The sequence below is a fragment of the Lucilia sericata genome, unplaced genomic scaffold, assembly GCF_015586225.1.
Source record: "Lucilia sericata isolate MDLA Ls3-8-SP2 unplaced genomic scaffold, ASM1558622v1 Contig000207F_arrow, whole genome shotgun sequence".
Taxonomy (NCBI): Eukaryota; Metazoa; Arthropoda; class Insecta; order Diptera; family Calliphoridae; genus Lucilia; species Lucilia sericata.
In genome coordinates this window covers 394,888-466,976 of record NW_023994235.1, presented here as the reverse complement: position 1 = coordinate 466,976, position 72,089 = coordinate 394,888, and the positions used below count along the sequence as shown (strand labels likewise).

The 72,089-nt window shown below is 32.0% G+C and overlaps 2 protein-coding genes across 2 annotated transcripts; one reads left to right on the top strand and one right to left on the bottom strand.

The window, feature by feature from the left end:
* Nucleotides 1-18,208: 18,208 nt before the first annotated feature.
* LOC119602047 lies at nt 18,209-25,065 on the top strand (the record flags this gene model as incomplete). The annotated part of the gene is made up of 4 exons (XM_037953374.1): nt 18,209-19,170; nt 19,229-19,442; nt 22,226-22,911; nt 23,200-25,065. Coding segments are annotated over 4 exons (3,728 nt in total), but the record flags the coding sequence as incomplete, so codon positions are not given.
* A 3,672-nt stretch (nt 25,066-28,737) lies between these two features.
* On the bottom strand, nt 28,738-57,188 carry LOC119602066 (laminin subunit alpha). Its single transcript, XM_037953392.1, has 11 exons — nt 56,731-57,188; nt 56,135-56,281; nt 40,619-41,243; nt 40,347-40,556; nt 38,768-39,178; nt 38,434-38,706; nt 37,519-38,371; nt 37,190-37,453; nt 30,651-37,130; nt 30,368-30,585; nt 28,738-30,301 (listed from the first exon to the last, which is right to left on the bottom strand). The coding sequence occupies exons 1-11, from the start codon at nt 56,959-56,961 to the stop codon at nt 28,809-28,811; spliced, it is 11,205 nt and encodes a 3,734-aa protein (XP_037809320.1). The 5' UTR covers nt 56,962-57,188; the 3' UTR covers nt 28,738-28,808.
* Nucleotides 57,189-72,089: the final 14,901 nt, after the last annotated feature.

Below are 72,089 nucleotides of genomic sequence, written 5' to 3'. Positions count from 1 at the left end.
AACTAGAACTGAACTAGAACTGGACTAGAACTGAACTAGAACTGAACTAGAACTGAACTAGAACTGAACTAGAACTGAACTAGAACTGGACTAGAACTGAACTAGAACTGAACTAGAACTGAACTAGAACTGAACTAGAACTGAACTAGAACTGAACTAGAACCGAACTAGAACTGAACTAGAACTGAACTAGAACTGAACTAGAACTGAACTAGAACTGAACTAGAACTGAACTAGAACTGAACTAGAACTGAAACTAGAACGAACTAGAAACTGAACGAGAACGAACTAGAACTGAACTAGAAACTGAACTAGAACTGAAAACTAGAATCTGATACTAGAACTGAACTAGAACTGAACTAGAACTGAACTAGAACTGAACTAGAACTGAACTAGAAATGAACTAGAAACTGAACTAGAACTGAACTAGAACTGAACTAGAAACTGAACTAGAACTGAACTAGAACTGAACTAGAACTGAACTAGACCTTCGAACTAGAACTGAACTAGAACTGAACTAGAACTGAACTAGAACTGAAACTAGAACTGAACTAGAACTGAACTAGAAAATGACTGAACTAGAACTGAACTAGAACTGAACTAGAACTGAACTAGAACTGAACTAGAATGAACTAGAACTGAACTAGAACCTGAACTAGAACTGAACTAGAACTGAACTAGAACTGAAACTAGAACTGAACTAGAAACTGAACTAGACTGAACTAGAACTGAACTAGAACTGAACTAGAACCTGAACAGAACTGAACTAGAACTGAACTAGAACTGAACTAGAACTGACTCTAACTGCATGAACTAGAAATGAACTAGAACTGAACTAGAACTGAACTAGAACTGAACTAGAACTGAACTAGAACTGAACTAGAACTGAACTAGAACTGAACTAGAACTGAACTAGAACTGAACTAGAACTGAACTAGAACTGAACTAGAACTGAACTAGAACTGAACTAGAACTGAACTAGAACTGAACTAGAACTGAACTAGAACTGAACTAGAACTGAACTAGAACTGAACTAGAACTGAACTAGAACTGAACTAGAACTGAACTAGAACTGAACTAGAACTGAACTAGAACTGAACTAGAACTGAACTAGAACTGAACTAGAACTGAACTAGAACTGAACTAGAACTGAACTAGAACTGAACTAGAACTGAACTAGAACTGAACTAGAACTGAACTAGAACTGAACTAGAACTGAACTAGAACTGAACTAGAACTGAACTAGAACTGAACTAGAACTGAACTAGAACTGAACTAGAACTGAACTAGAACTGAACTAGAACTGAACTAGAACTGAACTAGATCTGAACTAGAACTGAACTAGGACTGAACTAGAACTGATTTAGAACAAGAACTGGACTAGCATGTATATAAATTACGACCAATTAAGAGAGCCCCAAATAATTAACTGGTAATATTTTCGGGGTGTAAACCAAAAAATCCAAACTATATTAAACATCAACCTAAAAACTCTGTAAAAGTAACAAAATAAAGACGCAATGATGTCGGTTGCATTTAAACCAAGTAAGAACGAATGACTGGAACACGTTACGCTTGTTATGTGTACAATTTGGATTTAGTTTTTCTGGTTGGTGTTTCGTTCGTTGTTTGTTTTTCTTTTTTCATTCATAGTTCAAGCAAAAGGTCCTGCCGTGAATTGTCATTGTCGTGAGTTTGCATAATCATAATATAAAAATTATATTATAATATGCTGCACTTCACCAAAAGAGAAATATACCACCACCACAGCCACCGACAATAACAAAAGTTCCACTAAAGCCCCACTGCTACAACAAAGTCTTCACAGAAAAACGAAAATTAGGTTTAAGCGAAGGGTAAACGTTTCATTTAAAGACAAATAGTTAAAATTAAATTTGAGTTGGGTTATTAACATTGGACGTGTTTTTTTGAATTAAAAATAAGTGAGACAAAAAAATAGACACAAAAACAATTACAATTATTGTTATTACAACAAGTATTATGAAAATGGCAAATGAATTGAAATTAAGATAATATAATTTTTAAATTTCAATACCTTTAAAAGTGCTTGAAAATGAAGTAATTTTAAAAGTTTTAAAGTTAAAGAACAAATTAAGGCTGTTCTAAAAAATAAAAAATTTTTTAAATTAATTTGCAATTTATATTCCTACTTCTTATTTCTGTTACTAAAACTATCTACTACATTATTTTGTCATATTGTAAGTTACAATTAACTTTAAGAATTACCACAACTTCAAGGGCTACTAACTAACAATAATTGGTGGCACTGCACTATAATTTAAAACTTGGGGGGTGTTAAATTATCACAAACAAAACCTTTAATTTAAAACTTGAAAAAAAAAATATGTGAAAATTTGTTAAAATAAAACCAGCAAAACAATTTGAATTACCTTAAAATTACTGCACACACACACACCAAGCAACAAACATACATGTTGCAAAAATAAAATAGAGTTCAGGATCCAAGGTCTCCAGTTTCTTAACAACAACTACAACTAAATTCAATAAAGTGCAGTGCAACGGAGGTCAGTCTACAAATATTCGATTGCTACTCGTACTCATAAGTATTATTTGTTTCATACAGTAGCGATTTAATCATTAAATAGCTGACATTACATTGAACCCTTATGGCTTAAACTACGACTATTAAGTTTCACAACTTGTAATTGTTAGAAGAAACGAAAAAAATAATAATAATACAAATGGAAATACTTAAGCGGTAACATGCAAATGTCCCTGAGTTTGATGATTTTCATATGCAGTTAATCGAAAACCTTTTAATAGAGAAAAGGTTATATCACTAATATCGTATTGTGTGTCCGACATATTGTATTGAAGTATTTATCAATATGTAGCATCTGTTTATAATATATGACTTTTTAAACCATTAATATATAGAATTAATTTTGAACTAATATTAGAAAAGAACTAAAACTGAAGTAGAACAGAACTAGAACCGCAGTAGAACAAACTAGAACAGAACTAGAACAGAACTAGAACAGAACTAGAACAGAACTAGAACAGAACTAGAGCAGAACTAGAACAGAACTAGAACAGAACTAGAACAAAACTAGAACAGAACTAGAAACTAGAACAGAACTAGAACAGAACTAGAACAGAACTAGAACAGAACTAGAACAGAACTAAACAGAACTAGAACAGAACTAGAACAGAACTAGAACAGAACTTGAACAGAACTAGAATAGAACTAGAATAGAACTAGAACAGAACTAGAACAGAACTAGTACAGAACTAGAACAGAACTAGAACAGAACTAGAACAGAACTAGAACAAACTAGAACAGAACTAGAACAGAACTAGAACAGAACTAGAACAGAACTAGAACAGAACTAGAACAGAACTAGAACAGAACTAGAACAGAACTAGAACAGAACTAGAACAGAACTAGAACAGAACTAGAACAGAACTAGAACAGAACTAGAACAGAACTAGAACAGAACTAGAACAGAACTAGAACAGAACTAGAACAGAACTAGAACAGAACTAGAACAGAACTAGAACAGAACTAGAACAGAACTAGAACAGAACTAGAACAGAACTAGAACAGAACTAGAACAGAACTAGAACAGAACTAGAACAGAACTAGAACAGAACTAGAACAGAACTAGAACAGAACTAGAACAGAACTAGAACAGAACTAGAACAGAACTAGAACAGAACTAGAACAGAACTAGAACAAACTAGAACAGAACTAGAACAGAACTAGAACAGAACTAGAACAGAACTAGAACAGAACTAGAACAGAACTAGAACAGAACTAGAACAGAACTAGAACAGAACTAGAACAGAACTAGAACAGAACAGAACTAGAACAGAACAGAACAGAACAGACAGAACTAGAACTAGAACAGAACAGAACTAGAACAGAACTAGAACAGAACTAGAACAGAACTAGAACAGAACTAGAACAGAACAGAACAAACTAGAACAGAACTAGAACAGAACTAGAACAGAACTAGAACAGAACTAGAACAGAACTAGAACAGAACTAGAACAGAACTAGAACAGAACTAGAACAGAACTAGAACAGAACTAGAACAGAACTAGAACAGAACTAGAACAGAACTAGAACAGAACTAGAACAGAACTAGAACAGAACTAGAACAGAACTAGAACAGAACTAGAACAGAACTAGAACAGAACTAGAACAGAACTAGAACAGAACTAGAACAGAACTAACAGAACTAGAACAGAACTAGAACAGAACTAGAACAGAACTAGAACAGAACTAGAACTAGAACAGAACTAGAACAGAACTAGAACAGAACTAGAACAGAACTAGAACAGAACTAGAACAGAACTAGAACAGAACTAGAACAGAACTAGAACAGAACTAGAACAGAACTAGAACAGAACTAGAACAGAACTAGAACAGAACTAGAACAGAACTAGAACAGAACTAGAACAGAACTAGAACAGAACTAGAACAGAACTAGAACAGAACTAAAACTAACTAGAACAGAACTAGAACAGAACTAGAACAGAACTGAACAGAACTAGAACAGAACAGAACAGAACTAGAACGAACTAGAACCGAACTAGAACAGAACTAGAACAGAACTAGAACAGAACTAGAACAGAACTAGAACAGAACTAGAACAGAACTAGAACTAGAACAGAACTAAACAGAACAGAACTAGAACGATAGAACAGAACTAGAACAGAACTAGAACAGAACTAGAACAAACTAGAACAGAACTAGAACAGAACTAGAGACTAACAGAACTAGAACAGAACTAGAACAACTAGAACAGAACTAGAACAGAACTAGAACAGAACTAGAACAGAACTAGAACAGAACTAGAACAGAACAGAACAGAACTAGAACAGAACTAGAACAGAACTAGAACTAGAACAGAACTAGAACAGAACTAGAACAGAACTAGAACAGAACTAGAACAGAGAACAGAACTAGAACAGAACTAGAACAGAACTAGAACAGAACTAGAACAGAACTAGAACAGAACTAGAACAGAACTAGAACAGAACTAGAACAGAACTAGAACAGAACTAGAACAGAACTAGAACAGAACTAGAACAGAACTAGAACAGAACTAGAACAGAACTAGAAAGAACTAGAACAGAACTAGAACAGAACTAGAACAGAACTAGAACAGAACTAGAACAGAACTAGAACAAACTAGAACAGAACTAGAAGAACTAGAACAGAACTAGAACAGAACTAGAACAGAACTAGAACAGAACTAGAACAGAACTAGAACAGAACTAGAACAGAACTAGAACAGAACTAGAACAGAACTAGAACAGAACTAGAACAGAACTAGAACAGAACTAGAACAGAACTAGAACAGAACTAGAACAGAACTAGAACAGAACTAGAACAGAACTAGAACAGAACTAGAACAGAACTAGAACAGAACTAGAACAGAACTAGAACAGAACTAGAACAGAACTAGAACAGAACTAGAACAGAACTAGAACAGAACTAGAACAGAACTAGAACAGAACTAGAAGAGATAGAGAGAAGTAGGACAGAACTAGAACAGAACTTGAACAGAACAGACAGAACTTGAACAGAACTAGAACAGAACTAGAACAGAACCAGAACAGAACTAGAACAGAACTAGAACAGAACTAGAACGAACTAGAAACAGAACTAGAACAGAACTAGAACAGAACTAGAACAGAACTAGAACAGAACTAGAACAGAACTAGAACAGAACTAGAACAGAACTAGAACAGAACTAGAACAGAACTAGAACAGAACTAGAACAGAACTAGAACAGAACTAGAACAGAACTAGAACAGAACTAGAACAGAACTAGAACAGAACTAGAACAGAACTAGAACAGAACTAGAACAGAACTAGAACAGAACTAGAACAGAACTAGAACAGAACTAGAACAGAACTAGAACAGAACTAGAACAGAACTAGAACAGAACTAGAACAGAACTAGAACAGAACTAGAACAGAACTAGAACAGAACTAGAACAGAACTAGAACAGAACTAGAACAGAACTAGAACAGAACTAGAACAGAACTAGAACAGAACTAGAACAGAACTAGAACAGAACTAGAACAGAACTAGAACAGAACTAGAACAGAACTAGAACGAACTAGAACAGAACTAGAACAGAACTAGAACAGAACTAGAACAGAACTAGAACAGAACTAGAACAGAACTAGAACAGAAAGAACTAGAACAGAACTAGAACAGAACTAGAACAGAACTAGAACAGAACTAGAACAGAACTAGAACAGAACTAGAACAGAACTAGAACAGAACTGGAACAGAACTAGACTAAAACAGAACTAGAACTAAACAGAACTAGAACAGAACTAGAACAGAACTAGAACAAAACTAGAACATAACTAGAACAGAACTAGAACAGAACTAGAACAGAACTAGAACAGAACTAGAACAGAACTAGAACAGAACTAGAACAGAACTAGAACAGAACTAGAACAGAACTAGAACAGAACTAGAACAGAACTAGAACAGAACTAGAACAGAACTAGAACAGAACTAGAACAGAACTAGAACACAACTAGAACACAACTAGAACAGAACTAGAACAGAACTAGAACAGAACTAGAACATAACTAGAACAGAACTAGAACAGAACTAGAACAAAACTAGAACAGAACTAGAACAGAACTAGAACAGAACTAGAACAGAACTAGAACAGAACTAGAACAGAACTAGAACAGAACTAGAACAGAACTAGAACAGAACTAGAACAGAACTAGAACAGAACTAGAACAGAACTAGAACAGAACTAGAACAGAACTAGAACAGAACTAGAACAGAACTAGAACAGAACTAGAACAGAACTAGAACAGAACTAGAACAGAACTAGAACAGAACTAGAACAGAATAGAACAGAACTAGAACAGAACTAGAACAGAACTAGAACAGAACTAGAACAGAACTAGAACAGAACTAGAACAGAACTAGAACAGAACTAGAACAGAACTAGAACAGAACTAGAACAGAACTAGAACAGAACTAGAACAGAACTAGAACAGAACTAGAACAGAACTAGAACAGAACTGAACAGAACTAGAACAGAACTAGAACAGAACTAGAACAGAACTGAACAGAACTAGAACAAACTAGAACAGAACTAGAACAGAACTAGAACAGAACTAGAACAGAAACTAGAACAGAACTAGAACAGAACTAGAACAGAACTAGAACAGAACTAGAACAGAACTAGAACAGAACTAGAACAGAACTAGAAGAACTAGAACAGAACTAGAACAGAACTAGAACAGAACTAGAACAGAACTAGAACAGAACTAGAACAGAACTAGAACAGAACTAGAACAGAACTAGAACAGAACTAGAACAGAACTAGAATAGAACAGAACTAGAACAGAACTAGAACAGAACTAGAACAGAACTAGAACAGAACTAGAACAGAACTAGAACAGAACTAGAACAGAACTAGAACAGAACTAGAACAGAACTAGAACAGAACTAGAACAGAACTAGAACAGAACTAGAACAGAACTAGAACAGAACTAGAACAGAACTAGAACAGAACTAGAACAGAACTGAACAGAACTGAACAGAACTAGAACAGAACTAGAACAGAACTAGAACAGAACTGAACAGAACTAGAACAGAACTAGAACAGAACTAGAACAGAACTAGAACAGAACTAGAACAGAACTAGAACAGAACTAGAACAGAACTAGAACAGAACTAGAACAGAACTAGAACAGAACTAGAACAGAACTAGAACAGAACTAGAACAGAACTAGAACAGAACTAGAACAGAACTAGAACAGAACTAGAACAGAACTAGAACAGAACTAGAACAGAACTAGAACAGAACTAGAACAGAACTAGAACAGAACTAGAACAGAACTAGAACAGAACTAGAACAGAACTAGAACAGAACTAGAACAGAACTAGAACAGAACTAGAACAGAACTAGAACAGAACTAGAACAGAACTAGAACAGAACTAGAACAGAACTAGAACAGAACTAGAACAGAACTAGAACAGAACTAGAACAGAACTAGAACAGAACTAGAACAGAACTAGAACAGAACTAGAACAGAAAAACTAGAACAGAACTAGAACAGAACTAGAACAGAACTAGAACAGAACTAGAACAGAACTAGAACAGAACTAGAACAGAACTAGAACAGAACTAGAACAGAACTAGAACAGAACTAGAACAGAACTAGAACAGAACTAGAACAGAACTAGAACAGAACTAGAACAGAACTAGAACAGAACTAGAACAGAACTAGAACAGAACTAGAACAGAACTAGAACAGAACTAGAACAGAACTAGAAAGAACTAGACAGAACTAGAAACAGAACTGAACAGAACTAGAACAGAACTGAACAGAACTAGAACAGAACTAGAACAGAACTAGAACAGAACTAGAACAGAACTAGAACAGAACTGAACAGAACTAGAACAGAACTAGAACAGAACTAGAACAGAACTAGAACAGAACTGAACAGAACTAGAACAGAACTGAAACAGAACTAGAACAGAACAGAACAGAACTAGAACAGAACTAGAACAGAACTAGAACAGAACTAGAACAGAACTAGAACAGAACTAGAACAGAACTAGAACAGAACTAGAACAGAACTAGAACAGAACTAGAACAGAACTAGAACAGAACTAGAACAGAACTAGAACAGAACTAGAACAGAACTAGAACAGAACTAGAACAGAACTAGAACAGAACTAGAACAGAACTAGAACAGAACTAGAACAGAACTAGAACAGAACTAGAACAGAACTAGAACAGAACTAGAACAGAACTAGAACAGAACTAGAACAGAACTAGAACAGAACTAGAACAGAACTAGAACAGAACTAGAACAGAACTAGAACAGAACTAGAACAGAACTAGAAAGAACTAGAACAGAACTAGAACAGAACTAGAACAGAACTAGAACAGAACTAGAACAGAACTAGAACAGAACTAGAACAGAACTAGAACAGAACTAGAACAGAACTAGAACAGAACTAGAACAGAACTAGAAAGAACTAGAACAGAACTAGAACAGAACTAGAACAGAACTAGAACAAACTAGAACAGAACTAGAACAGAACTAGAACAGAACTAGAACAGAACTAGAACAGAACTAGAAGAGAACTAGAACAGAACTAGAACAGAACTAGAACAGAACTAGAACAGAACTAGAACTAAACTAGAAACTAATCTGTTTATGAAGATCTCTTTCTTCGTTCCTCATTCTTTATAACTTTCTGAGAGAATTTTTAAACATAAGACATGAGTTTGTTTATTTTTGCTAATTTTTTTGATTTTATAGAGACTTAATAATTTGTTAATTTTTAAGCTTTATTTATTAAATGTCTCATTATAAATGTACGACAAACCATATGACTGTGTGTGGGATTTAAAGGATTTAAATAAATTTGTTTTTTATGATTTCAAATGCACTCATACATTTGACTTAATGTGCGTGCGTGTGAGTGTGTGTGATTTTAAAAATGCTTTTGAAAAGTTTTGTGACAAATCACTAAATTAATGCGAAACACTTTTAGTTTTCATATAGTTTTTTTTTGCAAAACACATTTTAATGTTTTTAGTTGTTTTTGTTGCGCTGTGATATTTAAGAGGCTTCATACCGAGAACATTATGTTGCTGTTTTGTGAAGAGACAGACAACAACAACACATAAATACAAAACAAATGACTAATGTTCATTTGTCGCGCCATTATTTAAAAGAAACCAAAAAAGCAAAACAGTCAACATTTTTACCAAATTTCAAACCCCCAAGAGTGGTAGTGGTAGAGTGGAAGTAACAAAAAACAAACAGTGCTAAAAAAATTTAAGGAATATCAAGCGTGGTATAATGATGCCTTCTAAACTGTTTGTACATGTGTTATTTTATTGTTATTTTTGCCAAAACAATACAAAAACACAATTTTACTTTTAACATAAAAAGAATTCTCTTTTACATTGCGATTTTACTCCTATAAAATTTTCAAATGTTTTTTTACAAAGCCTTGTAACAGAATTTCATTAAAATCAATATCGCTACAAAAACAATAAGCTGCTAGAAAATTTTAACTTTTTGGTTATTTCGTTCATTTGGGTCCACTGTAGACTACCAGAAGAAAATACAGATTTTTTTTCATTACCCAATAGTTTATACTATCTATAACTGAGACTCCTTATTAAGGTGCCAAATGAAAAAGTACTGAAAACACGTATGTAAAATGTTTATTTGCTAAGATTATTTAAGTAAAACTTAAACAGAAATAAGAAATCCCTTTTTCGGTTATTTCAAATAAAAACGACAGTAAATAAAACAAATAAACAGGAAAAATAACAGCAAACATATACAATCTTAAAAAAAGTAAACCGAACGAATAAACTAAAGCACTCAAGTTTGTTGCTTAAGTCTTTTGTTTATGATTATGTCTGAATTACATTTACTCGCACATGTTTTAACAAATGTTTTTCGCTTGTTTTATTTTTGTTGCTTTTTTTTTTTTTTTTTTTTTTGTCTAAGCAACTTTTTTTGCATTTTCAACTTTGTACCTATTGCAATGTGCTTTTTGCGTTAGTTTATGGCTTAATTTACTACAAACCAAATTTGTAACAACATTGTTTTCTTTTGGGCTCTTTTTTTGGGGTCTCGGAATAAGTAAGTAAATATGTTTGTTTGTTTCAAACACGTGTTAAAAACAAGCACACATGATGACAAAGAATAAGGATAAAAAACAAAAAACAACAACATTGAGCAACATGAAATTAACATTCAAAAACATTGTTAAAATTGCATTTCAAATGTTTAAATGCTGTTTTGGGGGAATGGAAAAAAAACAATCATTTTTCTGTTTCCTGAACTTCTAAAGAGAGAACTTGTGGTGAAGATACATAAATATGTTAGAAGTGAACTAGAACTGAACTAAAATGAACAAGAACTGAACCAGAACTGAACTAGAACTGAACTAGAACTGAACTAGAACTGAACTAGAACTGAACTAGAACTGAACTAGAACTGAACTAGAACTGAACTAGACTGAACTAGAACTGAACTAGAACTGAACTAGAACTGAACTAGAACTGAACTAGAACTGAACTAGAACTGAACTAGAACTGAACTAGAACCGAACTAGAACTGAACTAGAACTGAACTAGAACTGAACTAGAACTGAACTAGAACTGAACTAGAACTGAACTAGAACTGAACTAGAACTGAACTAAATTGAACTAGAACTGAACTAGAAAATGAACTAGAACTGAACTAGAACTGAACTAGAACTGAACTAGAACTGAACTAGAACTGAACTAGAACTGAACTAGAACTGAACTAGAACTGAACTAGAACTGAACTAGAACTGAACTAGAACTGAACTAACAAACTAGAACTGAACTAGAACTGAACTAGAACTGAACTAGAACTGACTAGAACTGAACTAGAACTGAACTAGAACTGAACTAGAACTGAACTAGAACTGAACTAGAACTGAACTAGAACTGAACTAGAACTGAACTAGAACTGAACTAGACTGAACTAGAACTGAACTAGAACTGAACTAGAACTGAACTAGAACTGAACTAGAACTGAACTAGAACTGAACTAGAACTGAACTAGAAACTGAACTAGAACTGAACTAGAACTGAACTAAACTGACTAGAACTGAACTAGAACTGGACTAGAACTGAACTAGAACTGAACTAGAACTGGACTAGAACTGAACTAGAACTGAACTAGAACGAACTAGAACTGAACTAGAACTGAACTAGAACTGAACTAGAACTGAACTAGAACTGAACTAGAACTGAACTAGAACTGAACTAGAACTGAACTAGAACTGAACTAGAACTGAACTAGAACTGAACTAGAACTGAACTAGAACTGAACTAGAACTGAACTAGAACTGAACTAGAACTGAACTAGAACTGAACTAGAACTGAACTAGAACTGAACTAGAACTGAACTAGAACTGAACTAGAACTGAACTAGAACTGAACTAGAACTGAACTAGAACTGAACTAGAACTAGAACTGAACTAGAACTGAACTAGAACTGAACTAGAACTGAACTAGAACTGAACTAGAACTGAACTAGAACTGAACTAGAACTGAACTAGAACTGAACTAGAACTGAACTAGAACTGAACTAGAACTGAACTAGAACTGAACTAGAACTGAACTAGACTGAACTAGAACTGAACTAGAACTGAACTAGAACTGAACTAGAACTGAACTAGAACTGAACTAGAACTGAACTAGAACTGAACTAGAACTGAACTAGAACTGAACTAGAACTGAACTAGAACTGAACTAGAACTGAACTAGAACTGAACTAGAACTGAACTAGAACTGAACTAGAACTGAACTAGAACTGAACTAGAACTGAACTAGAACTGAACTAGAACTGAACTAGAACTGAACTAGAACTGAACTAGAACTGAACTAGAACTGAACTAGAACTGAACTAGAACTGAACTAGAACTGAACTAGAACTGAACTAGAACTGAACTAGAACTGAACTAGAACTGAACTAGAACTGAACTAGAACTGAACTAGAACTGAACTAGAACTGAACTAGAACTGAACTAGAACTGAACTAGAACTGAACTAAACTGAACTAGAACTGAACTAGAACTGAACTAGAACTGAACTAGAACTGAACTAGAACTGAACTAGAACTGAACTAGAACTGAACTAGAACTGAACTAGAACTGAACTAGAACTGAACTAGAAGTGAACCAGAACTGAACTAGAAGTGAACCAGAACTGAACTAGAACTGTACTAGACCTGAAGTAAGAACTTCGGAGTATGCTTTAAAAGCTTTACTGATAGCCATTCCAAAATTGTATATTTTATTTTTTTCTACCTATTCATCCTTAATTTTTATTATTAATAATTTGCAACATTCTTTATAACTCATTAAGTGCATAATTTATTATTATTTTTAATTAATGCATTTTTAACAAATTTCTGAAAAATTATCATATTTTGTCATAATTAATTTTTAAAAAATAATTTTGGTTTTTTCTACAAATTTCATTAAAAGATATTCACCCCTTTAAATGGCGCGTGCTTTATGTTTTGCAGTTTGAATTTTTTCATTTGGATTTTGGTTTTGATTGCAAAGACCCCAGCAATATTTATGTTGAGATGCAAACGCACACTCATACAACAACTGATTCATTAATTTACGACAATTTAAATGCCTTTAGGAATTTCTGTTTGAACATTGTTGATTTTGAGGATTTTATATCTCTGTTTGTTTGTCTGTTCATCTATCTGTCCATGCTGGCAAATTTGACTGGCCATTGGCCACTGGCCACCTTTTAAACTCCTCTCTTATACTGCGTTCAGTTTTGCATTTTAAGCTTAATGATGATCATAAATGTGTGTATTTAATTTACACCTGAAAATTGGATTCGAAATATCATGTTCGTTTGTAGTGTTTTGTGTTTTAGCAGTGTGAAGGAGATGTTTAGGTATGCGAGCTTATTTGGCTGGCAGACGTTTGAAAGAATACAAAAGTGAATTTTGAAGAATTAATGTAAAAGCTGTTCAACTCAGCATAAAACATTTAAACTTTAATCACAGCTTTATGATATCAGAGTTCTTAACTTAAGCTTATCATAGTTTAATGATTATTAAAAACAAAATCATTCCTTTAAACATCTGCTAGCTGTTTATTTAATACCCCTGACATTGACTTTATAAGTTTTTTGTAGCTTTGGATATTCATTTGTTTTGTCTTTTTTTTTCTGGTTTAAAGCGTCATATTAAATTATGTGCTACATTAATGAACCTTTAACCACTTTTCTTCCTTAAAATAAAAATTTAACATTGAAAAAATCTTACGAATTTGAAACTCTCCACTACACCACCAACCAACACGAGTGATATAAAGCGCTATAAAAATCTTGTCATAAATTAGCATTGATAGTTTAACTTTTTTGTCATTGTCTTGTTCAAAAAAGTATTTTGTCTTTTTTTTTGTGGGTATTAATTTTGCATGTTTCAATAACATTTGTTTCATATAAAAATTTGTTACTTTAACGTTTATTTTGGGGGGAATTTTTGTTTGGTTTTCATTTTCGTTTGAAAAATGAAAGTTTTTACGTTTGTTAAACTCAGATTACGTGTTTATTTTATGTTTTGTTTATAATTACAATTTTTTTAGCATGTGTCATCCACATAGATTCAATGTCAAGAAGACTGACTGCATATATACATACATACATATGTATGTACAAATCTTTTTTTGGTTTTAGTATTTTATTTCGTTTATAAAATTCATTAAACTTGAAGCAAATTTTATGCGATCTTAAAAGTTAAAGAGATTAATGTTTAAACAGAAAGATATTAATATTTCTATTTAATTAGATTGCGCATTTTAAATTTTGTTTTAACAGTATTAGCCCGCCCTGCTAATAAAAACTTTGGAACCAGATATAATTGAAACAATGAAACAATTAATTGAACTTTTTTGGTAATGAAGTCATATTAGCTCTAATTTAATCTAATTAAGTTTGGTGGTTAGTTTATGTAGGTCTAATATTGTACCAGAATTTCATCCACTCTATGGCACATCTGTCTAACCGAAATTTCTAATAGGGGCATAAAAAGAGTTTACAATCAAACATAGTCAGGGTATCTATCAGTTCTATCAGTTCAGTTCAGTTCTAGTTCAGTTCTAGTTTCAGTTCAGGTTCAGTTCTAGTTCAGTTCCTAGTTCAGTTCTAGTTCAGTTCTAGTTCAGTTTCTAGTTCAGTTCGTCAGTTCTAGTTCAGTCAGTTCAGTCTAGTTCATTCTAGTTCAGTTCTATTCTAGTTCAGTTCTAGTTCAGTCTAGGTTCAGTTCTAGTTCAGTTCTAGTTCAGTTCTAGTTCAGTTCTAGTTCAGTTCTAGTTTCAGTTTCTAGTTCAGTTTCTAGTTCAGTTCTAGTTCAGTTCTAGTTCAGTTCTAGTTCAGTTCTAGTTCAGTTCTAGTTCAGTTCTAGTTCAGTTCTAGTTCAGTTCTAGTTCAGTTCTAGTTCAGTTCTAGTTCAGTTCTAGTTCAGTTCTAGTTCAGTTCTAGTTCAGTTCTAGTTCAGTTCTAGTTCAGTTCTAGTTCAGTTCTAGTTCAGTTCTAGTTCAGTTCTAGTTCAGTTCTAGTTCAGTTCTAGTTCAGTTCTAGTTCAGTTCTAGTTCAGTTCTAGTTCAGTTCTAGTTCAGTTCTAGTTCAGTTCTAGTTCAGTTCTAGTTCAGTTCTAGTTCAGTTCTAGTTCAGTTCTAGTTCAGTTCTAGTTCAGTTCTAGTTCAGTTCTAGTTCAGTTCTAGTTCTAGTTCAGTTCTAGTTCAGTTCTAGTTCAGTTCTAGTTCAGTTCTAGTTCAGTTCTAGTTCAGTTCTAGTTCAGTTCTAGTTCAGTTCTAGTTCAGTTCTAGTTCAGTTCTCGTCAGTATCTAGTTCAGTCTAGTTCAGTTCTTAGTTCAGTTCTAGTTCAGTTCTAGTTCAGTTCTAGTTCAGTTCTAGTTCAGTTCTAGTTCAGTTCTAGTTCAGTTCTAAGTTCAGTTCTAGTTCATGTTCTAGTTCAGTTCTAGTTCAGTTCTAGTTCAGTTCTAGTTCAGTTCTAGTTCAGTTCTAGTTCAGTTCTAGTTAAGTTCTAGGTTCAGTTCTAGTTCAGTTCTAGTTCAGTTCTAGTTCAGTTCTAGTTCAGTTCTAGGGTCAGTTCTAGTTCAGTTCTAGTTAGGTTCTAGTCATTCTAGTTCAGTTCTAGTTCAGTTCTAGTTCAGTTCTAGTTCAGTTCTAGTTCAGTTCTAGTTCAGTTCTAGTTCAGTTCTAGTTCAGTTCTAGTTCAGTTCTAGTTCAGTTCTAGTTCAGTAGTTCTAGTTCAGTTCTAGTCAGTTAGTTCAGTTCTAGTTCAGTTCAGTTCTAGTTCAGTCTAGTTCAGTTCTAGGTTCAGTTCTAGTTCAGTTCTAGTTCAGTTCTAGTCAGTTCTAGTTCAGTTCTAGTTCAGTCCTAGTTCAGTTCTAGTTCAGTTCTAGTTCAGTTCTAGTTCAGGTTCTAGTTCAGTTCTAGTTCAGTTCTAGTTCAGTTCTAGTTCAGTTCTAGTTCAGTTCTAGTTCAGTTCTAGTTCAGTTCTAGTCAGTTCTAGTTCAGTTCTAGTTCAGTTCTAGTTCAGTCTAGTTCAGTTCTAGTTCAGTTCTAGTTCAGTTCTAGTATCAGTTCTAGTTCAGTTCTAGTTCAGTTCTAGTTCAGTTCTAGTTCAGTCTAGTTCAGTTCTAGTTCAGTTCTAGTTCAGTTCTAGTTCAGTTCTAGTCAGTTCTAGTTCAGTTCTAGTTCAGTTCTAGTTCAGTTCTAGTTCAGTTCTAGTTCAGTTTAGTTCAGTTCTAGTTCAGTTCTAGTTCAGTTCTAGTTACAGTTCTGTTCAGTTCTAGTTCAGTTCTAGTTCAGTTCTAGTCAGTTCTAGTTCAGTTCTAGTTCAGTTCTAGTTCAGTTCTAGTTCAGTTCTAGTTCAGTTCTAGTTCAGTTCTAGTTCAGTTCTAGTTCAGTCTAGTTCATTTAGTTCAGTTCTAGTTCAGTTCTAGTTCGTTCTAGTTCAGTTCTAGTTCAGTTTCTAGTTCAGTTCTAGTAACTTCAGTTCTAGTTCAGTTCTAGTTCAGTTCTAGTTCAGTTCTAGTTCAGTTCTAGTTCAGTTCTAGTTCAGTTCTAGTTCAGTTCTAGTTCAGTTCTAGTTCAGTTCTAGATCAGTTCTAGTTCAGTTCTAGTTCAGTTCTAGTTCAGTTCTAGTTCAGTTCTAGTTCAGTTCTAGTTCAGTTCTAGTTCAGTTCTAGTTCAGTTCTAGTTCAGTTCTAGTTCAGTTCTAGTTCAGTTCTAGTTCAGTTCTAGTTTAGTTCTAGTTCAGTTCTAGTTCAGTTCTAGTTCAGTTCTAGTTCAGTTCTAGTTCAGTTCTAGTTCAGTTCTAGTTCAGTTCTAGTTCAGTTCTAGTTCAGTTCTAGTTCAGTTCTAGTTCAGTTCTAGTTCAGTTCTAGTTCAGTTCTAGTTCAGTTCTAGTTCAGTTCTAGTTCAGTTCTAGTTCAGTTCTAGTTCAGTTCTAGTTCAGTTCTAGTTCAGTTCTAGTTCAGTTCTAGTTCAGTTCTAGTCAGTTCTAGTTCCAGTTCTAGTTCCAGTTCTAGTTCAGTTCTAGGTTCAGTTCTAGTTCAGTTCTAGTTCAGTTTAGTTCTTTCAGTTCAGTTCAGTTCTAGTTCAGTTCTAGTTCCGTTCTAGTTTCAGTTCTAGTTCATAGTTCAGTTCTAGTTTCAGTTTCTAGTCAGTTCTGTTCAGTTCTAGTTCAGTTCTAGTTCAGTTCTAGTTCAGTTTCTAGTTCAGTTCTAGTTCAGTTCTAGTTCAGTTCTAGTTCAGTTTCTAGTTCAGTTCAGTTCAGTTCTAGTTTCAGTTCTAGTTCAGTTCTAGTCAGTTTAGTTTCAGTTCTAGTTCAGTTCTAGTTCAGTTCTAGTTCAGTTCTAGTTCCTTTAGTCAGTTCTAGTTCAGTTTAGTTCAGTTCTTAGTTCAGTTCTAGTTCAAGTTCTAGTCAGTTCAGTTCTAGTTCAGTTCTAGTTCAGTTCTAGTTCAGTTCAGTCAGTTCTAGTTCAGTTCTAGTTCAGTTCTAGTTCAGTTCTAGTTCAGTTCTAGTTCAGTTCTAGTTCAGTTCTAGTTCAGTTCTAGTTCAGTTTATAGTTCTAGTTCCGTTCTAGGTTCTAGTTCAGTAGTTCAGTTCTAGTTCAGTTCTAGTTCAGTTCTAGTTCAGTTCTAGTTCAGTTCTAGTTTCAGTTCTAGTTCAGTTCTAGTTCAGTTCTAGTTCAGTTCTAGTTCAGTTCTAGTTCAGTTCTAGTTCAGTTCTAGTTCAGTTCTAGTTCAGTTCTAGTTCAGTTCTAGTTCAGTTCTAGTTCAGTTCTAGTTCAGTTCTACGTCAATTTTTCGTCGGTTCTAGTTCAGTTCTATCAACTTATTTCCATTGTATTTTTTCATAAAATGGACTTGCCGTATTCACACTCTATTTCAGTTATTCTTGCTTTATGGAACATTTTCTTAATGTTTATTGTTTATCCAGTAATAAACATAAATATGTAAAATTTTATTGTCAATTTGCCATCTCTAATCAAATTTGAATTCAGTTATTTTAAAATATAAAACAAACAGAAATGTTAAAAATATTTTTTATTTCTTTAATACTTCTGGAAATACCAACTTCACTGCGAGCCAAATTAAAAACCTGTGACTTCAGTGACTGCAATCACGAAGGCCTTTGTACTCTCAATGAACAAAACGAAAAGTTATGCTCTTGCATAGGAACAAAATATTTCCAAGGACCCACCTGTTCAGAAGCTATAGATCTATGTCAAACTGAAAATCCCTGTCAAAATGGTGGCATTTGTAAACCTGTAATAGGGCAGTTTATATGTGAAAATTGTAATTCGGGTTTTGGTGGGCTATGGTGTGATTTAGAAGTTGCTAATGTTTTCGAAAATATGTTGTTGTACTTTAATCATTATGGTTATTATGGAGAAAAACACAAATTCATTATAATGTTGGAAGACTTGGGGGAAAGAGCGTTTTCTTTGGAATTTGTGGCCGAAAATTATGCCATTGAAAGTTTTGAGACAAAACTTGGTAAAATAGAAAAATGGGTTTATACGAAAGATTTGCCAAGTGTTATAAAAAAGTTGGGCATAAGATATTATCAGGATATGCCTTATACTAAGGGCTATTACCATATAGCAAAGGAAACCTTTTGGGACTTGGGTCAATTGGCTTTAACCTTACGCTGTTATGATACTGAAACAGCAGCTTTATTTTTCTATCAAAATCAATTTGATATATTGATAACACAACGTAAGGTATCATGTGTTCCGGAGTTACATTTTATTCATGGTGCAAATCCTCTGGAGTCTTTGATGGTGGATATAGCCAATTATAATAATTTTGAAATTATTCTAAAGAAAAGATGTTTCGAAAACTCTGTTACCAACTATCAGTGGAGTGTTTTCAATAGTATCGGTTCGGTGAAACTGCATGATTTTGGTTCTACTAAAGAACTTATTCTGAAGATTCAACCCTATAAATTATGGTTTAATTATCATGGTGAGGTGATGTCTTCTTATAGTATAGTGGTCAAGATGGTGGAAGAACGTGGAGGAAAAAGGAGTGAAAGTCAAACTAGAGTAAGTTCAAATATAGGAATTATTTATATAGAGGATTTTTAAATTGTTTATTATTCAGTGCTTTATATTCGTTTTACCCAAACCGGTGACTGCTTTAATAAAAGGTGGCAATTATCGAGAAATTGGTGTTAATCAAGACTTTACTTTGGATGCTTCAAACAGTCGAGACTTCGCTTTAGCTCCCAATGTTTGGCAGGATGTATTTTATAAATGGGATTGTGTTTCAGAAGATGATTTTAGTTCGGTTTATTGTAAAAATGATATGAGTTCATGTAAGTTTTAAACCAAAATTAAGTAAGTTTGTTTTATTCGGCTATGTCGAATTTAGTATAATCACCATATGTCGTAAACTTAAAGTTAATTTCGGAAAGTGGCCATATGTATGTATATATGAACTTAGTTGTAATGGACTGATCATTTTGGTATATTAACCACGAGTTAATAATTTTTTAAATGAATTTTGTAATCATATCGATATTTAGCCTTTAAAGGGGGCTGCAGTCAAGAATGAACCGAAGTGGCTAACATAAGTAAATTTTTCCGAATTACCTTAAGACCATTATTTTTGAACAATTTGTTCAGTATTTGCCACTTAATTTTCTCCTATTTTTCAAAATGGTATGACCAAAATGTCCACCTTTGACCCCTCTAAGTCCGACAGTACTTGACCTGTTATTGTATTTTTCAGATGTAGACCTGATATTGGAGGTTTTAGCCATTGTGGACCGATAATTAATTAATTGGGCGATGGTATTGTATAGTAGGTATGACCCGTTAGTAGTTAGTTAGTTAGTTAGTTAGTTAGTTAGTTAGTTAGTTAGTTAGTTAGTAGTTAGTTAGTTAGTTAGTTAGTTAGTTAGTTAGTTAGTTAGTTAGTTAGTTAGTTAGTTAGTTAGTAGTTAGTTAGTTAGTTAGTTAGTAGTTAGTTAGTTAGTTAGTTAGTTAGTTAGTTAGTTAGTTAGTTAGTTAGTTAGTTAGTAGTTAGTTAGTTAGTAGTTAGTTAGTTAGTAGTTAGTTAGTAGTTAGTTAGTTAGTTAGTTAGTTAGTTAGTTAGTTAGTAGTTAGTTAGTTAGTTAGTTAGTTAGTTAGTTAGTTAGTTAGTTAGTTAGTTAGTTAGTTAGTTAGTTAGTTAGTTAGTTAGTTAGTTAGTTAGTTAGTTAGTTAGTTAGTTAGTTAGTTAGTTAGTTAGTTAGTTAGTTAGTAGTTAGTTAGTTAGTTAGTTAGTTATTTAGTTAGTTAGTTAGTTAGTTAGTTAGTTAGTTTAGTTAGTTAGTTAGTTAGTTAGTTAGTTAGTTAGTTAGTTAGTTAGTTAGTAGTTAGTTAGTAGTTAGTTAGTAGTTAGTTAGTTAGTTAGTTAGTTAGTTAGTAGTTAGTTAGTTAAGTTAGTTAGTAGTTAGTTAGTTAGTAGTTAGTTAGTAGTTAGTTAGTTAGTTAGTTAGTTAGTTAGTTAGTTAGTTAGTTAGTTAGTTAGTTAGTTAGTTAGTTAGTAGTTAGTTAGTTAGTTAGTTAGTTAGTTAGTTAGTTAGTTAGTTTAGTTAGTTAGTTAGTTAGTTAGTTAGTAGTTAGTTAGTTAGTTAGTAGTAGTTAGTTAGTAGTAGTTATTAGTTAGTTAGTTAGTTAGTAGTTAGTTAGTTAGTTAGTTAGTTAGTTAGTTAGTTAGTTAGTTAGTTAGTTAGTTAGTTAGTTAGTTAGTTAGTTAGTTAGTAGTTAGTTAGTTAGTTAGTAGTTAGTTAGTTAGTTAGTTAGTTAGTTAGTTAGTTAGTAGTTAGTTAGTTAGTTAGTTAGTTAGTTAGTTAGTTAGTTAGTTAGTTAGTTAGTTAGTTAGTTAGTTAGTTAGTTAGTTAGTTAGTTAGTTAGTTAGTTAGTTAGTTAGTTAGTTAGTTAGTTAGTTAGTTAGTTAGTTAGTTAGTTAGTTAGTTAGTTAGTTAGTTAGTTAGTAGTTAGTTAGTTAGTAGTTAGTTAGTTAGTTAGTTAGTTAGTTAGTTAGTTAGTTAGTTAGTTAGTTAGTTAGTTAGTTAGTAGTTAGTTAGTTAGTTAGTTAGTTAGTTAGTTAGTTAGTTAGTTAGTTAGTTAGTTAGTTAGTTAGTTAGTTAGTTAGTTAGTTAGTTAGTTAGTTAGTTAGTTAGTTAGTTAGTTAGTTAGTTAGTTAGTTAGTTAGTTAGTTAGTTAGTTAGTTAGTTAGTAGTTAGTTAGTTAGTTAGTTAGTTAGTTAGTTAGTTAGTTAGTTAGTTAGTTAGTTAGTTAGTTAGTAGTTAGTTAGTTAGTAGTTAGTTAGTTAGTTAGTTAGTTAGTTAGTTAGTTAGTTAGTTAGTTAGTTAGTTAGTTAGTTAGTTAGTTAGTTAGTTAGTAGTTAGTTAGTTAGTTAGTTAGTTAGTTAGTTAGTTAGTTAGTTAGTTAGTTAGTTAGTTAGTTAGTAGTAGTTAGTTAGTTAGTTAGTTAGTTAGTTAGTTAGTTAGTTAGTTAGTTAGTTAGTTAGTTAGTTAGTTAGTTAGTTAGTTAGTTAGTTAGTAGTTAGTTAGTAGTTAGTTAGTTAGTTAGTTAGTTAGTTAGTTAGTTAGTTAGTTAGTTAGTTAGTTAGTTAGTAGTTAGTTAGTGTAGTTAGTTAGTTAGTTAGTTAGTTAGTTAGTTAGTTAGTTAGTTAGTTAGTTAGTTAGTTAGTTAGTTAGTTAGTTAGTTAGTTAGTTAGTAGTTAGTAGTTAGTTAGTTAGTTAGTTAGTTAGTTAGTTAGTTAGTTAGTTAGTTAGTTAGTTAGTTAGTTAGTTAGTTAGTTAGTTAGTTAGTTAGTTAGTTAGTTAGTTAGTTAGTTAGTTAGCTTAGTTAGTTAGTTAGTTAGTGTTAGTTAAGTAGTTAGTTAGTTAGTTAGTTAGTTAGTTAGTTCGGACTGGAGGACTAGAGAATACCAACTAGCTGGATATGTGGAACTAAGGTTCAACCCGACCCATAGCACATACCCTTTTGTGAATCATACGCACAACTTTTCGATGCCTTTAAAATTAACATTTAAGTCAATACTTGATTCTTAAAATCGGTCATCTCTTTTATTTTCTCTTTACAGCTTCAATCTTAAGCATAAAATCCGGTTACCTACAACTCCATACTACCTATACGTTTACTTTAACCATAAATTCCAAAATAAATAAATTTGTATCGGATCAGAAAGCTCAAATAGTTAAAATAATGGAAAACCCCCAGTATAGACCTGAAATGTTTAGTATAGACCTGAAATGTTTACGTAATTGTGAACGTAATCAATTTATACCAGGAGATATCTTACACTTACAAGCAGTAGCCCTAGACAAGGCACTATCCAATAAAGCCACTTTTCAGTGGTTACTCGAGGAACAAGTTATAGGAAAATTAGAGCATTTACTGTATGAAACCCAACAAGACTCCAAAACCCTTTTAATACACTTATTAGTACAGGATCAAGCTTTAATTGGTAAAGCCCAACAAACTTATGAAGTGAATTCAGCACCTCACAATGGTTCCTGTTATATAGAGCCCTCAGTGGGAGAAGCTTTCTTTACAGATTTCCATATAAAATGTCAAAATTATGTGGACACAGACACACCCTTAAATTATGAATATATACAGGAAAACGGATTTCCTTTGCAGCGCACCAACGAGGCCGATATCCATATAAAGCTGGCTCAGTGTAGTAAAGTTATAATCAAAATATGTGATCAATTTCAGGCCTGCTCAGAATATCAGGTAAAAGTAGAGGTTAAGGCATTAGAAGAGGTAAATGATGTGGAAAATTTTATTAAAAGTAAAGAAGTTGATTTTAAACAACTTTTGCTAAAAGGAGATATTCTCACCGCCCTGATTTTATTGAAATCAGTAACCAAATCTGTTAAAACTATAAAAGATCTGGAGGTGATAGAAAAAGAAATGGATATTTATCAGATCAAAACTTTATTAGAGATTGAGCAAATGATGGAAATTAGCAAAAATTTGCTAAAAAATAATTTGCCTTTGACGTCAGCAAAAGCAAATGTTTTTAAAAAATATTTTCTGAAATTACAAAAGGGTTTTAAGAGAATTCTGAAAGATGAAGAAATTTTAACATTTAAGAGATTACCTTATGAAAAATCTAGCCAGGAATTATTACAAATTATGCAATTATTTGCGCAAACCTGGGAAACTATAATACCAGTTCAAGTTATGCCAGAAACAGCAGTTACTTCTTGGGATCCCTTACAGGAGATATATCCGGTTTTAGAGGATTTTGATATTAATATAGCACAACAATTGAAAAATTGGCTAGAGAGCTCGAGAAATCTATTAGATTGTTTTGATTTTATGTTAGAGGGAGCTAAACAGTTATACGCCCCCTGGGAACAGATTCTTTCTATAGAGAAGAATAATTTGTATCTGAAGATGTGGGCTTTTGATAATAGCAGTAAACAGGAAATAGAAATTAATAATGATCAAATTAAAGTTTTACTAAATGAGGCCTTTATCAAGGAATTACAAGAAAACTTTCAAGATACCAACATACTAGTGCAAATGGCCTCTCTTAACTCAAATCCTTTTTGGTGGTTTCCCAGTGAAAAGCCTTTAAGTAGTGAGGTCTTTTTCTTTACAGCTGTAAGTAGAAAATCTAGCAAAACTTTGAATAGTTTAAAAAATCCTTTTCAATTTCAATTACTACTAAAATCGGAGCAAACTGACTATAGTTTAGTTAAGGGCATTATAAAAAACTCTTTACATATGCCTGTCTATAAACTAAAACTACCGGCCAATGCTGTATTGATCATAACTTTTGTTAAATGCGAAAAACCTTTAAAGTTTTTAGCACAAATCGAGCAACCACCTTCAAGCTTTAAAGTTCTTAAAATAGGTCATGTTATAGATGCTTTAAAAGATCAGCAAACTTTTATTTTCCCTAATCCCTTAAGTAGAAATATACCAACCTTTTTAGCCATATTAATGGATACTTTAAGCGAAAATATAACATTTTCATTTTACACTGTAGTCAGAGAATGTTTATATTGGGACTTTTCTCTAACCGATCCTCAATGGTCCTCTCAGGGTTGTAGACCTAAAGTGGAAATTGAAGATAAGAACACATTAACCTGCTATTGTCAGCATTTTTCAGCATTTGCGGGCTCAACCTATCAGATCACAGTGCAAGAGGATTTGAAGGAAAGAATACTTTTAAAAGAATTGAGTCTTAACTGGTTTTTAATAGGATTTTACTTGATCTTAATAATCATAGGTCTCTTCATGGTATTACTAAACTTAAATCAGTTTCAAAATAAAACTGAATATTTGCCCATAAATTATTCTAATCTGACAAACCCTGATATAGAAGTACATATTTTTACCGGTTCCCATTGGAATGCGGGCTCTACTGCCAATATAACTTTAAGATTTATATCCTCTAAAGGACCCTTTTCGTTAACCATCTATCAAAATCCTCAAAAACCTTTTCTAACCAGAAACTCTCAATACAAATTACTACTCAGCTCCCAAGATATTCAGCTGCCCCTAAAACTTAACATGACCAATGATCTAAGTGGGCGTTATCCCTCCTGGTATTGTCATAAAATTCACATAACAAATCTAAAAACTCAAGAGCAACAAATTCTTCTCATCGATCAGTGGCTTAATCAACAACCTCTAGAAATAATTACTTTGAAAACACAAAGTTTTAAAAACAGATTTCAGGAAAACTTAGCCAATATCTATACAAATTGGTTTAAATTTCAAGCCATATGGGGTTGTTGGCTTTATAAGGACTTAAATCGTTTAGAACGTTGCTGTCTATGGTGGTGTCAGCTTATGGTACCGTTAGTTTTAGTGGCAGAATATTATGGTTCCACTACCCTAGAAACATATGAAGAGGAACGTATTCGTTTTTATCATTTAAATTTTAATATTTTACTATTATTATTGTTTTCAATTGTTTGTTATATTTTTAATTTTGTGGTTAATTTAATATTTAGTTTGGGTAAATGGTTATATTATATAACTAATGTAAAACCTAGAAAAAAGACAAGGAAATTTGTGTAAAATAAAAACCAAAATTTAATTTAGCACTAAAACATTTATCTTTATGTGCCTCTATTAGGTTAATTATAAATAGTTATAGTCTATCAGTTTGGAGGTCATGGGTTCGATTCTCAGCTGAGACTCTGACACTCAGATAGAAAATTGTCTAAAAGCTTCTTTTAGCGATTTCTCATTTTCTGTTTTTATGAACAATCTAAAAGTACCATTTAAGGTATAAACAAGTAAGAAATTATAGTCGAGCGAGGCCGACCATATAATACCCTCCAAAATTGCGGCCTGTAGTTTGATTACAAGATTTACAAGCCCTATTCGGTGGTTCAGTTATATGGGGGCTTGGTGAAATAATGGACCGATCTTAACCATTTTCAATAGGCTTCGTCCCTGGGACAACATGTACCAGGATCATGTATCAAATTTCATTGAATTATCTTCAAAATTGCGACCTGTAGATTGATTACAAGGTTAACATGGACGGAAGGACGGACATAGCTAAATCGACTCAGAAAATGATTCTAAGCCGATTGGTATACTTTAAGGTGGGTATAGGACCAATATTATTGTGCGTTACAAACATCAGCACAAACCCTCCCCACTAAAGTGGTGTAGGGTACAAAAGTACCAAACAAACCCTTTTTATAAATTCTCATTCAAGCAGATGTGAGTATGTTTAGTTTCATATTTCTATTTTCAATATTATAGAAAATTCCAAAAGTACCATTTGGAGAACGAAAAAGTACCAAAAGTATCTCTATTATGGATCCTCAATGGTTAACGTGGTAGTTCACTGCACGCGAACTGTCAAGTAGTGTCGGAGAGACTCCGTTTTAACCATGCATCCTCATATACTTAAGAAAAGTACCAAAAATATCCCTGTTATGAATTCTCGTTCAATAAGAACCTTATATGTTAAATTTCAAGTTAATAGATTCTTTATTATAGAAATTAAAAGGTACCATTTGAAGCATGAAAAAGTTCCCTCTTATAGACTCTCAACTTACGTATTTTATATGGGTCGGTCTCAGCATGAAGCAAAATAGAACAACAGCCATTTCCGTTCTACGCATGCTGGTGATAATTGGTTATACCTAGTGTTTTTAGATCCTTCCGCAACTGGTCGTCATAATGGTATTTGGGTCGCCCTATTTTTCGCTTTATTCCATCCATTGGTTCCTCCCTATATGATTTACGGGCTGGGACAAGATTATCCATTCTATACGCCATACGTGTCCAAGCCAGTGTAATCTTTGAACTTTAACACGTTTTACTACACTTATGACTACATAGAGCTCATCCTAATTCGGAAGGTATAATCGACACTTATTGGGCCATAGATCTTAGGGAGAATTTTTCTTTAGAACACTTCCAGCGCAGACACATCCAATTTCTTCATTGTCCACGTTTCAGAGCCGTATATAAAAACAAATAAGATAAGCGTTTTGTAGAGTGTTACCCTCGTACGTCGGGAAAGGACTTTGCCTCAAAGTCACCACTTACTTACTTACACTTAGCATGGCATTTCTATAGTAAATTATGTCATATCCGTCTACTGCTACATTTTCTCCGTTAGAAGATTAAAGAACTCGCGCGATAGGGCATCGGCCTTATCTAAAACCTCGATAATATGAAACGAATCTAAGAGGTATGCTCTTATACTTTCGGTATTCTTCAGCGTCATACTGAAAAGCCGAACGATCTTCGTTGGAATACCAAGTATTACTAGTTTTCTTCCGTTTACCTGCTAAAAAAGTACGCAATAGATACCAGAGGTATTTTAGAAAACTATGTCCAAAAAGGCACCAGAACCACTTTTGTTACATATTTCAACATGTAAACGTTCGAATTTCAAAAAAGTACTCCTAAATATTCGAAATTCCAAAAATTCTTTTTATATAGATTTAGCCGTTCGAGTTGTACAATGAGTATTCCTGGGGGTGTAATATCTGGTATAACTTCTCACCCAAGAGTTTTAGACCTAATTTCTACTAATGTCTGGTAATGACAACGAAAGCGTTCTACACAGAAAAAATTAATTTTAAAAAATTTTCAATTAAACGATTAATCAAAAATTTTAAAAGGGTTCAATTCATTTTGTATTTGATTCATAAAAATGTATAATCAAATACGTATTTAACAACAACAAAAATAGAAAAAAATAAAAATTTTGTATACGAAATCAATTATAAGTAGTAATTGAATATACAATTTTTGTTATAGGTTGAACTTCAAAAAATAAAATAATTGAAAACGAGGTTTTGGTAATTGAAATCGTTTTTCAGTTTTTTCTGTGTAGACTTGAACTATTCTCTCCTTATACTCTACATTCGTCTAAATTCGTTTGTTCAATTTTGTATATAGTAATTGTGCCCGTAATCCAGCACATTCTAAGGAAGCTTCACGTCCTCCTTTCATTTAGGTCTCTCTATGGGTTGAATTCTCTCGTTACTTCGAACAGTTTTGCTTTATTCTTCCTCGATTTCCCTTTTCTTTATAGCAAGTGCATTCGCTTTTTCTCTTTCGACTGTGTGTGCACTCAGAATATGAATCATCATACTAACTTGCTCGTTCTGAGAAGAATTTTCATCTCGTTCCCCATTATTCCCAACTGATCTAGTACCCCCCTTATCACATGATAAGACCTTCTGGCTTTTCGGACTTCTGCCGGCCACGCTCGTTTTGTATCCCAGTAGTGGTTTTTATTTCCATCCGGGGTATACTAAGTCTATGCGGGCGCATCAACGATCTGCTTCCTTTGACTATTACACTGCTTGTGTCATCGGTATTCTATTGGGTTTTATAAACTTCGAGAATAGTTGTTATATTCTTTAGGGAAAACAATAGCAATGTTTCAGCTTTTGATTGATTGATACAATCCGACCAAGGAAACAATCCGACGAGATAAAGCTATTGAAACCTATGGTCTACGGTGAGATAAAAACTTCGGCTCTCGGCCAGTTAACTACAAGTTTCAACTACTGTAATAACACGAAGAAAGAAGACATTTAAGAGGACATTTACCAAAATATTAAGAGGATGTGTTCCATGCAAATAAAAACGACTTTTGTATATATTTTATATATTTATTGCAAATAAGGAAATTAAAGAAATCATAATAATTATTTATTTTGGCACATATTTGAAGAATATTTAAACAAGAAATAAAATATAGATTATAAAAGTAATATTTAAATGAAAGTTCTACAAAGTGTAAAGTTTTTACAACACACACCAGGAGATTTGAATTACCGAAACCAAAGATCGACTAAAATTGGAATCTTTGAAAATTTAATTCTATAGAATCCGGTATTTCATGCTTTAAACTTCCATTTTTACAAAAGAAAATAAAAGAAAATTATAAGTATTTAAAGAAAAATCTTAAAATAATCTAAGAATGGCAGTATAAAAATTGTAAAATCTCTAAGACGACTAACAATTCGCGCACATATTACTGCCTTTCTATAATGATAGAATTTCCTATTGAAAATTCTACTCTCGGCAAAAATTTCCATTCAATTTAGTAAAATTCGTTAAACCTTCTACATAAAGCCAAAATCGTCATCTTTTAATCATTAACACTAATTTGTTCGTTTTTTTTCGTTGTTTTTTTTTTCGCCATCTTTTAACTAATTCAAAGGACAGACACCCTGCCAGATCTCACCATTAATGAGATTTGGTGTAACACGTACAGTCTTCTTATTGACCTGGACATTGCGTATGCAACCCTTAAATGTTTTGCGTGTCTTCAAGCCAGGAGCCTTATTAAAGGCCTGATGACCACCCATGAAGAGAGGACGATTGGTCTTAGTGACGGTGGAACCTTCTTGGCCAACACCAGGCTTAGCTGAAATCCAGTCCACGGAAATAGTAATAACAAACTTAGATTTCACTGCTTGTACATTGCGCCACTTGCCATCACAGAAACTGCCATTATCGGGCAGACTGTAGGTGGTTGTGACAATATTTTTGGCATCTGACTTAACGGTAAACCACAATTGATTGTCTACCAATTCCAAAATCAAATAAGAACTCTTGCCATGTACCGAGAACAAAAGACCATCTGGTTCACGGGGTCTAAAGTCAAAGTTCAAACTGAAATCGGTACCCACACTGAAACGTTCGAAAAGTTTAACATAACCAGTGGGTTTATTAAAGAAGAGGCCAGGTTCAATTTGTTCGGAACAGGGTACTGTTAGGAAAGGTTGTAGCTCGGGCTCTTGAGTCTGACCATTAACCTTAAAGTCTCTTAAACAACCATTGTAATAAGGTGCATCTTCTCCTAGATCTACATTGGAACGCACCATCTCCTCGATATGTTTAGGTATGCCACCCACAAACAGCGGGAAATCAATGTTAATCAAATGGGTGTTGCGTTCTTCGAAATCATGGAATGTTTCCTGATCATTAATAATCAAGCTGACCTTACGTTGAGTCCTTATAAATTGTATGGTATGCCATTCACCATCGTTCATTTCGCTCGAGCTATTCACCGAGATAACTTGACCACCCAAACGTACCTTATGATAGAGGATACCATCACTTAGGTATACAGCCACATAATCGGTATGATGTTTGTCAGCACCATAGAACAGAAGACCTGAAGGATACTCTGTACGGAAGCTGAGGCTTAGATCGTAATGTTTGCGTATTTTAGCATGCGGCAATGAGGGAATTTCCAAACGTTGCTCACGCATGGAGAAGAAACGATAGCCGGCTTCGCTAGCATCAACATCATAGTTGGGATTTGTTGGTAGTTTACAACGAGGATCTTCTGGTTTGTGCAGTTCATGAATGATTACTGGTTTGCGTACAACTACTTCGGGTTTAATATTAAACACTTCTGGTTTAGTAGTTATAATCTCTTTGTGATCCTCATCGATGGCATTTTCGGATTCATCGACCTCCCACTTACGTTCTGGTACGGGTTCTGGTATGGGTACGAAAGGTTTGGGGGTTGTTGTAGTTGTGGTAGTGGTTGTTGTTGTGGTAGTAGTAGTGCTGGTTGTCGTAGTTGAGGTGGATGTAGATGTAGTAGTAGTTGGTTTTGGCGCTGGTGCTGGGGGCACAAATTCAATTTCTCCGCCGGCATAGTGTATAGGCACTACAGCAGTATCGTAAGCTTAAATTAAGAAAATTTATTAATTACATTTTGTTTTATTTTTATTCAATCGTCCATGAAACTTACCCAAAATATCACTTGGACAGTTGTTGATATTGCCATTCTTCTTTTCAATGCTATCGGCAAAGTTAATGATCTCACCATTAACTGTTACATCACTAATGCAGCCAATAAAGTAGGCTGAATTTGAGAGAGCATTACGAGGAGTGGTATAACTTTCTGGTAAGCCACCAAAGAACATATCACCAGCAGTTATAATCAAAGGAGCTGGGGCTGTAGTAGATCTATAAAAAACAAAGAAAAAATTTCCAATAACATCTTGAATAAAAAAAAAACTGCCAACACTCACCTTTGATCTTCTACATCATCGATGGATAATCTCAATTGATTGCCATCATGCAATACGGTGACTACATGCTCCTCGCCATCATTTAATTTACGCATATCGGAAACCAATCTACTGTTCATGCTATTCAACACCAAATAACCATCTTCCAAAGTTAGACCAATGTTAGAGCTCTGATCGTAATTGGCTCCATAGAACAACACACCATCCTTTTGCCTAGTCTTGAATTTCAAATTAACATTTAAGTTATTGTCCGAACTGATGTTGGCAGTTCTCAAATAGCCATGTTCATTATGAGGATAAGCCAAGACGGTCGAGAACTTCTTGGGACAGCCCGGCTTAACACCAACGGCATTGACATGTTGACCCAAATCCACATTGTTGCCTGATATCGATACCTCATCAATGCAACCATCAAAGTTCTGTTCCACAATAACCGAATGATTACGTTTATTGGGATAGCCACCAAAGAACATGCGTTTGAGAGCAGGCATGGTGTCCTCAACATGTGGTGGTGCCACTTCCTGGGAAATAATAACATCATCGACCTTAAGCAAGCCACGACGACCATCTCTTTCGGCCAAAACACGATGCCATTTATTGTCATTGTATTGATCTTGACTGCCCGAAGAAGCAATATGATCTCCCAATTTGTAACGGAAGAATATAGCACCATCCACCATTTCCACGGACATGAATTGATTATTACGTCCATAGAAGAACATTAAACCATCCTTCGAGTCCTTGGCCGCCTTAAAACTAAACTGTATACTAGATCTCTGTTTAAAGTTGTAGGGTGAAGCCTTGAGGGCCACAAAACCATTGCCATTGAAACGATAGCCGGTAGGTGGTATATCTTCAGTAAGCAATTTAGTGCGAGGATAAGCCGCCTGCTCATTATCTTCTCCATACACGAAATTCCACAAACCTACCGGTTCATCACCTATCTTCAAATCTTCGATGTCACCCACAAAGGAACTGGAGTGTATATCTTCTGGTGGTGTAAAATCGGATGGTGGCGGATAACCGCCCACAAATAAGCGACTATTGCGATCGACATTAAATACATTATTGGCTCCCACTAAAGCTTCTTCCTTAACATGATCCACCACGGTCTTGTTTTCCAATTCTTCTTTAATAATCAATTTAACATTAGAGCCCGTACGATCTACCACAGCCTGATACCATTCATTATCGGCTACATATTTTTCACTAGTAATACGTTCGGGTCCATTGCCCAAATCCAAAGTAAGTATGGGATAACCATTGACAATTTCCAAAGCCATGAAATCGTTATTCTTATTATTTGATGGAGCTGAGGAGGCAGTTTTGTTGTCATTGCCCAAGAATAGTAGGAAACCATTGGGATTTTCGGTTTTGAAATAGGTTGATACCTTGGTTTTGGTGGCCAATAAAGGCAAAGTTTCGGGTGTTTTCAATTCCAATATAGTGCTGGGCGTAAACTTAACGCCTACCTTGATATCGTTGGCGATTTGTCGAGCTGTCTCAATTTGTCTCTTAAGATTTTCGATTTCATCACCCAAATTCTGAGCCATTTCATCCACTTTCATCTGTTGTTGTTCAATGTCATCAGCAGCCTCTAGTAAAGCGGGTAAGGAGTCCTCCACACTATCCAAATGGTTTTGAACATGTCCTATATCCTTAGATGTGCTATCAATATCCTTGGAAATGTTGCGGGCCTTTTCTAGTTCCTTGGGAGTTCGTTTGGATACCGGCTCTAAAATAGCCAAAACATCTTGCATAATATCTAAAGCATCAGTGGCATTTTCGTTGGAATTTTTCCACATGTCACGTTGAGAATCGACCGGCAAAGCTTCCATGGCTATGTTGATTTCCTTTAAACGCTTTTCCGTATTTTCATTGAGTTTGGAGATAGCTTCAACCTTGGCAGCAGAACTATTTAAACGGGATTCCAATTCACTTTGAACTTTATGCAGAGAACCTCTGGCTTTTTGCAATAACTCGGCCGATTCTTTGTCAGAAACACCAGCACGATTTTCAATACCATCTGTCTTTTCGGTGGCATTGCCAGCAGCATACTTGGCTTCCTTGGTTAGCTGTTGAGCTGAGACTACCGCATCCACTATACCACTGTAAGCTGTGGCTGCCCTTATGGCTGGCTCAGCACTGGCGGTCATATCGGAATATTGTTCAGATAAATCTTGTGCCTTCTTTAAGAGTTCAATGGCCTTAAATTCAGCTAGTTCAGTTAAATTATTTGCTTCCGCCTGTTCGTCCTCCATTTGTGGCAAATCGTCATCAATTTGTTTATTCAAACCCTTCAAGGTATTCAAAATATCAGCCAAATTACCGATTTTATCATCAATTTCCACCAGAGTTATAGCGCCATTAGTTTGTAGATTGGCGGCATCTAGGATATTCTTTTCGGCTTCCTTTTGTTGATCACCGACCGTATCGAATTGGGAGTTATCAAAGGCCATTTTATTCAAAGCATTTAAACGTTCTACCTCACTGGATCTATTAGAAGATTGTAAACTCCAGGTGTATAAATCCTCTAACTTATCGCTGAATTCTCCAATGTCATTTTTCAAAGTATCTAAGGTTTTATTTTGAGCTTTAATAGGCAAAATGGCGGAGCTAACTTCTTCGAGTAAATCGGTGGCTTTTTTCAAAACCAAATTATTACGTTCCAAATCAATAGTAGTAGAGTTAATTTGCTGCAAAAGGTGTTGAGCCTCTGAAAAGGCCGAATCGATTTTAGTGCTGGCTGCAGTTTCCAAATTACGGGACAAGGCATCAACGGCTCTTATAGCCTCATCAGCATCGCTAACACTTAATGCTACTGTGTCAATTAAGCCAGTGACATTTTGCAAAAGTTTACTGGCCATGTCACGACTGTCATTGGCATTTTCCAAGGTAAAGTTCACCTGTTTGTTATAGGATTTGGCATCTGATTCCAGGGAGTTAACCATCAAAAGTGCCGGTTCTAAATTAACACTCTTTGGATCGAGACTTTGAACTTCGGGAGCTATCTCATCGGCTAGCTTATCATAATAGCTAAGTTTTTGACTAGTAAAGAAGGCCAAAGCTACGGACTGGAATTCATCTAATACCGGTTCGATTTGATAGCTCAAACGATCGGTAACATCTAATAAGGCATGATGACAGTTATCGCACTCGAAACAACCTTCATCCTTCTTAAGTACCCAACGATGAGGACAGTTATCACAACGATCGCCAATAACTCCTGGCAAACATTCACATTGCCCGGTGTAAGGATTGCAACCAAAGCCGCGGGAATAACCTTGATTACAGTTACAAGGTATACAACCCTCTCTAGTGTAATTCCAATGATCGGTGGCGCAACGATCACACTGACGTCCCGTAACTCCCGGCTTGCAAGCACACTTGCCCGAATGTTCATCACACTGAGTGCTATTGGAAGCAGCACCACAATCGCAAGAACGACAACCCAAACCAGAATCAAAACCATAATGATCCGGCTTACACATATCGCAACGATCACCAATAACATTTTCCAAACACTTACAAACACCCTCGAAGGGATCACATTCCAAGGTACCCAAATCTTCACAATCACAGCTTTGACAATTTTTCAATTTGATGGCATCACCATAGAAACCTGGAGCACAGAGATTACAAGCTGCTCCAGAGGTGTTGTTCAAGCAGCGCAAACATTCTCCCGTAATGGTGTCACAGGAACCAGCTTCTTCGGGATTAATGTTGCCGGAACACTCGCAAGGCTTACAATAATCACCAGGAATTTGAGGATTACCATAGTAACCGTTGGAACAGAATTCACACTTGGGACCAGTATAACCGGGACGACATTCACAGAAGATCTTGTCACCAGATTCAGAAATTTCGCAACCAGTGGCAAAGTTATTGCTGGGTATAGGCAAAGGACAGGCACAAATCATACAATCATGAGGAGAACCATAGGTGGCGTTACCATAATAACCCTCTATGCACATTTCACAATGATCACCGGTGGTGGAGTGTTGACAATTCTTGCAAATTCCTGTAGCACAGTCACAAGTCTCAGCATGACCGTTACAGTCGCAGGGAATACAATAACCACCATAGGGGCCGCTGGGATCACGATAATAACCCGGAGCACAGTCTTCACAAGAAAGACCCGAATAGCCAGGAGGGCATTGACATCTTTCCACCGCCAAGAACTCATAACCATCCATATTGCCATCATCATCTTCATCGGCCAAAGTCAAATAAACATCAGACAATTGAGAAATCAAAGTTTGTTCATAGTAATTGGCGCGTATATAGATCATATTCAAATTTCTTAAAGTCATCATGAAATCAGCTCTGGAGACGGTCTTGCCATCGGCAGTAAGGAAATTAGTTTCCACCATTTGAACACGATTCTTAAACATTTGATTGCTGGAAGGTTGTTCATAACTTTGGTGAACCAAGACATGATCATTGCTGAACAATATAACATCGGGAGCAAACAAAGGTTTACCCGAAAATCCGGTAGTATAGAATAAGTTGTAGGCCAATTCTCCACCATAAGCGGAGATATGACTATTTTGATTCATCAAATAATCCAAAACACCAAAGTAAACTATGGAGTCATCGTTTACATCACTGAAAGTAAAATCAGCCTGTAACATAGTTTCGTTCACGAGCAGTTCTTCCTGGCTCATGCCCCAAATAGAGAACTCGATGGATTTGGGTGTGAAGACAGCGGTATTAAGGGAAACTTTCTTTAAGAGACTGACATTGTAAACCTTCAAGTAGGCACTGTCACAACGTGAGGTTTTGCCGAAACAGAAACATTTGGTACAACCTTCAGGATTGCTGGCTTGCAGGTTATAGGTGCTCTCCATACACTGATCACAATCACGACCCACTACATTCTTTTTGCAGAAACAATTGCCATCGACCTTGTCACAGATCTCCAACTCAGTACCAGCTACATTGCAAGAACATTGATCACATTGTGGGAAATCAAAGAAACCATTGGAACATTCATCACAAGCACGACCCTCAATATTGGGACGACATTCACAGCTACCATTGAAGGCATCACATTGACTATTGCCATTAGCTATACCCAAGTAGTTGCAGTCACAAGGTTCACAACCGATAATCTGATGGAAGCCATAGGTATTGGGCATACATTTGTCACACAATTCACCCATAACATTGGGTGGACACACACATTCACCGGTATGAGGTTCACACATAGCAGTGCTGGGACATTCACAAGGCTTACAATCGGGGAAACCATAGTAACCGGTCTTACAGGCACCACATTGACGTTCAATAATATTGGGTTTACATTGACACTGGCCACCGAAGGGATGACACTCAAAACTAGTCGAACCGGCATAATCACAATTACAAGGCAAGGCACCGCTATTGTAGTCGGCAGTCAAAGAGAATACAGCCTTCTTACAGAAATCTGTAGCATTGTGAGTGATATAGAAATGATCCTGACCACACTCCCTGATAAACTCTTTAGTCTGATCAAAGGTTTCCTCTTCCAACAAATCATCGTTGTACTGATCGACGGGAACAATAACCAAATAATCCAACCACACACCCTGAGGACGATTGTTGGTGATGGTAAATTTGAATTCATCATCAATTTCGAACCATTCATCACCAATGGGTCGGATAACACCACGGCAGCCAGAACTGGAGGGACAATGACTAATGCCAAATTTGCCATCATATTGATTTTTACCAGCAGTCAAAGTATACATGACATTATAGGTGGGATGATGAGGCTGATAGTATTTAACCAATATAACATAGCGTCCCGGCTCTGAGACCTTAGATTCAATAACAATGGTAGAATCCTCCTTATTGTCCAAATAAATAAGTTTAACCTTTTCATCTAAGACAGCATAGGGAGGCTTATGTATAGCAATGCGATCTTCATGATCACTTTCAAATTCAATTTTCTTCGAATCGGGAACCGATCTAAATTTGGGAGTAGCACATTGATTATTATGTATAACACACACAGGACTGGGGTTAATGTAATCGATGGACCATTGTTCAACTGGTATGGCGGTGACAGAGATAATAGCCACCTTCTCATCTTCTTCAAAGTCGGCAAATACCACAACGGGTTTATCATCTTCTTTATTAATGTAGAAAGCTTTTTCGCGTATCTGATCATCAATAATAGGAGTACGACAGGCCATGGAGTAGAGGCATGGGTAAACTGTGGTGGAGCCATAATTATCCTCATCATCTCCTATGCGTAATTTAATAAAACCGGGCTCGGCATAACTGCGTTCACTGACATAATCAATAACGAAAATATATTTTCCACTATGAGGAACATCAATGATATAGTTAAGTTCCTGTTGATTGCTGGTTATCAAAGGAATATCACCAATATGATTAATAATTGTCAAATGATCTGGATCATTATAGTATTCCATGGGATTGGTAGGTTTGCCCTTCTCGTTGACAATGAAGGGTGTAACGGCAGGATGGAAACTGTAAGGGGAAAAGGAAGTTAGCCACGGGTTAAGTAATCGGTTAGAAAGAGGACTTACTCATCCAAAGAAGCATATTTGTAATGTCTGCACAATTCCATATTGCCAAGTTCACAGGGATTGGAAATTTTACGTGTCAAAATGGAGGCTTCATAGTAGGCCGCCGGCAAGAGAACAAAGTAATCCAACATAACATTCTTAGTAGATTTGGTGGTGAACACATATTTGCCAGGATCCAAAACAACAGCTGAGGGCTTCTTGCCCTTATCACCAGCCACGGTAACGAATTGGGGTTCGGTAGTGGGACGCAATAAAACTTTGACGCTGTAAGGAAGATAACGAAATAAGATTTTATAAAATGTCCCAAATTTGTATTAAATGTCCCTTACTTTTGATCAACTTCCAAAGGATTTTCCGATTGTATCAAAATACTGGCCGTAACATTGAAATCATTCAAATTGACATAACGTATAACAATACGATAAACCGACGACTTGAATACCGTCAACTCATAACGCACTTCGTTTTGTATATCATTGAAAACAGCATAACCTTTACTGCTATAACCAGGGAAAACATCTTCATCATATTGATAACGCACCTGGGCACCCGAAGGCTGAGAACCATCTTCATATTCATATTGGAATTGATGTAATGTTGGGAAATAATGAGTAGTCAAAGGTTGAGTACAATCACGACCCGTTACACGAGGATGACATTTACATTGGCCGGTGGTTTTATCACATTCACTCTTCCAAGCACCACCAACATCACAATTACAATCCTTACAACCAAACAGTGAGGAACCATCCAAATCATAAGTACCATCTTTACAATCGTTACAGGTGCGTCCCTGAGTATAAGGTTTACAAGCACACTGGCCCGATTTCGAATTACAAGTATCTAAAGTGCCAATGGTACCATCCGAGTAACAATCACAGACCTCACAACCATCGGGATTACTGATATTAAGATTCCAATACAAAGGCATACATTCATTACAAATGCGTCCAGTGACACGTTCCTTGCACTGACACAACTCTCCCACCGGTACGGAACCACAACCGGCGAATTTATCAATAACACCAGCAGGATCACAATTACAATCCTCACAACTAGGGAAGTTGTAGAAGCCCTCTTGGCAAGAGTCACACAATTTACCATTAAAGTTGGGATGACACAAACACTGGCCATCAGCATTGCAGGAAACACCCACCGAGCCATGGACATCACAATTACAAGCTGTTCAAAAAACAACATTATCTAAATATTCCCTTTAAGAAGAACTTAAGCTTTAGACTTACGTAAACAATCGGGATAGTTGTAATAACCAGCACTGCAAGAATTGCACTGTTTGCCCGCAAAGTTGGAGAGACAATTACATTTGCCCGTATTATCACAAGTAGTGGCGGTACTGCCAGTAGCGGAACAGTTGCAAGGTTTACAATTGGGATAATCATAATAACCCGGCAAACATTGATCACAACGTGGACCACCAAAACCTTCACGGCATATACATTGACCACTTTCCTTGTCACAAATCTCATCCTGAGTACCTTGTATATCACAGTCACAATCTGGCAAACAAAGAAATTCCATTAAAATCCTTTAAAAGTATATGAAACACAAAAAACTTACATTGACACTTGGGATAGTTGTAGTAACCATGTTTACAACGTTCACAACGTTCACCACCAAAACTGCTCAAACATTTACATTGACCCGTTATCAAGTCACAATCATTGCTAATCGAACCAATTTGATTACACTCGCAGGCTTTACACTCGGGGAAGGCATAGTAACCCTCAGCACACTGTTTACAATAGTGACCAGCAAAGTTAATCTTACAGGGACATTCACCATTAATGGCTTCGCAGTGATAACCATCGGTACCATTAAGATTGCACTCACATTCACGACAATTGGGATAACCGTAGTAACCGTAGGCACAGGAATCACAATTTGGTGGTTGGAAAGCCTTGCGACATTCACAGCGACCACTGCCCTCTTCACAGTGACCCGTGGAATAGAAGTAATCACACTGGCAAGCTAAAGGAGAAAGAAATTGAATTTAAATTAAAGAAAATGTTCAAAAAAGTAGAACTTTCTTTTATAGAAAATTTTGGAAAAATTTCTCTTATGGAAAATTTTTAGAAAATTTCTTTTATAGAAAATTTTTGGAAAATTGCTCTTATAGAAAATGTTTGGAAAATTTCTCTTATAGAAAACGTTTGGAAAATTTCTCTTATAGGAAATTTTTGGAAAATTTCTCTTATAGGAAATTTTTGGAAAATTTCTCTTATAGGAAATTTTTGGAAAATTTCTCTTATAGGAAATTTTTGGAAAATTTCTCTTATAGGAAATTTTTGGAAAATTTCTCTTATAGAAACTTTTTGGAAAATTTATCTTATAGAAACTTTTTGGAAAATTTATCTTATAGAAAATTTTTAGAGAATTTCTCTTATAGAAAATTTTTAGAGAATTTCTCTTATAGAAAATTTTTAGAGAATTTCTCTTATAGAAACTTTTTTAAAATTTATGGAAAATTTTTAGAAAATTTCTTTTATAGAAAATTTCTCTCATAGAAAATTTTTGAAAAAAATTTATCTTATAGAAACTTTTTGGAAAATTTCATTTATAGAAACTTTTCGGAAAATTTCTTTTATAGAAACTTTTCGGAAAATTTCTCTTATAGAAAATTTTTGGAAAATTTCTCTTAAGGAAAATTTTTAGAAAATTTCTCTTATAGAAAATTTTTAGAAAATTTCTTTTATAGAAAATTTCTGTTATAGAAAATTTCTCTCATAGAAAATTTTTGAAAAAATGTATCTTATAGAAAATTTTTGGAAAATTTCTCTTATAGAAACTTTTTGGAAAATTTCTTTTATAGAAACTTTTCGGAAAATTTCTTTTATAGAAACTTTTCGGAAAATTTCTTGTATAGAAAATTTTTGAAAAATTTCTCTTATAGAAAATTTTTGAAAAATTTTCTCTTATAGAAAATTTTTGGAAAATTTCTCTTTTTAAAGAAAATTTTTGGAAAATTTCTCTTTTAAGAAATATTTGAAAAATGTCTCCTATAGAAAAAATTTAGCTTTTTATAGAAAATGTTTGAAAAGTTTCTCTTTTGCAATATTCTCTTTTTTATAGAAAATTTTCGAAAAATTCTCGTTTTTTTTTTTTTTTTGAAGTTTCGAAAAGTTGCTGATGCACTTACGTTGACACACATCCGTTTCATTCCAATGCTTCTCATAAGGTCTATAGTATTTAGCCTTACACTTGTTACAATTAATACCCTCCGTATTATGTTGACAATTCAAACAGCGACCACCACCCTCATAACGGCCATGTATGTCCAAAGACAAACCCTTACGATCGATTTCCTCATCATAAACACACTCATTGGTATGACCATGACAATTGCAAGCTAAAATCAAAGAAAATCTTAATAACAACTTGAAAATATTTCAAAAAAAAACTTCAACTTACGTTCACATTCGAAGGGTCGGGCATTGGTATTCTGTCTCCATTTCTTCTGCTCGAAACCGGGACAACATTCATTACACTGTATACCACAGGTGCGATGTTGACAACGACACGCCAATATACGCACTGGACTCTTGGGATCCTTAACATCACAGGTATCAGCATGACCGTTACACATACAACGACCACCAATAGAAATATCCTTAATCGAATAGAAATAACGACGTGTCACTGTGGGATCTTGTCGCGCCACCGACATCAAATGACCCAATAAATTTTTCGTACGCAATAGACGTATACGCACATTAGTGGCACGAGTCCATTCTTGCAACACAGTCGAATTGAAATAATTCGTGGAGGATGGGCGATCATTAAGCAACATTACCGGAATTTCACCATTTTCCAGGGGTACAATTTTCGAGTATTCTGTGGTACAAATAACATCATCATCTTTGGTAATGGGTTTGTAAGTGTCTTTGCCAAAATAGGTTTCACAATCGGCGGGTGTGTCGGAGAAATGTTGCCAAGCAGACCAGGTTTTACCATAATCACTAGATTTCTCTAGAGTCCAGAGACCGGGACGTGGTGAGTTACCCATGCGAATGAATAGATAGGCAACATGAAATTCCTAAGACAAGAGGATATGAAAACATTGGTATGTAGATATTTTAGCTTGATTTAATCTTATGTGTAAATTGTGGTGCATATTTTTAGGTGTTGTGATAAATTAACAGTACTGTTTTTGAACAGAATTTTATAAGTATTAGAAAAACTATTGCCGTTGGATTTGAAATGTTAGAATGTTATGCTGAATAGAGGAAGAATTTACCAAAGGTTTGGGTAAAATCTGTTCTAGAGGATTCATTTAAAAACTGTAAAGATATACAATATTATGACGATAATATTGTATATCACATATGATAGTTTCTACTATAAATTTTTATTTCTTTCACATATGAAATCATTATTCATCTTTATAATGTTCTAATTTGTATAAACCCGGTTTCAGAAAGAATTCACTCATGAATTATTGAATTCATGAATTACAAACGCTTAAATATTATCAAAGCGAAACGGAAATGACTTCATACTAGCACAATGTATGATTAAATGGCTGCAGAAATTTTATATTTATTTTAAGTCAGATCTGTCAAATAATGAAATCTTCTATGTTTACATTATCTTAGAACAATTTTCTCTCATTTAAAAAATCTCACTCATTTCTTTCTCATGTGGCAATATTGCCTTAAAAAAGTTAAAATAATTACAAATATTTCTCTCCAACAGGTTTCCAATTAGGTTAATTGATACTCTAACTAATTTCAAAACTTATTTTCAAAGTGCAAATTTTTAAAATTAACACATCTAGGTTGTGCCACCATCAACATATTCGAATATAAGCTATAAATTTACAAACTAGAAACAATATGTCTTTAAAATAACACTTTTCTTTAGAAAACTCTTTTTTAAAAACATTTTATTAATCTTGTTTGCAATTCAAGCCTCATTAAGTTTGCATCAAAAAAAAAAAACATTGCTTTGAGCTACAAAAAAAAGTCGCATCATTTTAGATTAAGCATGCAATCTAAGATGACAAAATTTTTTAATTGCAACTTCGGTGTCATTTAAATTAAAGCTAATTTACTAAAACACAGACATATCAAATAAAATATGCAACGCTTGACTAAAACTAATGCCACAAAACAACTCAATTTCACAGAGAAACAAGGTACAGTGGGGTCGTTGTAAAAAATTGCCAAATATGTATACTGAACTCTCAAACCAGCTAAACTAAACTAAAAGTTTCTGTTTATTCACAATTCTGCTTTAAAAGGCAAATTTCTACTTTTATAGAAAATTTTCGAAAATCTTTTACAAAAATGTTTATTTTGAAAATTTAAAGGAAAATGTCTGTTGTTTAGAGAAAATTTTAATTTTTTATATTCGAAATTTAGAAAATGTTTAAAAATGTTTATTTTTTATAAAACTTTTCAAAGCTTTCTCTTTTTTATAGAAAATTAAAAAAAATCTCCTTTTCATAAACTGTTTTATTAGAAAATTTTCGATAACTTTTCTATAATATCACTTTTTTTATAGAAAATGTTCGAAAATTTCTCTCTTTTATAGAAAATTTTCGAAAAGTTCTCTTCTATATAAAATTTTTGAAATTTTTATAGGAAATTTTAGAAAATAGAGCAAATGTTTAAAAATTTCTCTCTTTTATAGAAAATTTTCCAAAATTTATTTCTTTTATAGAAACAATTTCTATCTGTTACAGAAAATTTTTGGAAAATTTCTCTCTTTAATTGAACATTTTTGGAAATTTTCTCTCTTTTAGAAAACTTTTGGAAAACTTCTCTCTTATAGAAAATTTTTGGAAAATTTCTCTCTTATAGAAAATTTTCGAAAATTTCACTTCACTTTCACTTTTTTATAGAACATTTTCTTTTTTATAGAAAATTTTTGAAAAATTTCTCTCTTTTATAGAAAATTTCTCTTTTTTATAGAAAATTTTCGAAAATATAATTTTTTTGTAAAAATTTTTTGAAAACTTTCTATGTTTTTTAGAAAATTTCACTTTTTTATACAAAATTTCTTTTTGTTATAGAAAATTTTCGAAAATATAATTTTTTTGTAGATTTTTTTTTTAAATTTCTATCTTTTATAGAAAATTTCTCTCTTTAATAAAAAATTTTTGGAAAATTTTAATTCTTTTATGGAAAATTTCACTTTTTTATAGACAAATTTCGAAAATTTCTTTTTTTTAGTGAAAATTTTTGAAAATTTCTCTTTTTTATGGAAAATTTTTTGAAAATATCTCTCTTTTATAAAAAATTTCACTTTTTTATAGAAATTTTTTAGACATTTTCTCTCTTTTATAGAAAATTTCACTCTTTTATAGAAAATTTCACTTTTTTATAGAAAATTTCTATTTTTTATATAAAATGTTCGAAAATATCACTTTTTTGTAAAAATGTTTTGAAAAATTTCTATCTTTTATAGAAAATTTCTCTCTTATATCGAAAATTTCTCTCTTTTATAGAAAATTTTTAGAAAATTTATCTCTTTTATTGAAAATAAAACTTTTTTCAGAAAAATTTCGAAAATTTCTCTTTTTTATAGAAAATTTTTTGAAAATATCTCTTTTATAGGAGTTTTTTGAAAAATTTCTCTCTTTTATTGAAAATTTATCTTTTTTATAGAAAATTTTTTAAAACATCTCTTTTTTATAGAAAATGTTTAAAAATTTCTCTCTTTTATAGAAAAATTTCCAAAATTTATTTCTTTTATAGAAACAATTTCTATCTGTTACAGAAAATTTTTTGGAAAATTTCTCTCTTTAATTGAAAATTTTTGGAAATTTTCTCTCTTTTAGAAAACTTTTGGAAAACTTCTCTCTTATAGAAAATTTTTGGAAAATTTCACTTCACTTTCACTTTTTTATAGAACATTTTCGAAAAAAAAGTGAAATTTTCTCTTTTATAGAAAATTTTTGGAAAATTTCTCTCTTTTATAGAAAATTTCACTTTTTTATAGAAAATTTCTCTTTTTTATAGAACATTTTCAAAAATATAATTTTTTTTGTAAACATTTTTTGAAAAATTTCTATGTTTTATAGAAAATTTCAATTTTTTATACAAAATTTCTTTTTGTTATACAAAATTTTCGAAAATAAAATTTTTTTGCAGAATTTTTTTTTTTTAAATTTGTATCTTTTATGGAGAATTTCTCTCTTTAATAAAAAAATTTTGGAAAATTTTAACTCTTTTATAGAAAATTTCACTTTTTTATAGAAAAATTTCGAAAATTTCTCTTTTTTACTGAAAATGTTTGAAAATTTCTCTTTTTTATAGAAAATGTTTTGAAAATATCTCTCTTTTATAAAAAATTTCACTTTTTTAATGAAAATTTTCAAAAATTTCTCATTTTTATAGAAAATTTTTTGAAAATTTCTTTCTTTTATAGAAAATTTCACTTTTTTTTAGAAAATGTCTCATTCTTATAGAAAATTTCTCTTTTTTATAGAAAATGTTCGAAAATATCACTTTTTGGTAAAAAATTTTTGAAAAAATTTCTATCTTTTATAGAAAATTTTTCTCTTTTATAGAAAATTTTTCTCTTTTATAGAAAATTTTTAAAAAAGCATCTCCTTTATAGAAAATTTAACTTTTTTACAGAAAATTTTCGAAAATTTCTCTTTTTTATAGAAAATTTTTTGAAAATCTGTCTGTAATAGGAATTTTTTGGAATCTTTTTTATAGATTTTTTTTTTTGTAAATTTCTCTCTTTTAAAGAAAATTTTTAAAAATGTCTCTTTTTATTGAAAAAAAGATCCTTTTCAAAATTTCTCCTTTTTATAGAAAATTTTCGAAGATTTCCAGTTTTTATTGAAAACTTTCGAAGATACCTGTTTTTTACCAAAATTTTTGAAAAAATTTATAATATTATTAAAATTTTCGAAAAAAAAATATCTTTTTGATAAAATTTTTTCGAAAATTCTTGTTTTTTATGGGAACTTTTCGTAAAATTTTTCTTTTTATAGAAAATGTTCAAATAATGTATAATTTTAATAAAATAATGTAGAATTTTTTTTCGAAAGTTTAAATTTTTTATAGAAAATTTTCAAAATTTCTTTTTTTAATATAAAATTTTCCAAAAATGTGAAATTTTTATAGAAAATGTTTTAAAACATCTCTTTTTATATAAAATTTAAGTTTTTTATAAAAAAGAAAACCTTTCTCTATTTAAAGAAAATTTACAAAAATTTCTTTTTTTAATAGAAAGTTTTCTTAAAAATTATTTTTTTATAGAAAATATTTCAAAAATTCTCTATTTTTATAGAAATTTTCGAAAATGTATCTTTTTTTATAAAGATTATTCGAAAGTTTCTCCTTTTTAAAGAATATTTTTGAAAATTTCTCATTTTAAAAGAAATTTTTCGAAATTTTATCATTTCTTACCCACTGTACACTAACAAAAATATTTACATTTAATATCTAGCTGCATATTTATTTTAGTGTTAATGAAATGATTATTTCTAGAGTAGAATTGGAACTTGAAAGCTAAACTAAATTGTATTAAGTGTTAGTGGAAGTGCATGTCTGCTTAATTTTGCTGATATGTATTTAGAAAAACGAAACTAAATTACAAATTTTTGCATTTTGTTTCATAGTTTTTGCTTCTTTACTCCCAGATGGATTAAATTGTACATGAAATAGAAAAACTATGATCTCATCTCAAATTTAGCAACAACTACAAATTATATTCAAAACAAATATTCAATTTATACAAAGTTGTAGAGTGTTTACATTAGAGATTTTGTTGAGACTGAAAAATGATTAGTTTTTTTTTTAGCTGGAAAGGCGGGTGAAGAGTAGTAAACAACAAAGTTTTTAATGGATTAAAGACTACAAAAATAAGATCGGTGCTATAAGAAATGTGTGATCAAGGAACCAATTCTCATTTCAAGTTTTCAGCGAACTGTTTAACTTCCTTTCTTCTATTCAGTTTCATTTTATAGAATCTATCTATTGTATTGGTGAATGGTAATGCAGAAAGTAGCAATTCCTAAATTCTGCACAATTCTACATTCGTCCTTAGAATAAACTTTTGGAGAGTGTGCAACCTTGGACCGATTACTACTCTGTTCCTACGTCCATTTTCAAATCCGATCTGTAAACAAATTTTCAGTTTTTGTGAATTTGTAGGGTGTTTTGAATGCGTCTTATGTTCTAAACTTATCATTGTCTAATTATTTGTTTTTTTAATATGCAAATTATTTTTAAACTTAAAGTTTATTACCTAGAAAATCAATGCAAATCAAGCAATTCTTTTTTTTTAACAGACTTATCATATTGCATGTCTATGTAATATATAGTCAACGTAGGCTTTTTTCCAACATATTTAACACAGGTATAGAAAAATGCATAAAACAACTACAAAATAAAAACATTAGGGATATGAACAGATTTACAGACAAATATATATCGGAAAGACCCAAAGATCATTTCTCAATTTATTAAAAAAATCTCTCAAAATATTTGCATTTTATTTGGTTTATACAATTCCAAAAAATATAAAAAACGATTATGTTTATTAACAGCAACAACTGCTGTCGGTTGCTTATTTTTTTATTATGAGATCATTGCTCGAAAATTAACTACAAAATTAATTTAAATAAACACATATTGTCCATGATCGTTTCGTTGAGAATATAACAGAATTGTTTGTTTTTAGTTTTTGTTGTTGCTGTATTTTTTATTTCAAATAATTTCAATACTGTCTATAATTGAAAAGAGTTTTATTTACAGTTTTTTTTTCTCATTTCTTAAATGAATTTGCGGTCCATGCAAAAAAAAAAAAAACAAGTAAGAAAGTATAGTCGGGCGTGGCCGACCATATGATACCCTACACCAGTTATGAATATTAAATGTGATTTATTTTTCATAATAAAGCATTTATCTTCAATATTCCCTTGTTCCGATACATTTAAGCAATTTATGGATGAAAAACTAATTTTCTGAAAGAGGCTTTATATGGGGGCTAGGGGCAAATATGGACCAAGCCCGATATATGAATATATGAATATATTTATATTTACATAATATTTTATTGTGCTGAATTTCATCGCGATATTTGTGTTTATAAGTTAATTTGGGACATTCAAGTAATTTTCTGAAGGGGACTTTGTATGGGAGCTAGGGTCAAATGGGGCCCGATCTTTATGAAATTTGGCAGGGTCATCAAGACTTCTATAAAACTTAGTTGTGCCGTATTTTATCGATATATCTGTATATTTAACATAATTACGAGCTCAGAAGCCCTTTTCGGGGGGTTCTGTTCTATGGGGGCTAGGTGAAATAATGGACCGATTTTAACCATTTTCAATAGGCTTCGTCCTTGGGTCAAATAAAACGTGCGTGCCAAATTTCATCCAATTATCTTGAAAATTGCGACCTGTAGCTTGCGCACAAGTTTTACATGGACAGCCAGCCAGCCAGCCAGCCAGACGGACGGACGGACGGACGGACATAGCTTAATCGACTCAGAAAACGATTCTAAGCCGATTGGTATACTTTAAGGTGGGTCTAGGACGAATATTTTTGTATGTTACAAACATCAGCACAAATCCAATATACCCTCCCCACTAAAGTGGTGTAGGGTATAAAAACAGACAACAACACTTACTTTAGACAGTCAACTAGAGACAGTCAAGTAAGTTTGTATCTTTCATTTGGAAACCCGACAGTTCTAAAAACAAGTTTGCAGTTAGCTTACAAATTTAGGAAATTTTTTATAAAAAAAAGATAAACATTTTACAAAAAGTTCAATTTTCTATAAAAACAGACATTTTGCGAAAATTTTCTCTAAAAATTCTATAAAATCAGAAAAATTTCTATAAACCGAAATTTTTTTCAAAAAATTTTCTATAAAAAATTTAGTTTTCTTTCGATATTTTTTTATAAAAAGATACATTTTTCGAAAATTCTCTATAAAAAGAAAAATTTTTCAAAAATTTTCTATAAGAAGAAAATTTTTTTAAAAATTTTCATAAGAAGAAAAGTTTTTTAAAAACTTTCATAAAAAGAAAAGTTTTTTAAAAATTTTCATAAAAAGAAAAGTTTTTTAAAAATTTTCATAAAAAGAAAAGTTTTTTAAAAATTTTCATAAGAAGAAAAGTTTTTCAGAAATTTTCTATAAGAGAAATTTTTCATAAAATTTTCTATAAGAGAAATTTTTCAAACAATTTTCATAAGAAGAAAAAATTTTCTATAAAAAGGAAAAGTTTTCAAAAATTTTCTATTAAAAGGGAAATTTTTTTAAAAATTATTAAAAGGGAAATATTTCACAAATTTTCTAAAAAACGATAAATTTTTCACAAATTTTCTAAAAAAAGATACATCAAAAAATTTTTATAAAAATTTTTCAAAAAACTTTCTATAAAAAGAGAATTTTTTTTAAAAATTTTCTATAAAAAAATGTCTATAAAAAGAGAAATTTTTGAAAAATTTTCTATAAAAAGTGATTTTTTTTTTTAATTTAATAAAAGTATAAATATATAAAAACAGAATTTTTTTTTTAAATTAAATTCATCTCTTTTTATAGAAAATTTTTCAGAAATTTTTGAAAAATTTTCTATAAAAAGAGAAGTTTTTCAAAAAATTTTCTATAAAAAGAAAAAAATATTCAAAAAATTTTCTATACAAAGAAAAAATTTTGAAAATTTTTCAAAATTTTCTATAAAAAGAGAAAATTTTCAGAAATGTTCTATTAAAAGAGACATTTTTCAAAAATTTTTATAAAAAAGAAATTTTAATAAAAAGAAAAATTTTTGGAATTTCTATTAAAATGAGAAATTTTCGAAAAATTTGTATATAAAAGAGAAAATTTCAACAAATTTTTATAGATAATTTTAATTTTGAAAAAAAAAATTAAAAAAGGGACATTTTCTCAAATTTTCTATTAAAATGAGAAATTTTCAGCAAATTTTTATAAAAAATTAAATTTTGAAAAATTTTTGAAATTTTTGGAACATTTTCTATAAAACCAGAAATTTAAAAAAAAATCGAAATATAAATGTAATTTTTAAAATTTTATAGTAAATGTAAATAGTGCAATTGTCGCCTTTAAAACTGCCGGGTTGTTTAGATGTGTTTTATTATTTTTTTTTACCCGTTCTTGTGGCATCAACACTATAAACAAAACGGGCAACAAACGGCGACAGACAACTCTGCAATTTATGACAAGAACTCAACACATAAAAGAAATGTTCTTTTGTTGTTGTTGTTTTTGTTATGTTCAAATGAATTTTAAGTCATTCATAAAAATGTAGCAATAAATTGGTTAAGGAGTAAGTACACTGGGAGAAAGAAAATGGGCAAAAAAGGAAATGTCTTTAGGAAAATTGAAAACTTTTTTGAAAATGGACCCACATATTTGTCTTTTGTATCACTAAAATCGACCTAAAGAAAGCTTTGGCCTTCTATATAACAAACACAATTATAAATCGATCTTTTTGATCTTGTACAACTATTCTCTGTATTGCAAAGTATCTTTTTAATCCAAATTTGGTTTCGATTGTTGTATTATTCATTTCTATTTACTCTGTACTGTTTACATACAAAATTTTATCTCCTTACTTTGTTTTTGTCTTCGTCGTTTTTGTTGGCAATTTGAATGTGATCAGTGTTCACATAACCCATATTTGCATATCTCATTTACGCGTCTAACGGGGTAGGGCAGGGTATCACAGTTACCGATTTAGATAAATGTATAGAGAAAACATACAAATAAAAAAAGAATTTTGCAAAATAATCTTTATTTTTCGCAAATAAATATTTAACTTTAAGCCGCATGATGTTGAAGAGAAAAACAGTGTGAAAAAAATTTTACTCTCTGTTGATGCCTGTTTTAGCTCGGTGATTGGTGGAGAGCTCACTTCGGATCAGTCTAATTTTCACACATACAAAATCAGTCAGAAATCCCAGAAAATGCTAAAGTGTTGACTTTATAATCTTAACATGAGAACAGTCTATAGTCATGACTATAGATCAGTCTATAGTCTTGACTATAGATCAGTCTATAGTCTTGACTATAGATCAGTCTATAGTCTTGACTATAGATCAGTCTATAGTCTTGACTATAGATCAGTCTACAGTCTTGACTACAGAACACTCTATAGTCCTGACTAAAGATCAGTCTATAATCTTGACTATAGATCAGTCTATAGTCTTCACTATAGATCAGTCTATAGACTTGACTAAAGATCAGTCTATATTCTTGACTATAATTCAGACTATAGTTTTGATTATAGATCAGTCTATATTCTTGACTATAGATCAGTCTATAGTCTTGACTATAGATCAGTCTATAGTCTTGACTATAGATCAGTCTATAGTCTTGACTATAGATCAGTCTATAGTCTTAACTATAGATCAGTCTATAGTCTTGACTATAGATCAGTCTATAGTCTTAACTATAGATCAGTCTATAGTCTTGACTATAGATCAGTCTATAGTCTTGGCTATAGATCAGTCTATAGTCTTGACTATAGATCAGTCTATAGTCTTGACTATAGATCAGTGTATAGTCTTGACTATAGATCAGTGTATCGTCTTGACTATAGATAAGCCTATAATCTTGGCTATAGATCAGTCTACAGTTCAATCAATAGTCTTAACAACTGTTCAGTCTATAATCGTGACTATAGATTAGTATATAATCTTGACTATAGATCAGTCTATAGTCTTGACTATAGATCAGTCTATAGTCTTGACTATAGATCAGTCTATAGTCTTGACTATAGATAAGTCTATAGTCTTGACTATAGATCAGTCTATAGTCTTGACTATAGATCAGTCTATAGTCCTAACTTTAAAACATAAGAAACTACAAAAATATAAATATAGACTTGACTAAAGATCAGTCTATATTCTTGACTATAATTCAGACTATAGTCTTGATTATAGATCAGTCTATAGTCTTGACTATAGATCAGTCTATAGTCCTGACTATAGACCAGTCTATAGTCTTGACTATAGATCAGTTTATAGTCTTGACTATAGATCAGTCTATAGTCTTGACTATAGATCAGTCTATAGTCTTGGCTATATAGTCTTGACTATAGATCATATAGTCTTGATATATAGTCTTGACTATAGATCAGTCTATTGTCTTGACTATATATTAGTCTATAGTCTTTACTATTGTCCAGTCTATAGTCTTGACTATGTATCAGTCTAAAATCTTAACTATTGCTCAGTCTATAGTCGTGACTATAGATCAGTCTATAGTCTTGACTATCGATCAGTCTATAGTCATGACTATAGATCAGTCTATATTCTTGAATATAGATCAGTCTATAGTCTTGATTATAGATCAGACTATAGTCTTGACTATAGATCAGTCTATGGTATTGATTATAGATCAGTCTATAGTCTTTACTATAGATTAGTCTATTGTCTTGACTATAGATTAGTCTATAGTCTTTATTACTATTGTCCAGTCTATAGTCTTGACTATGTATCAGCCTAAAATCTTAACTATTGCTCAGTCTATACTCGTGACTATAGATCAGTCTATAGTCTTGACTATCGATCAGTCTATAGTCTTGACTATAGATCAGTCTATAGTCTTAACTATATATCAGTCTATGATCTAGACTATAGATCAGTCTATGTTCTTGACTATAAATCAGTCTACACCCTTTACTATTGTCCAGTCTATAGTCTTAACTATGTATCAGTCTATAATCTTAACTATTGTTCAGTCTATAGTCATGACTATAGATCAGTCTATAGTCTTGACTATAGATCCGTCTATAGTCTTGACTATAGATCCGTCTATAGTCTTGACTATAGATCCGTCTATAGTCTTGACTATAGATCAGTCTATAGTCTTGACTATAAGTCAGTCTATATTCTTGACTATAGATCAGTCTATAGTCTTGACTATAGATCAGTATATAATCTTGAATATAGAACAATCTATGGCCTTGACTTTAGCTTTGTCTATTGTCTTGACTTTGTCTATTGACTTGACTATAGACCAGTCTATAGTCTTGACTATAAATAACTCTACATATAATTTTTACTACAAACAACTCAATGTATAGTTTTTCAAATTCTTATATAATAATCAGCTACACAAATTATTGACCCCAAAATCTCTATACTAAAAAGTCAACATTTCTACTCTTTTTCTTATATTTTTTTTTATCAGTAATTTACTGTACATTCTATGTATTTTTAAATTCTTATATAAAAACAATATTTAAAATCCCGGTTTTAAAACACTCAAAACAAAGATAAGCCAATTTCATATGCTTAAGCTTATCAGCAGTAGTTTCCTTTAAAAGAGCTTCGTGTATACTTTGTTTGCGTTAAATAATAAAAAGAAATATAAGAAATTATGAATTTTATTTAAAACATAAAAAACTACAAAAATATTTTCAAAAACCTACATTTTCAAACTAAACTGATAAGAGTTTACAAAAACAAAGTGTTAAGAAAACATCTTATAGTTTTAAAGCATGTAGTGTTGAGTGTTAAGAAAACCCATACTTGCAGTCAAAATAAGAACTTGTGGGGTTTCTTCTTTCACAATTCTTTCTTTGAGTTTTTTTTTTTTCATTTATAGTAGAACCAGAAAAAGAAAGTATTTTGAAGAAGAAGGAGGTAGTGAAAAGAAACAGAAAACTATTTATTTAAATTATACATGTTGTACTTGCTATATGTTGCAAGATAACCCAAAAGGTCTTATGATTTATGTTTTTCAATTTATTTTTAAATCTTTAATCTATGATATAGTAACCACAGTTAGTTCATATCTCTTTTACGCTTAGAGATTGTAGAATGTTTATTTAAAGGAAGTGGTATTAGTTGAAGTATGTAAATAGTTGAAGTTTTTTATGTATAATTATGTTTTATAAGGCTTTGGTTCTTATTCCCGTAGATTTTGATAGAATCCCTAAAAGAATGGTTCTCTGTATGATTTGTTATGTTCTTGTTGAAATTTATTATATCTTTGCAAATTACTAAATAATCTCTAAAACTAATCTGCAAATTAATTTATTTAAGAATTTTTTACTTTCTAAAAATTCCATCTGCATTTTAAAGAACACATGATGCATACAGAATGAAAATTGCATTTTAAATCATAAATATGTTTGTGTAACATTTTGACGAAGACGTTCACTCGAACTTCAAAGTTGAAATTATGTTTAATAATCTTGAGGAGCAGCAGTTGAACATAAAAAAAAGTGTAATTTATGGCAGACATAATTTTCAACAGAAGTCCATCACGTCATCCAGACATTTAACCATCAGTTTTCGTTTTTTTTTTCTTCTCTTATCATTATACACTAAGAAAAATTTTCAATAGAATTCAAAGGAAAATTTTTAAATTATTTTAAAAATTAAATTTCTAACAAATAATTGTTGCCTTTCTGTTTACCAGTAAACATTTAAAACACTAGTTACTTAATAATACCGGTTTCTTACTTTAAGAAAAGAAATTCAACTGATATCCAAGAATACTTTTAAATCAATATAAACATTATGATTTTTGCTTAATTAAACTCAACTTCTTTAAGTATTTGCTCCGATTGTGTTTACAAGGGGCCAGTCAGGTGTATAGTTGTATCACTTTATGAAAGAAAACAGCCAAAATTGGGGATCTTTTGCTATCAATATTAAAAATTTTGGTTCCTGCCCATATAACCTTAATTTTTCCTACTTGATAGTTTATACTTTTCTCTTTACAAGTAACCAATCAAGTGACTAGTTCCAGCTTGTATTAAAAATTAAAGTAAATGCTTTTTATATTCACCAAAAATCAAGGAAATTTTCCAAAAAATATAAAATTATTATTTCCTTTAATGTTTCTTTTTCTTCCCCTATTTCAAACTGTACCTTTTTTGTTTATAAGTAAACACTTGGGTGACCAGTTACTTGTTATGCTAATAGTCTCAGACTTTAAATAATAATAAAACTTAATGTTTTCTCTATTAACTATAAACCAAGATTATTTTAATTAATTTCAACATTTTACTTACTAAACATTAAATATTTAATTGTCATAATAGAAGTTGCTCTTTATTTGTATACTAGGAAATAGTCTCGTAACTAGTTACTTACTATTTTAAAAGTTTTTTACTTTAAGGATAAATTCAACTAAATTCTTTTAATTAAAATACAAGAATATTTTTTCGATTAATTTAAAAATTTAGATTTCTCCTAATTAAGCTTTCACTTTTGCTGCAGTTAGTTGCTACTTTTCTGTATACAAGTGATCAAAGGGGTGGCTAGTCTCTTGATACTTGATACAATCTCTAGCACTATTAAAAATTAAAATACTTTCCATTTAAGTTTAAAGTATTGAAATCTACCGATTAAACCTTCACATTCCCTGTCCATAGTGTAACCTTTTGTGTTTACCAGTAATTAGTTGGCTGACTAGTTGCTGAACATCTAAGTAGTCTTTCTATTTAAGAAAAAACTAACTAAATTCTGTCCCTATTAACTAATTCGAAGAATGTTTTTCACTTCTGTTGTTCCTTCACTTTCCTTGCCCGTAGTGGTTCTTTTTCTGTATACTAGTAATTAGTTGGGTGACTAATTGCCCAACAACTAAGATGTCTTTCTATTTGAGAAAAAATTAGCTAAAGGATTCCTTTATTAACTAAATCCAAGAATATTTTTCAATTAATTTTAGAATTTTAATTTCTAGCGATTTAATCTTCACTTCCCGTGTCTGTAGTGGAATTTTTTCTCTCTACTGGTAATTAGTTAGGTGACTAGTTGCTTAAGAGTTAGACAGTCTTTCTATTTTTATTTCAAACAATTTAATCATCACTTTTGTGTAACCTTTTTTGTATACCAGGAAATAGCTGAGTGACTAGTGGCTTAATAGTTTAACAGACTTGTTGTTTAAGGAAAATTTTATTGACCAATATCTAAGAATATTTTACAATTAGTTTAAATATTTTAATTTCACTGAATTTAAACTTTGCTTATTCTGTTATTAGTTACTTTTCTGTATACTGATAGGCAGTGACGTGGTGATTTACTTATTACAATAACAGTCGTTCACTTTAAAAATGAATGAAAGTTAATCTTCTTTCTTTTAAAAAAAATTTCAAAGATTCTTTCATTAAGTTAGAAAAATTTTGCTTGCGATGGCTTGTTTTCTGTGTACAAGTATACAGTAAGGTAACTAGTTGCTTAGTTTGCTCAATTTAAAACAAAATTTAACTAAATGCTTTCATTATTAAATGAAGTCGGTGAATATTTTTAGTTGAAGTTTAAACTAAAGATTTCTTAGAAATTGATTAAAGATTAAGTTGCTTCTTTTCTGTATACCAAGAAACAGTGAAGTAATTAGTTACTTAATATTGTATAGTTATTCAATTTAAAATATTTTAACTAAAAGTTTTTATTATTAACTAATTTCGGTCCATCATAAACAAAAGATTTCATAGAAATGGTTTAAAAATCAAGAAATATCTCTATAACAGTGTCTCCTTTTCGGTATACAAATACACAATTGGGTAACTAGCTAACCAATCTTGTACAGTATCTCAATTTTAAACATAATTTGACTTAAAAACTTGCTTAATTAATTAAAATCGGCAAATAATATTATGAAAAGAAAAGATTTCAATGATAACTAATTGATGAAAGACCCAGAATTGATCTTGGGTCTCTCAAGAATTGATCTAGAGATCAATTCTAGAATTACTTTTGTTGTAAAACAGTTCTAAACTACCTTTTCTTTCTTTAAGTGCACCAGGTTTAAACCATTTCTTTTAAACAGGTTGTTTTTGAGGATCCTACTTGTTACAACTTGGCGATCGTATGATAAGTTAAATGTTACAAAAAACGATCAATATTTTTTTGTTGTCTAAAAGGTTTTAGGTTTCTCTTCGTATAACTCGTTTAAAAAACACCGTGTGTGAATGAACATTTAAATAGTTTAAGGTTTTATTTGTTTTCATTTTTTTTCTTCGGTTTCGCTTACCTGGCCAAAATCGATGGTTAAATTGACTTCATTAAATTTCATACCACGAGACAATGGAGGACTCTGCCACCATTGTTCAGTGCCATCAATAGCATGTTCGGGTGAATGATTCTTTTCGGGTACGGTAGGATCACAATAATCGCAGACCTACAGGAAAAAAAATCACAAAAAAATATTGGTGTTAAAAATTAAACCAAAAAAAAGACCAACACATGTGTTTTTTTTTGGTTTCAAACAAAAATAAATTTTCAAATATTTCTAATTCGGAATTCTTGAAAATTTCTTAAAAAAAACACATGTGTTTTTCAAATGGTTTTTAATTCCAAATACCCATACATTTAACAAGATTTCAAAGTAAAAATTATTTACATAAAATGTATGTTCAATGTACATAGTTTTTAATAAACTCAGCAATTTTAAGAAATAAGTAAATAAAAATTTTATAAAAAATTATGTAGATAAAAATAAATATATCAATATTTACTTTTTAAAATACATAAATCTTTTAAGTTTTTTTTTCTATTTAAAACAAAAAACAATCTCTGAAATATACAAACTTTTTCTACATTAAACCAGTTTTATATTTGACAACCTACCTGACCCTGAATAACCGAGTAATCAATGTGATCATTTTCGGTATTGGCACCCACTAATTTACAATACAACTCGGGTCCATCGGTGTCACTGCCACAAGTGGCAGTGGCATAAATTTTACGTCCGGTAGCCAGATTAAAATAAGGCGGTGTTAGTTCAGCATTTGTGCTGCAAATCATAAAAACCACGCCCGCTAATATCAAAAGCAATGGGGTTAAGCGGTTAGACCCCATTGTGAGAAAAACGTGTCTCTCTATCACCCTCCAAAAAATCACTTCACAACTCTAAAAGTTGTCTTTTTTTTAAAAAGTCCTTAAAAGTCCTTTTTATTTTATTTTTTATTATTCTTCACTTTCTTATTTAATTTTAAATCGTTTTCTTTTTTTTTTCTATTCTTTTAAAGAGACCATTCCAACCGCACTGGATGGCTCTTCGCGTGCAACTGATTTGAAATTTTAAAATTTATTTTCCTCGTTGCCTTCTGTGCGTCTGGTTTGGGTCAATTCTTATCTTTATATTTTTTTGTAACACCACCACCAGCAAAAAATTCATTCATTTTTATTCTTTCAACTTCGCTGTAGGCGTCTCTGTCAATTTGCTGCTTACGTTGCGCGTGAGTATTTGTTGAGAGCATTTTTGTTTTTTTATGCTCTTTTAAACTCTTTTGATTTGAAAAGATCTCCATTACGCTCAGATGTAAACAAATCTTTTGGAATTCTCAAAACAAAACAAATAATTGTAAAATGCCGGCCGGGTTGTTTTGGAGAATGAAAGAATTGAAAAAAAAACATTACAAAGTATAATCAATAAGAAATATGTATGTACTTAGAAAATCATATAAATTAATACAAAAATACCTGATTACAGTGGTTAAGAATTAAACAAAAATTTATACCTTTTCCTAAAATGAACAAATATGTATACATTAGGGTGATCGACTCGATTTTTCAACCGGTTTTAAAACCGGTTTTTTCTGCTTTACCAGTGTCGGTTTTTTCTTAATGTTGATTTTTCGAATATCGAATAACCCGGTTTTTTCACTTTTTAAAACCCGGTTTCGAATACTTTTATTTGCTTTGTATTCAAAGATTATTTAAATGAAATTTTTAAGTAAATAATAATACAGCCCGTCTAAATTTTAAAAATATTCGAGTCGAGGAACTAGAGTACATTTTCTACAGCTCTTTTGGTTAAACTTTTTTGATTTTCCTAATTAATTAAAAGAATTTATTTGTAAAATTGATAACTGTTTGATAAAATTTAGCAATCTTAAGATTATATTCCAATTACAATAATTAATTTACGGCTGAAATTTTATGGAAGAGTTGGAATGCCTATGCAAATTTCCTAAACAGGGCTTTTAAAATAAGCTAGGATTACATAGTACCTTATGTTTAACAGAAGTGTCCCACTTTTTTCCTAATTTTTTTATATTAAAGAAATAATGTAAATCAGACGACTAGATCTAAAGTTATAATCTTTTAAACTGTTAAAAATCATTTCGGGCCATGTTTTGTTAATCAAATTTAAACATAGACATTAAGTTTTTCAAATTAAAATATATTTTTTTTAATTATAATGAAAAACCGGTTAACCGGTTTTTTCTGAATTTGAAAAATATCAACCGGTTTTTTTTAAATGTCAACTATTCGAACTATTCGAAAACCGGTTTTTGGAAAATGTCGAATAATCGATCACCCTAGTATACATACATATAAACTAGACTATAGACTTCATTTAACTATAGACAATACAATAGACTAAAGATTATACTATAGATTAGACTATACAAAAAAAGTAGCCAAGACTGAACATAAACTAAACTAGACTAGACTATAAACTAAACTATAAATTATATTATAGACTAAACCATAGACTATACTATAGACTAGACTATAGACTAGTTTATAGACTACACTATACACTCAACTATACATTAGACTATAGACTAGACTACACACCAGTCTATAGACTAGACTATGGGCTAGACTATAGACTAGTCTATAAACTAGACTAGACTAATAGACTAGACTATAGACTAGACTATAGACTAGACTATAGACTAGACTATAGACTAGACTATAGACTAGACTATAGACTAGACTATAGACTAGACTATAGACTAGACTATAGACTAGACTATAGACTAGACTAGACTAGACTATACTAGACTAGACTAGACTAGACTAGACTAGACTAGACTAGACTAGACTAGACTAGACTAGACTAGACTAGACTAGACTAGACTATACTAGACTAGACTAGACTACCTAGACTACTATACTAGACTACGAGACTATAGACTAGACTATAGACTAGACTATAGACTAGACTATAGACTAGACTATAGCTATAGACTAGACTATAGACTAGACTATAGACTAGACTATAGACTAGACTATAGACTAGACTATAGACTAGACTATAGACTAGACTATAGACTAGACTATAGACTAGACTATAGACTAGACTATAGACTAGACTATAGACTAGACTATAGACTAGACTATAGACTAGACTATAGACTAGACTATAGACTAGACTATAGACTAGACTATAGACTAGACTATAGACTAGACTATAGACTAGACTATAGACTAGACTATAGACTAGACTATAGACTAGACTATAGACTAGACTATAGACTAGACTATAGACTAGACTATAGACTAGACTATAGACTAGACTATAGACTAGACTATAGACTAGACTATAGACTAGACTAGACTATAGACTAGACTATAGACTAGACTATAGACTAGACTATAGACTAGACTATAGACTAGACTATAGACTAGACTATAGACTAGACTATAGACTAGACTATAGACTAGACTATAGACTAGACTATAGACTAGACTATAGACTAGACTATAGACTAGACTATAGACTAGACTATAGACTAGACTATAGACTAGACTATAGACTAGACTATAGACTAGACTATAGACTAGACTATAGACTAGACATAGACTAGACTAGACTATAGACTAGACTATAGACTAGACTATAGACTAGACTATAGACTAGACTATAGACTAGACTATAGACTAGACTATAGACTAGACTATAGACTAGACTAGACTATAGACTAGACTATAGACTAGACTATAGACTACTATAGACTAGACTATAGACTAGACTAGACTATAGACTAGACTAGACTATAGACTAGACTATAGACTAGACTATAGACTAGACTATAGACTAGACTATAGACTAGACTATAGACTAGACTATAGACTAGACTATACAAATAGACTAGACTATAGACTAGACATAGACTAGACTAGACTAGACTATAGACTAGCTATAGACTAGACTATAGACTAGACTATAGACTAGACTATAGACTAGACTATAGACTAGACTATAGACTAGACTATATACTAGACTATAGACTAGACTATAGACTAGACTATAGACTAGACTATAGACTAGACTATAGACTAGACTATAGACTAGACTATAGACTAGACTATAGACTAGACTATAGACTAGACTATAGACTAGACTAGACTATAGACTAGACTATAGACTAGACTATAGACTAGACTATAGACTAGACTATAGACTAGACTATAGACTAGACTAGACTAGACTATAGACTAGACTATATACTAACTATAGACTAGACTATAGACTAGACTATAGACAGACTATAGACTAGACTATAGACTAGACTATAGACTAGACTATAGACTAGACTATAGACTAGACTATAGACTAGACTATACTAGACTATAGACTAGACTATAGACTATAGACTAGACTATAGACTAGACTATAAACTAGACTATAGACTAGACTATAGACTAGACTATAGACTAGACTATAGACTAGACTATAGACTAGACTATAGACTAGACTAGAGACTAGACTATAGACTAGACTATAGACTAGACTATAGACTAGACTATAGACTAGACTATAGACTAGACTATAGACTAGACTATAGACTAGACTAGACTATAGACTAGACTATAGACTAGACTATAGACTAGACTATAGACTAGACTATAGACTAGACTATAGACTAGACTATAGACTAGACTATAGACTAGACTATAGACTAGACATAGACTAGACTATAGACTAGACTATAGACTAGACTATAGACTAGACTATAGACTAGACTATAGACTAGACTATAGACTAGACTATAGACTAGACTATAGACTAGACTATAGACTAGACTATATACGAGACTATAGACTAGACTATAGACTAGACTATAGACTAGACTATAGACTAGACTATAGACTAGACTATAGACTAGACTATAGACTAGACTATAGACTAGACTATAGACTAGACTATAGACTAGACTATAGACTAGACTATAGACTAGACTAGACTAGACTATAGACTAGACTATAGACTAGACTATAGACTAGACTATAGACTAGACTATAGACTAGACTAGACTATAGACTAGACTATAGACTAGACTATAGACTAGACTATAGACTAGACTATAGACTAGACTATAGACTAGACTATAGACTAGACTATAGACTAGACTATAGACTAGACTATAGACTAGACTATAGACTAGACTATAGACTAGACATAGACTATACTATAGACTAGACTATAGACTAGACTATAGACTAGACTATAGACTAGACTATAGACTAGACTATAGACTAGACTATAGACTAGACTATAGACTAGACTATAGACTAGACTATAGACTAGACTATACTAGACTATAGACTAGACTATAGACTAGACTATAGACTAGACTATAGACTAGACTATAGACTAGACTATAGACTAGACTATAGACTAGACTAGACTAGACTATAGACTAGACTAGACTATAGACTAGACATACTAGACTATAGACTAGACTATAGACTAGACTATAGACTAGACTATAGACTAGACTATAGACTAGACTATAGACTAGACTATAGACTAGACTATAGACTAGACTATAGACTAGACTATAGACTAGACTATAGACTAGACTATAGACTAGACTATAGACTAGACTATAGACTAGACTATAGACTAGACTATAGACTAGACTATAGACTAGACTATAGACTAGACTATAGACTAGACTATAGACTAGACTATAGACTAGACTATAGACTAGACTATAGACTAGACTATAGACTAGACTATAGACTAGACTATAGACTAGACTATAGACTAGACTATAGACTAGACTATAGACTAGACTATAGACTAGACTATAGACTAGACTATAGACTAGACTATAGACTAGACTATAGACTAGACTATAGACTAGACTATAGACTAGACTATAGACTAGACTATAGACTAGACTATAGACTAGACTATAGACTAGACTATAGACTAGACTATAGACTAGACTATAGACGATACTAGACTAGACTAGACTATAGACTAGACTATAGACTAGACTATAGACTAGACTATAGACTAGACTATAGACTAGACTATAGACTAGACTATAGACTAGACTATAGACTAGACTATAGAGACTATAGACTAGACTAACTAGACTAGACTAGACTAGACTATAGACTAGACTATAGACTAGACTATAGACTAGACTATAGACTAGACTATAGACTAGACTATAGACTAGACTATAGACTAGACTATAGACTAGACTATAGACTAGACTATAGACTAGACTATAGACTAGACTATAGACTAGACTATAGACTAGACTATAGACTAGACTAGACTAGACTAGACTATAGACTAGACTATAGACTAGACTATAGACTAGACTATAGACTAGACTATAGACTAGACTATAGACTAGACTATAGACTAGACTATAGACTAGACTATAGACTAGACTATAGACTAGACTATAGACTAGACTATAGACTAGACTATAGACTAGACTATAGACTAGACTATAGACTAGACTATAGACTAGACTATAGACTAGACTATAGACTAGACTATAGACTAGACTATAGACTAGACTATACTGACTATAGACTAGACTATAGACTAGACTATAGACTAGACTATAGACTAGACTATAGACTAGACTATAGACTAGACTATAGACTAGACTATAGACTAGACTATAGACTAGACTATAGACTAGACTATAGACTAGACTATATAGACTATAGACTAGACTATAGACTAGACTATAGACTAGACTATAGACTAGACTATAGACTAGACTATAGACTAGACTATAGACTAGACTATAGACTAGACTATAGACTAGACTATAGACTAGACTATAGACTAGACTATAGACTAGACTATAGACTAGACTATAGACTAGACTATAGACTACTATAGACTAGACTATAGACTAGACTATAGACTAGACTATAGACTAGACTATAGACTAGACTATAGACTAGACTATAGACTAGACTATAGACTAGACTATAGACTAGACTATAGACTAGACTATAGACTAGACTATAGACTAGACTATAGACTAGACTATAGACTACTATAGACTAGACTATAGACTAGACTATAGACTAGACTATAGACTAGACTATAGACTAGACTATAGACTAGACTATAGACTAGACTATAGACTAGATACTATAGACTAGACTATAGACTAGACTATAGACTAGACTATAGACTAGACTATAGACTAGACTATAGACTAGACTATAGACTAGACTATAGACTAGACTATAGACTAGACTATAGACTAGACTATAGACTAGACTATAGACTAGACTATAGACTAGACTATAGACTAGACTATAGACTAGACTATAGACTAGACTATAGACTAGACTATAGACTAGACTATAGACTAGACTATAGACTAGACTATAGACTAGACTATAGACTAGACTATAGACTAGACTATAGACTAGACTATAGACTAGACTATAGACTAGACTATAGACTAGACTATAGACTAGACTATAGACTAGACTATAGACTAGACTATAGACTAGACTATAGACTAGACTATAGACTAGACTATGACTAGACTTAGATACTAGACTATAGACTAGACTATAGACTAGACTATAGACTAGACTATAGACTAGACTATACTATACTATAGACAGACTATAGACTAGACTAGACTATAGACTAGACTATAGACTAGACTATAGACTAGACTATAGACTAGACTATAGACTAGACTATAGACTAGACTATAGACTAGACTATAGACTAGACTATAGACTAGACTAGACTATAGACTAGACTAGACTAGACTAGACTAGACTATAGACTAGACTATAGACTAGACTATAGACTAGACTATAGACTAGACTATAGACTAGACTATAGACTAGACTATAGACTAGACTATAGACTAGACTATAGACTAGACTATAGACTAGACTATAGACTAGACTATAGACTAGACTAGACTATAGACCAGTCTATAGACTAGACTATAGACTAGACTATAGACTAGACTATAGACTAGACTATAGACTAGACTATAGACTAGACTATAGACTAGACTATAGACTAGACTATAGACTAGACTATAGACTAGACTATAGACTAGACTATAGACTAGACTATAGACTAGACTATAGACTAGACTATAGACTAGACTATAGACTAGACTATAGACTAGACTATAGACTAGACTATAGACTAGACTATAGACTAGACTATAGACTAGACTATAGACTAGACTATAGACTAGACTATAGACTAGACTATAGACTAGACTATAGACTAGACTATAGACTAGACTATAGACTAGACTATAGACTAGACTATAGACTAGACTATAGACTAGACTATAGACTAGACTATAGACTAGACTATAGACTAGACTATAGATTAGACTATAGACTAGACTATAGACTAGACTATAGACTAGACTATAGACTAGACTATAGACTAGACTATAGACTAGACTATAGACTAGACATAGACTAGACTATAGACTAGACTATAGACTAGACTATAGACTAGACTATAGACTAGACTATAGACTAGACTATAGACTAGACTATAGACTAGACTATACTAGACTATAGACTAGACTATAGACTAGACTATAGACTAGACTATAGACTAGACTATAGACTAGACTATAGACTAGACTATAGACTAGACTATAGACTAGACTATAGACTAGACTATAGACTAGACTATAGACTAGACTATAGACTATAGACTAGACTATAGACTAGACTATAAACTAGACTATAGACTAGACTATAGACTAGACTATAGACTAGACTATAGACTAGACTATAGACTAGACTATAGACTAGACTATAGACTAGACTATAGACTAGACTATAGACTAGACTATAGACTAGACTATAGACTAGACTAGACTATAGACTAGACTATAGACTAGACTAGACTATAGACTAGACTATAGACTAGACTATAGACTATACTATAGACTAGACTATAGACTAGACTATAGACTAGACTATAGACTAGACTAGACTATAGACTAGACTATAGACTAGACTATAGACTAGACTATAGACTAGACTATAGACTAGACTAGACTAGACTAGACTAGAGACTTATAGACTATACTATAGGACTAGACTATAGACTAGACTATAGACTAGACTATAGTACTAGACTATGACTAGACTATAGACTCGACTATAGACTAGACATACGACTAGACTATAGACCTAGACCTATAGACTAGACTATAGACTAGCCTCTATAGACTAGACTATAGACTAGACTATAGACTAGACTATAGACTAGAGTATAGACTAGACTATAGATTAGACTATAGACTAGACTACAGACTAGGCTAGAGACTAGACTATAGACTAGACGGTGCTGCGAATTATGGCCCCAAAACATAAACGAAATATGGCCCCAACAAAGATACAGGAAACAAAAACACGAAATTTTTGTTTTTTTTTTATATATTTTTTTTGGGATATTTCAACATTTTTACATTTGGGCTAATACTGCATTTTGCAAAAAAAAAATAAAAATGACCCAAATGTTGTGAAATGAAGAAATACTCCAAAACAAACCTTTTTTTTCCTTTGGGGCTAATTTTCATTCTTAAATTTTGTAAAATACGTGAATATTAAAAATATTAAAGAGGGACCTAAAAAAACATATAATAATTAGGGGTGATCTTTCATTATTACTATTTATTAAAATTTTATAAAAAATCAGAACATTATCGCGCGATATTTTATACATAGAATACAACAAATATTATTACATAAAATATTTTTTTATTAAAAAATATTTTATGTAATAATATTTGTTGTATTTTCATAAAATGTTTGTTAATTTGGAACATTCTTGAAATATTTTTTGTAAAATTGCGCGATTTTACAAATAATAAGAATATTTCTTCTGGCCTAGTGTGCACGATACTATACAGTTTTTTAATTTTCCATTTAAATTATAAAATATTGTAGTATACTTTAAGGCGGCATAATTGTATTCATTAATGTTATAAGATAGACAAACAACTTCGAATTTCTCAGTAATACATAAAGGCATTTTGTAATAAAATATTTAACAACTAACTTATCAAATATACTTACATGAAAATTGTTAAACATTTACAAAGGAATTCATTTGTTTAATTGTTTTAAAACCAACAATATCCAGAGATTTGTTGCACTTTAAAGGATAACAAAACAAAAGACTTAAGATACAAACCTTATAAAGCGATGTCAAGTGAAAAATTAAAAAATAATTATTAGGTGTGTATGCAAAAGTCCAACTAGATTTTGAATTGTTACTATTTTAATTTAAACATAATTTTGTAACACTTAGACTTAAAATCAACTCACTTCTAGTGCCCAATCTTAAACCAAATGCGAAGGTGAAGCACCATAGAAACTTGAAAAACTGTTAATTGGAAAATTACCAACGAAAAGCTAAATAAATCGAACAACAAATTGCAACAATTCATACTTTGGTAAAACAAAACAGTTTACAAACAAAAAGTAAACAATAATTACAATGTAAGAGATAAACGAGAATAAAATAAACTACATGGCAAAGTTAAGTTTATTGCTACTAGATCAATCAAACAAAAGCAAAACAATTTATTACTTCATTGCTTTGCTGATCGTTCAAACGATCTGTTAAAGCTGGGTTGGAGTCTAAACGATTATATGGTGTTTTATAAGTTGGAAATACGTTTACAAAATGTTGGTGTAAACAATAGCATTAATTAAAAATTTTATAGATTTTATTCTTTCAGGGGTAATATGGATTAAATGTGTTTATTACAAACGAGCGCGCCTACAACTCAAGGTTTTAAGAGGGGGAAATAGAGATATAACTTAGATTAACGAAATAGTTTTCCTTTCGTTTTTAACAAATCAATAGTTTTAACAGGTATTACTTTAAGCGATAATAGTTGGTGAATTGTCAAAAATATTTACTTTTTCACTAAATTTATCGTGAAGTTTTTCATCATAATTATTTTAGATATATAATTTGTTTCCATATTAAAACCCCAATTTTCTTCTCCATTACTTAACGCCAAACTAAATTTATTTCCATGATTTTAGTTTCAATTTTACCTAAAATGTTGCGGAGATTAACTTTAATCAAGAAAATAGTTGCAACTAGTTTTTGATCATTAATGATCATTTATATTAAACATTAAAACAAATATTATCTAAATACATACATATATATGTAAGTATGTGGCATGCATAAAGTGTGACAGTTTTTTTGTTTATTTAAATCTTAAGTATTTATCTGAAAAACATGGCTCGTTTGCAAAACGAAATATGAGAAGAATGAAGTTGGTATTTAATTTAAAAGACAAATCTTTGATACTCTAATGTGGTAATATGTTTGGCTTTTGATTAAAATAAGCTTTAAGATAAAGCAAAATGTAAAAGGTATAAGACGATTAATTATACACTCTGTGACGACCAAAATGAACTAGAACAGAACTGAACTAGAACTGAACTAGAACTGAACTAGAACTGAACTAGAACTGAACTAGAACTGAACTAGAACTGAACTAGAACTGAACTAGAACTGAACTAGAACTGAACTAGAACTGAACTAGAACTGAACTAGAACTAAACTAGAACTGAACTAGAACTAGAACTAAACTAGAACTGAACTAGAACTAAACTAGAACTGAACTAGAACTGAACTAGAACTGAACTAGAACTGAACTAGAACTGAACTAGAACTGAACTAGAACTGAACTAGAACTCAACTAGAACTGAACTAGAGCTGAACTAGAACTGAACTAGAACTGAACTAGAACTGAACTAGAACTGAACTAGAACTGAACTAGAACTGAACTAGAACTGAACTAGAACTGAACTAGAACTGAACTAGAACTGAACTAGAACTGAACTAGAACTGAACTAGAACTGAACTAGAACTGAACTAGAACTGAACTAGAACTGAACTAGAACTGAACTAGAACTGAACTAGAACTGAACTAGAACTGAACTAGAACTGAACTAGAACTGAACTAGAACTGAACTAGAACTGAACTAGAACTGAACTAGAACTGACTAGAACTGAACTAGAACTGAACTAGAACTGAACTAGAACTCAACTAGAACTGAACTAGAACTGAACTAGAACTGAACTAGAACTGAACTAGAACTGAACTAGAACTGAACTAGAACTGAACTAGAACTGAACTAGAACTGAACTAGAACTGAACTAGAACTGAACTAGAACTGAACTAGAACTGAACTAGAACTGAACTAGAACTGAACTAGAACTGAACTAGAACTGAACTAGAACTGAACTAGAACTGAACTAGAACTGAACTAGAAGAACTGAACTAGAACTGAACTAGAACTGAACTAGAACTGAACTAGAACTGAACTAGAACTGAACTAGAACTGAACTAGAACTGAACTAGAACTGAACTAGAACTGAACTAGAACTGAACTAGAACTGAACTAGAACTGAACTAGAACTGAACTAGAACTGAACTAGAACTGAACTAGAACTGAACTAGAACTGAACTAGAACTGAACTAGAACTGAACTAGAACTGAACTAGAACTGAACTAGAACTGAACTAGAACTGAACTAGAACTGAACTAGAACTGAACTAGAACTGAACTAGAACTGAACTAGAACTGAACTAGAACTGAACTAGAACTGAACTAGAACTGAACTAGAACTGAACTAGAACTGAACTAGAACTGAACTAGAACTGAACTAGAACTGAACTAGAACTGAACTAGAACTGAACTAGAACTGAACTAGAACTGAACTAGAACTGAACTAGAACTCGAACTAGAACTGAACTAGAACTGAACTAGAACTGAACTAGAACTGAACTAGAACTGAACTAGAACTGAACTAGAACTGAACTAGAACTGAACTAGAACTGAACTAGAACTGAACTAGAACTGAACTAGAACTGAACTAGAACTGAACTAGAACTGAACTAGAACTGAACTAGAACTAGAACTGACTAGAACTGAACTAGAACTGAACTAGAACTGAACTAGAACTGAACTAGAACTCAACTAGAACTGAACTAGAATACTGAACTAGCACTGAACTAGAACTGAACTAGAACTGCAACTAGAACTGAACTAGAACTGGAACTAGAACTGAACTAGAACTGAACTAGAACTGAACTAGAACTGAACTAGAACTGAACTAGAACTGAACTAGAACTGAACTAGAACTGAACTAGAACTGAACTAGAACTGAACTAGAACTGAACTAGAACTGAACTAGAACTGAACTAGAACTGAACTAGAACTGAACTAGAACTGAACTAGAACTCAACTAGAACTCAACTAGAACTGAACTAGAACTTGAACTAGAACTGAACTAGAACTGAACTAGAACTCAACTAGAACTGAACTAGAACTGAACTAGAACTGAACTAGAACTGAACTAGAACTGAACTAGAACTGAACTAGAACTGAACTAGAACTGAACTAGAACTGAACTAGAACTGAACTAGAACTAACTAGAACTGACTAGAACTGAACTAGAACTGAACTAGAACTGAACTAGAACTGAACTAGAACTGAACTAGAACTGAACTAGAACTGAACTAGAACTGAACTAGAACTGAACTAGAACTGAACTAGAACTGAACTAGAACTGAACTAGAACTGAACTAGAACTGAACTAGAACTGAACTAGAACTGAACTAGAACTGAACCAGAACTGAACTAGAACTGAACTAGAACTGCACTAGAATTGAACTAGAACTGAACTAGAACTGAACTAGAACTGAACTAGAACTGAACATAACTGAACTATAACTGAACTAGAACTGAACGAGAACTAGATACTGAACTAGAAACTTACTAGAACTGAACTAGAACTACTAGAACTGAACTAGAACTGAACTAGAACTGAACTAGTACTGAATTGAACATTGCTTTCAACAATGGTAGGGTATTTATAATCCTACCATTAATAATAGAATTTATTTAAAAATATTACACAACTCTAACAGCAGTGAAAAATAAACCAAAAAAAATCTAACTTGAACAACAAAACTCGACACGAAAAACTATTAATCATGCCACAAACTTATAGTGCAACTTCGCTGGCAGTTCTAGACAATTCTCAAGTAGTCACAGTTTCTACAACATTCTGTTTGGCACTTGCCAAATTTATTAAAACCAAACACCAAAATAAACTCCAACAACAAACAAAATTCAAACTACTAACTCAATGTCTGCCTGTTTGTACGTCCCTCGCGTCTGTCTACCTTGTAGTGGTGGTTCATATTTTTGGTGGTTTTCATGATTTTGATTTTTTTTTTAATTTTTGCTTACAATTTGTTCAGTTAATTTTTGTTAACTTTTAAGCAATGCATTTAGATGTTTGGGCTTTATTTCCGTTCTAGCGTTGCAGCGAGTTGCACGCAATATTTTTAAAAATTTATAAAAATATTAATAAAAATTTAATTGTTATTTTTTTTATTAAATTGTAATTGGTGGAAAATTTTCTACATGGTGTTATTGAAAATTTTAAAATATTTAGTGGGTTAGTGTTGAAAAATAAAAATATTTAAATTTTTTATAAATTTTACTAATTTTTTTATTTTTTTATGTTAAAAAAGGTTGTGTGACGCGTGTTTACACTGAAATCAGTGAAAATGTTTTTTCCTATAAAATGTTTCGTTATCAAGTATTGCAAAAGGATTGAATTTTTTTTAGATTCTATTTAATTTGATTTAGTTTTTAAGATTTTTATAAGAAATTTATTAACAAAATAAATGTGCCTTAATTACAAAAATATATTTAATAAATTATAAATAAATAAATAATTATGCATTATAAAATCAAACAAAAAAGTGAATTTATTTAATTAAAATATTGCCAAACACTTGTTTATATTTAAAACCAAAAACAAAATCAGAACTTTTTAGACAAAGAAAAAGCTCAATATTTTTATCACCAAAATCTTAATCTTCAAAACAACTTTATTAAACTTGCTAACCTTGATTCAACTCTTCACAACAAAATATTCTTTACCAAGCGATTGTTGCCGTTGCATGCCACACAAACCCCCTAACGCCTCGTTACAGCACACTTTGTATAATAACTGCAACAGAGTTTGCAACACTTTGCAGGCAACATTTGAAAAATTCAACAATTCAAGTTGAATTCAAGCTCTATTTTAGCCAACACCAGTTCAAAGAACTTTTGGCTTTTTATTTTGGTTATAAATAAAAAAACAGTTAAGTTTGCAAATTACGCAATTTTCAAGCTACACTTACCAAGGACATTGGAATTGTTTAAATTTAACACAGTTGCTTAATTGACGCTTTTTAAAAAAAAAAAACATTCTATTATCTGGTTAGACTTGAAAAAATGCATGTTCGAACTAAACTGTTCATTTAATTTTATGGTACTCAGGCCAAAATTGCCAATAAATCACTTCGAAGCTAAACAGCACAGACTTATTTTCTTTGGCAGCATGGTGAGAGACAATCATATAACGTTACAAAGCTTATTTTTGATATTAAAAAAAATCAAGTGTAACAAAATATTGAAAATTATTTAATTCAGCTAAAGATTTTGGCAATTCAGCTTAATTTTTCCAATTCAGCTGGCAACATTTTTAATCAAACAACAAAAAAAAAACAATTTCGCTAACATTTTCAGCTATTCAGCTAAACAAATATAACAGATTACTGAAAATTATTTAAATCAGCAAAAGATTTTGGTATTCCGCTTAACACTGCTCTAGTTCAGCTACCTAAATTTTTAGTTAAACAACAAATAAGCGGATTTATTTAAAAAAATCTCTATTCAGCAAACGACTTAAACTATACACCAAAAGAAATTTTACAAAACATTGTAAATTATGTAATTCAGCTATAGAATTTTGTATTTAGCTTGCAGAATATTTTATTTAAACAACAAATTAAAAGTCTCGTTTTTAAAACTTTCTATTCAGCTAACAAATTACTCTATTCAGCTAAACATATTTAATAAAATAAAAATTTG

What these genes read in the sequence shown, in the direction of transcription:
- LOC119602066 (XM_037953392.1), bottom strand. Translation starts at nt 56,961, where the DNA reads ATGGGGTCTAACCGCTTAACCCCATTGCTTTTGATATTAGCGGGCGTG. An exon ending in ACTCGGTTATTCAGGGTCAG is followed by an intron (nt 56,282 to 56,730) that starts GTAGGTTGTCAA and finishes TTTTTCCTGTAG; the next exon opens with GTCTGCGATTATTGTGATCC. An exon ending in TGAAACGGATGTGTGTCAAC is followed by an intron (nt 39,179 to 40,346) that starts GTAAGTGCATCA and finishes TTTCTCCTTTAG; the next exon opens with CTTGCCAGTGTGATTACTTC.